Here is a 58,400-nt window from a genome sequence, read left to right as displayed (position 1 = left end):
ATACTCTCTTGTTCTTAGCTTATAGCCCATATAACACCTACAAATTAACTAACTATTAATGTTCTATAATATACATATTTCCAAACCATGCCAATTATTTCATAAATATCTTTGGTAAAAATTATTTCTGTTATGACTAGCATGATAAGTGTATGAAGCGACTAAAATTGTCATTACAGCGCTTAGTGTACGACAGTGCTCCAACATTTAGGGTCGCAGTTTTCATGGCAGATCTGAGTAGCTGACCCATCTAAGAGGTGTCATTCAAGTAGCTGACACTGGAATGGCTTTGTTGCATCGCACCTTATACGGTAGTAATTTACAATAAATTCATGTAGCCATTTCGAATTTAGTCATTTCAGTGTTGGCTACTTGGATGACACCACCTGCTATGCTGCAAATTGCAACGTTCGTACACTAAAGTATAGTGTGTTACTAACGAAGGCAAACAAATATCTGCTTTATGAAAACGTTAATATTTTTCATTGAAATAATACATAAATACTAGAAAAACCTTGGCAGGTTATTCGCGTTTGATTATCATAGAGAATTATATAAATTAATAAATGATCTATGGCAAGTAACCCAGAAGAAAGAAATAGTGATAAACAAAAAGCGCTAGATAACGCAATAAGCCAGATTGAAAAAGCATTCGGTAAAGGTGCAATAATGAAGTTGAAGCAAAACCCTGTAGAAAAAATAGACACAATATCCACAGGATCAATTGCGCTTGATTCGGCTCTAGGTGTTGGAGGTCTGCCAAAAGGGCGTATAATTGAAATATTTGGCCCCGAGAGTTCTGGTAAAACCACTCTTGCCTTGCACGTGATTGCTGAAGCACAAAAAAAAGGAGGATCATGCGCATTTATCGATGCAGAACATGCATTGGATGTCTTATATGCTCGTAAACTTGGGGTAAGCACTGATGATTTAGTGATTTCACAACCAGACACTGGAGAGCAGGCGTTGCATATTGTTGAGTATTTAGTGTGTTCTGGTGCGGTTGATGTGATAGTTATTGACTCTGTCGCAGCATTAACTCCAAGAGCTGAAATTGAAGGTGATATGGGTGATCAACATATGGGGCTGCAAGCAAGGCTTCTAAGTCACGGGCTACGAAAGCTAACCTCTGCCGTTTCAAAAGCGAACTGTATATTGATATTTATTAATCAAATTCGTATGAAAATAGGAGTAGTGTATGGAAATCCTGAAACTACCACGGGTGGAAATGCATTAAAATTCTATACTTCTGTAAGGCTTGATATAAGAAAAATTGGTGTAATAAAAGACAAAGAAAATATTACAGGCAATGAAACAAGAGTTAAAGTTGTAAAAAATAAAGTTGCTCCTCCATTTAGAGAAGCGAAATTTGATATAATGTACAATGAAGGTATATCAAAACTCGGAGAAATAATAGATATGGGAGCAAAGCTTGGTGTGCTTGAAAAAGCAGGCGCTTACTATTCATATAACAACACACGTCTTGGGCAAGGAAGAGAGAATGTAAAAACTTACCTAAAAACAAACAAAGAAGTCGCAAATGAAATAGAAACGAAAATCAGAGATTTACTCAGAAATCATGATAATTCTATCATAATAGACGAGGATAGTGAACAACTTTTAGAAGAATCAGTTTTCTGATCTAAACTTAGGCATTAGATTTTGTGTTGGACGGGTTGTTACAGTATGATGGTGTGCTAATATAACAATCTGTCTTGTATCAAAAAGACTTTGCTGAAGCAGTTAAAAAAAGCTTTTCATGAGAAATTATAAATGATAAATTGTTAACAATAGGTTATTGTGAATAAGATTATGTGTTTTAGTTTACCTAATATAAACAGGGAAGGTTATTCATTTATAGTAGTTTCCTTTATAGTAACGTGTATAGCATTCTCTATATCTTGGGGGTTTGGTGTTACGTGCTTGTTCCCGACATTATTGTGTACTTATTTCTTTCGTGATCCAGCAAGAGCTGTGCCAAACAATAAGGATCTTATATTAAGTCCTGCTGATGGTGTGATTTCAAAAATTGAAGAAGTTAATTATCCTTTATCGGCAGAAAATGGAGAAGAGAAGAAGTTTACGCTTGTTAGCATATTTTTAAGTGTTTTGAACGTCCATGTGAACCGTATACCAATATCTGGTACGATAAAGGAAATGAGTTATAAAAAAGGCAAGTTTGTATCCGCAATGAGCAATAGGTCTAGTAATGAAAATGAAAAGCAGGTTATTGTGATTGAATACGAAAAGGGAAAAGAAATTATTGTGGAGCAAATAGCTGGATTAATTGCACGTCGTATCGTTTGTAATTTAGGAGTATCCCAGAACGTAAAAGCAGGTGAAAGGTTTGGAATTATAAGATTTGGCAGTAGAGTGAATATTTATGTTCCTGCTGATATAGAAGTAAGAGTTTCAGAAGGGCAAACTGTTATTGGTGGTGAAACAATTATAGCAAACTTAAATAAGGAAAACGTTCAAGAGAAGCTTACTTTTGATGTTATATGAATAACGATGAAAGTAACAGTAGATTCTTACCTATTACTAAATTATTCCCAAACTTTATAACTTTATTGGGTTTATGTTCTGGTCTCACTTCACTTAAATTTACATTTAATGAACAATGGGAATTCTCAGTAATTTTTATCATCATTGCAGCAATACTAGATGGAATGGATGGCAGAATAGCTAGAATTCTAAAATCAACTAGCGATTTTGGAGCCCAGCTTGATTCTTTTGCAGATTTTCTAAATTTTGGTGCAGCGCCTGCATTTCTTTTGTATTTTTGGAAGCTAAACGAAATCAAAGTCATAGGTTGGATTTTAGTAATGATATATGTAATCTGCATATCAATAAGACTTGCAAGATTTAATGTTTCGCTACACTCAGAACAATCACACTGGGAAAAATTTTTCTTTTCTGGTATTCCAGCTCCAGTGTGTGCTTTACTTTCTTTGTTACCAATAATTATTACCTTTCAATCTCATGAGAGTGAATACTTACTTCTCATAGAGCGATTTTTTAACACAAGAAACGTAGCTTGTTACTTTCTGGCCATTTCATTTTTTTCGATAAGTCACATTCCAACTTTCTCTGCAAAATATATTTATATTCCCAAAAGCCTATCCTATATATTTGTGTCATTTTTTGGAGTACTTATTGTATTTTTCATCAGTAAGCCCTGGATGACTCTACCAATTTTAGGTATAGTGTATACACTTACTATTCCAATAAGCATCGGGTTTTACATATATTTTACATATAAAACTCGTTAGCTAACAAAAAATAGAAAACTGCATGATTTTGAAGATAAGTGAACTATTAAATTCATTTCTGTATATAAAGATATTCAACATTCCATTTATAATTATTTGGGTAATTGCAACTGGAATCTTTTGTACTGCCCAGTTCAAATTCATTAACTTTAGGTTACTTAAATATGGAATACAGACGCTATTTAATCTAAAGTGTAATAACAATGGCATAATCACTCATATTCAAGCGTTTGCAACAGTAATTTCAGGAACAGTTGGTCTTGGAACAATATCAGGAGTTGCAATAGCTATCACAATAGGGGGCCCAAGTGCAGTTTTTTGGATGGTAATTACCGGAATACTTGGTATGTCGATAAAGTTTGCCGAGGTGGTGCTTGCATTCACTTATCGCTCTGAAAATACAACTGGTGGTGCTTTTTATTACATGGAATACGGGCTTGCAAAGATTGGATTTGCAAAAACTGGTAGATTTCTTGCCTTCACTTATGCGATTATGCTACTTATTGCAATGATTTTGGGCGGTATACCATTTCAAGCAAATCAAATAGCAGCGCTATCAAATAACCTCTTCGAATACAACGCATCCATCATTATATCCCTGCTTGTCTTCATTGTAATATTGGGAGGAATAAAGCGCATTGCTTTCGTTTCAACGAGCTTAGCACCAATTATGATAGTGCTATACGTGGGTATGTGTATATATTTAATTTATATAAACGGAAGTAACTTGCTGAATGCTTTATCCATAATATTTCAAGATATCTTTAATAAATCAGCTATAGGAGGCGGAGTATTGAGCGGATTAATAGCCGGAGTGAGAAGATCAGTGTTTGCTAACGAAGCAGGTACCGGAACAGCAGCTATAGCACATTCAGCTGTAAAAGAGGAAGATCCAATTAAAGTTGGGTGCGTTGCAATGATTGCACCACTTATAGACACAATATTAATCTCATTTTTGACCGGTATCGTGATAATTATCACTGGTATGCACAGCACTGATAACGTGGGTGATATTATACTAATTAGTTCGGTATTTTCAACAGCTTTGCCCTTGTTTAGCAAGTTAGTTTTTCCGCTAATGATGTTTTCCTTTGCATTTTCCACAATAATAGCTTATTGTTACTACTGTGAAGTTGCTTTGCTGTACTTATTTGGTAATAAAAAAATACTGATACTGTTTCAAATTCTTATAGTGATTTCAGTGTATATTAGTTGTATGTCAAAAAATATAGAATTTATATTTTACCTAGGTGACAGTTTGTTCATGTGCCTTATGATTCCAAATGCTGTTGCAATATATCTACTGAGAAGGGAAGTTTTGAATACAATAGATTCTTATTACAATCCTAAAGGGTATTAACATGATTTATAGATTACTTTATATGATGTTATTTTGCCTATTGTTTAATGATGTGTACGCTGCTTCAGGTTTTTACGAAAGTTATGATGCTGTGTTGAGTGGAGTACATAACTTCATGAATGAAGTGCTGTTTTTCAAGATCTTTTACGTGCCATTTATAATTTTTCTACTAGCTTTTGGGTATGTGTTCCTAACATTGCGTTTTAAATTTCTCAACATAAGAATGTTTAAGCACGCGTTCGCTATTTTATGTGGAAAATATGACACAGATCATCACGATGGTCACATTACGCATTTCCAGGCATTTATAACTGCACTTTCAAGCACAGTAGGCCTTGGAACTGTTGCTGGTGTTGCAATTGCAGTTTCAATGGGAGGGCCAGGAGCGGTGCCTTGGATGATGATCACAGGTTTTTTTGGTATGTCAGCAAAATTTGCCGAAGTGACTTTAGCATTTAGACATAGAACAGAAGATCAGGAGCAGTTGTTTAGTGGTCCCTTTCAGTATATAAGGAATGGTCTGGAGGAATTTGGATTTAAAAGACTTGGTATTGTTCTGGCTGCTATGTATGCAGTATTTTTTATATTATCAGGTCTTGGTGGAAGTGTAGCGTTTCAAACCAACCAAATGGTCTCAATATTATCTGGCTATTCAAGTTGGGTAGATGGTCACCCTTGGTTTCTTTCTTCCATAATATCTGCGCTGCTTGCTCTGGTAATTATTGGCGGAATTAAAAGGATAGCTAGGATATCTTCTGCATTAGTACCTATTATGTCACTTATATATATCTTTAGTTGTATTATTATTATTGCATTTAATATTCATAACCTTGGTTATACGTTGAAAATATTATTTTCCACTATGATAGATTTCAATGCTGTTGGTGGAGGGATAGTAGGTGCATTTGTTACCGGAATCCAAAGAGCAATCTTTGCCAGTGAAGCAGGTGTTGGTTCTGCCTCAATTACTCATGCAGCAACTAAAGATGAAGAACCAGTAAGAACTGGGCTTGTTGCTATGATAGAACCATGCTTTGACACAATGTTAATTTGCTGTTTAACAGGAATAACAATAGTAATAACAGGTGCATACCAGACTAGTGTTGGTGAAGGGATATTAATTACTCAAAAGGCATTTGAGACAGTTTCTCCATGGTTTCCTATACTTTTAACCATAGCTGCACCTTTGTTTGCATTTTCTTCGGTAATTTCATTTGTATATTGTTGTGAAATGGGGTGGTTATATTTGTTTGGTGCAAAAAGTATAGTGATATATCGCATAGCGGTAATAATTGTGGCGTTTTTCTCTGGCCTTTCTAAAGACATAATGGCTATTGCTAATATTGGCGGAACTTTATTCTCTTGTTTAGCTTTGATCAACATGACAGCGCTTATACTGTTTAGCAATCAGATTAACGATGAAGTTCAGTGCTACCTAAAAAGGCTGAGGAATAATAAAATTAATTAAATTTTGGCATATGCGGAGAGGTATAGCTATAATAAGTAAGATTTCCCTACGTTATACCGCGATTTATTCGCGGTATCTCAGCATAGATCCCGCTAACAAGCAGCGGGATGACGAAATTTTGCGATTATTAATCAGTAAATTTTACCTGTGTTAGTTATAGTCCTTACACTATCCTACATACTCGGTTCAATACCGTTTAGCTTAATTATTACAAGAATAAAAGGGATAAACTTAAGAGAAGTAGGTTCAGGAAACATTGGTGCTACAAACGTTGCAAGGACGGGAAATAAATTTCTTGCTGCTTTGGCATTACTTCTGGATTCCTTGAAAGGATTCATTGCAGTTTATCTAGCACAACAATTTTGTGATAATAACGATTTTTATATATATGCATCTGCAATTTTAGCAGTTTTAGGACATATGTTTCCTATTTGGCTAAAATTCAGTGGAGGAAAGGGCGTTGCAACCACTCTAGGGATACTGATAGCATTTAACATTGATATTACTTTAGTATTCGTAATAATTTGGATAATAGTCTTTCTTGCCTTTAGATACTCTTCCCTTGCTTCACTCAGTGCTACTTCAACGGCTGTAGCATGGTCCTTTTTTTTTCAGAGGAATTTGTTCTTAACATTACTAGTTATAGGAGCACTAGTTTTCCTAAAACACCACAGAAATATTGTGAATCTTCTGCAAGGTAAAGAGTATAAATTTTATAGATAATGTGCTGCCAAATTATTGACACTTAAACTACGAGACAAATTGCTTGACGGTATGATTTTGTCCCTTTCGTTTAAGTCTATGATTTTTGCTTTTGTTATATTCTCTACTTCTTGAGGTGTTAAAAGTCCGTCTTCAATGAATTCCTTTTTTGTTTCTATTATTTTTTCATAAAGCTGAGTAACATTACCTTTACTTGACTCATATACCCTTTTTACCCTTAACTTCAATAGTTCTTTTGGAGCTTCTTCTGCTGTGATTTGTAGTTTACTGTTTAAAACGCTATCTATTTGTTCCTTTCTTGCAGCGTTCAAGTCATGATATCCGCTTTCTCTAAGAACCCTATAATATACTTCTATTTTTTCTTGTCTTAAAGCAAGCAATATATCTATTTTTCCATTTATTTGATTCTCAATAGTTTTTTCAGTTTTCAACTCAAATTCCTTTACTTCTTCTTCTATTATCTTATTAGCTATTCTTTTAGCTCCATCCAAAGATGAATCCTTGAGAGAAAAATCTGTCTTGAGTAGATCTCGATTTAATAGCCCTAAGAATACTTTTTCTTTAACGTTTTTTAATAAATGTTCTCGATTATCTAAACTATTTTCCTTCAGCTTATTTCTTATATGGTCAAGAAGAAAATCTTCTAGCATATTTAATTCCATAAAACCAATGCTTTTCATTAACGTCAGCACAATTTGTTCACTATATTGAGAAGTAATACTCAATAATTTTCTCATTAAAGGAATACTTACTTCTGAAATAAAATCATCAACTATTTTTTGACTTTCATTATCACCGGGGTTATCTTGAGCCTTATACCAAGCGTTAAAGATTTCTTTGTTATTTTTCTTATTCTTTAACCTGTCTAACATAAACTCACGTGCTTCATTTTGTGCTTCTGGAAGTAATATTTGCCTTGGAGGAGTAAATCTAATTTCTGGATCAGGATGAATACCTTCTAATGTACTTAACATCCTATAAACAATACCGGTAAAGCAGGTGTTAGGAATATGCTCTTGTCTAGAGAAAGTTTGGCTATCAAGCAAATTTGTAATTAACGCGTCTTTTTTATTTTTTACAGCTTCTCTCTCTCCATCATTGCAGGCTCTCAGAACTAGAAGTAAAATCTGCCCACCTGTGAAACCAGAGCTATGCTTTTGATCATCTTTGCAAAAGTCATTTAAAAATGCAATTACTCTTCCTTTATCTTCATCACTAAATTGACGATAATTAAGTTCATATAAATCATTTATATATTCAATAAATTGCTTAAATTCTCTATCATTAATAACGTCTTCGGATACTTCTTCACCATACTTATGTCTTAATTCGTGAACGTTATTATTGATACCATCATTTAATTGATGAGGAAGCAAATGTTCGAGCTTAACATCAAAACTATTAACCATACCACGTAAATTCTCTTTTATACCTTCCAAAAAGAAATTTATAGAAGCTTTAAGCAGCGTAAATGGGTTAAAATCTTTTGGCCTTAGTTCACTCTGCAATAAAATTAATAGCATTGTAAGTGGTATAGTTCCCAGTAACGAAATTAGTAAGAAAGTGGAGGTGAAAGTCAGATATGTTATGAAAGCAGAAAACAAGAGGAAGGCTACTACCTTGATTGTATTGTTCTTAAAAAATATTTCCCAATATTCCCTTTTGCTCATCTTTTGCTGTTTTGCCGTTTTTATTTCTTTGTAGATATAAAGAGTTTTAATTTCAGACCTGAAGAATATAGTACCAAGAGAAAAAAGAACATTAACGGGATTAGTGATAATGCTTAAAGAAACAAAAGTTGCAAAATAACTAACAAACTTTAACCTGCTAGATTCCTTTGAAGGAAATTGTATTTGAGAAATACCTATCATAGCTTACCTTTAACATCATTACATCTAGTAATACCATAATAATTTTAAACGTCAATGTTTAAGTATCTTATTATCTGCACACTCATCGTATTCGATCTCAACTGTAGAGTGTGCTATTTCGAACTTATCTAGCAATATTTTTTTTATTTCATATAAAACATTGGTGTGCTGCACATTTTGCTTTATTTTAGCATGCATGGTAATTATAAAATAATTATCAGACAGCGACCATGTATGTATGTGGTGCACATCTATCACTTCAGGTAATTCTGATGTGATCTTACTTTTTATCTCTTCAGCAGATATACCCTCAGGCGTACCTTCAAGGAGTATGTGGCAAGAATTCTTTAGAATTTTATAGCCACTGTTTAGGATGATTACACTGACAAATACTGATAAGATTGGATCTACTATTTGCCATCCAGTAAGCATGATAATTATAGATGCAAGTATAGCAGCTACAGAACCTAAAATATCTCCTATAACGTGTAGTACAGCACTTTTTATGTTTATATTGCTCTCGCATTTACTATGTAATATAAAAAAGACTATGATATTAGAGACAAGACCGAGTGTAGCAATTATTAACATTACTTTCCACTCAACATTGACTGGAAAAATAAACCTCTTTATTGATTCAATTATAATAATTACTGCAATGAAGAATAAAGTTAAACCATTAACAAATGCTGCAATTATCTGCAATCGATGATATCCGTATGATCTCTGCAAATCGGATTTCTTAGCTGAAAACCTATGTGCTACCCAGCTTAAAACTAAGGCAAAGAGGTCAGTAAACATATGCCCTGCATCTGACAATAGAGCAAGCGAATGTGAAATTATTCCACCTACTATTTCCATAAACATTGTTATCGCAACTATTATTATGGAATAGATTAAGCGCTTGGACTGTGCTGCTGAGTGTTTACCGTTGTGCACTGCTGTCATATAAAATCTTTTCATGAACAAAAACGTGGGTAACACTGGGTTCGAACCAGCGACCGCTTGCACGTCAAGCAAGTGCTCTACCAACTGAGCTAATTACCCATCGTAGCTTTAGTATAGTGCTTCAGTGGAATGGAAGTCAATACACCACTTTGCTTTTGTCCTTGTCCAATGTGATTCCGGAATATAGCTGTATAGAACTTCAGCTATACCCTATATTTTACATATCAAATTAATTACTTATATTTTTTCACTAAGATATAAATTGCATCAACATGAAAATTCACGCTTTTTTAGTAGAGATCACCTTATGCTTGATATTTGAAGAGTTAATAAATTATAGGTTAGAATCATGGCAATCAATCAACAAATAAATAAAAATATAACTAAAGAAGAATACTTCAACAATAACGGTAAAGGGTTTAATTCACCACATGTTATAGAAGTTGAAGATTTAAATATTAAAGTAGAAGTTTATTCTCACAATTTAAGAGCAAGTAAAGTTGCTAACATTGAAAGTGAGATAAGAGAAACAGCTACTAATTTTAAAGATGCATTTAAGTTGGAGCCTGGCAGTTCAGAACAAACATTTAAAATTTACATGTTTGATGACAAGGATGATTACACTCACCTTGGCGGAAGCGAGCGTTTCGGTTCTTACCTTGGAGACGAAGGTGGTAAATGTTACTACAAAGGGAAAGCTGACGTTTTTGCTGAAATGTACGTCTACCAGCAAGGTGGCGTTCATAACCTTCAGCATGAATTTGCACATGGTTTAACTTACTTGGCTACAGGAGGCAAATCTTTACCTACAGTATTAATGGAAGGAATTGCAGACTACTTTGAGCATCATTCAGATCATAAATTCAATTCTCAAGGATCAAGTATCGACAAAACTGAAGCTGCAAATTTGGATTTAGATAAAATTTTAAGTTTAGAATACTCAAAGGACAGCGAAGCAAATAGCTTGGTTTATAAAACAGGTCATGCGTTGATAATGTACTTACAGGAAAAAGACCCTAGTTTACTAAGAGACTACCTAGATGCTTTACGTCAAGGTGACTCACATAAGTCAGAAAGTTTCTTGAAAGGCATAAAAGGGCATGATGTTGACTTCAAAAGTTGGCTTGCTGAGAATGATACAGAAACTGCAATGGAACACCTTAACGCTTTGCAAGTTATAAAAGGAGATTTTATAGCAACTGGTCAAGAAATAGTGGGTGGAGAAATTAAAAATGTATCCTACTATAAAGCAAATATAGAAAAAATAGATGGAGAAAACGTTGGAAGTTTTTCTCCTGTAGAACACGTTGCGTTTTATGATGTTGCTCGTGCTATAAATAGAGCAACAAATGATACACTTGATATATCAAAGGAATATCATTTCCTTAAGGTAGTAAAAACTTCCGATGGACAGGATAAACTAACTTACTCTGACCAACAAGGTAATGAATATCAAAACAGTCAAGAGTATAAAATGCAAGCTTTGAGGATGCTATCAAAGTATGATGAAAGTTTAGAGAAAACCTATAATGAGGGATTAAAAAATCTGGATGAGCAGAAGCAAATGGAATATCCCAAGATAAGTAGAGAATATCGCGAAGGAAAGATTTCTTACAAAGAATATTTAGACAAACATCACTCAATTCCTTCTAAATATCAGGAATTAAAAAGTACCTTACTTGATAAAACCATAAACACTGGCTTAGAACAAGTAAAAGCGACTAAGAACATCGATGTAGAAAAGATGTTAGAAGAGATGATCAATATCGATTCAAACTTGATAAGAGGTACAAATCATATTGATCTACAAGAAGGTAAGATTTTTCCTATGCAAGCTCATGGTCAAGGAGATATGGGTGCACTGTCTATATATGACGGAAATACAAAGCTTGGAGAGTTATTGAGCGAATCAGGATTTTTTAAGCAAGTTGAAGGCCAAACTAAAGAAACTTTCATTTTTGAGGATATATTGCACAACTTAAATACCCAATATGATGGTGGTGCTTACATGGCAGTTACAAAAGAAAATGGTCATTATAAAGCTTCCCTAATAGATGGCAGAACAGTTGAACGTGATGAATACTTTGATGAGGCGCATTTACATGAAAATGAATTGTTGCATCCTAGCACTGGACACATCCAAAAAGATTTAGATTCTCTGCTCCTTAGAGGTACCAAAATTTTGAATCATCAGGATTCAGAGCATGCCCAATATTCTGATGAGCAAAAGGCAAATGGAGTAATTGTAGAAAAAGGAAAACTACTGGATAATAAGGGAACCGACAGGACAGACGACGATGTACACGAAGCGGTTGTAAAACAAGGAGGCGAAAATTTACATACATTCAAAAATATGGGCTTTTATATTACCGAAAAAGGTGATCTATTTATTCATGACCATGGAGCAAACGTAAGGTTTCAACTACCACAAAGTATTACTCATCTAAAATTAGTGGAAAAAGACGGAACATATAAGCTTGTTCCGGTGACGAAAGATGGAAATGAACATCCAATAGGTATGCCAAATATATCAGATGAATATAGATACATAGATCCAATATTTGCACATGAATATGAAAAGAGAGATTATTCCCATAAACATGTAAATGTGGGCCTTATAAACTTAGAGAAATATGGCTCTGGCAAACTTTTTGCTATAAAGTACGACCCAAATGATTATCACATACAAAGAAACTCCAGCAGTGAAATAGTTAGAATAAAAGATCAAACATATTTCACTAAAGTAAAATTGTTTGATGGTGATGAAGAAATTGGAATGTTGTCTAATAACTTTCACAATTTCAAAGGGAAAATATTCTTTTCTGCTGACTACAACTACAGTTATAACGATTTCCTAGCATCTGTTTCTCCTCAAGTTGAAATTGAAGATATGGGAAATGGAAGTAAAAAAATAACTTTTGATCAAGGCAGTGGCGATATCGGTGATACTAATAGAGGCTACACGGACTATCAGAGAATATTTACAAAAGAGAAACAAACCGAAAGTCCAAAAGGGCAAGTAAGTGAAACTAAGACAGAAGTTCATAGTACTACTAATGTTGTTGCACAAGCTGCTGAAGAGAAAACTGCATCAAACGACAATAGTGAAATGCAGTCTGATCAGCCACAAATTCCAACAAGGGCAAAAAGGTCAGCTTCAGTGGAGGAGAAAGAGCAAGAACAGGTAGTATTAAAAGACACAATTCTCAAAATAGAAAAGAGCTACGAGCAGGACTCAGAAGGGAAGCATAAGGCAAATGTAACGATAAATTATAATGATGTGAAAGCCTTGTATGATAGAGCGGAAGGAGCAGAAAAGCAATCTGTGTTAGATTTTTGGAACAAACTGCACACATCAGATTATAAGGTTGGTGCTTTGCCGGAAGACAAATACTATTTTGAAAAAGGCAAATTCGTAATCCACGATAGTGGCACAAAGAAGCTTATAGTGTTACCTGAAGATAAGGTGTCTATCAAGATAATGAAGGATGGTGATAGTTATAGTTTAGCTATATCAAGTTGTAATGGCAAAGTAATAAGCAGCATTAGTAAAATAGATAATCCAAATTACGAATTGCTGTCAGATTCAAGTCATTTCAATTCAGGGGAGCAAGATAATATTGTATTATCAGATCAACATCACGAATATAATCTTTATCTAGAGAATGGTTTTGTGAAAATGTTCGATTGCGCAAGCGATCACATTTATCACGACCACAACTCGGCCTATATCTAATACATACAAGGAGGGCAGTGCCCTCTTCTTGTCATTCCAGTGTCAAGCACTGCCGTCTTGGATGGAAACCAGCGTCACGCCCTGGAATGACAGGGTTTGTCATCCGAGTAGCCCCTTCGGTGTCATCCCAGTGCCCAGACACTGGGATCCAGAAAACTTAACTTTAAATAAGTGGCTGCATAATAAAGGCTGGATTCCAGACTGGAATGACATCATCTGCTACACACTTGAATGACAAGAGAAGAATTCTGAAACAACAAGTTTCAAGGAAATCTTATGTAAAATCTAGCATTAACGAAAATTATACTATTTTCATGCATGCTATGGTTTTTGTAATTAATGGAGGGTGATATGGCGTTGAGTGATCAATTGAATGGTAAGACAGAACAACAGCTCATAGACGACGGTGTTTTTATAAATGCTTTAGTAGGAAAGCTCGCAGCAGGTGCTGGTGCTACTGGTATATATACTAAAAAAGGTGTAGATGATAAGTTGGCAAAAAAAGCTGACACAGCTGCTCTAGCTAACAAAGCTGACAAGAATTACGTCGATACTGAGCTAGGAAAGAAAGCTAATACTGCAGATGTTTACACTAAAACTGCTGCTGATACTGCTTTTGCTAAAATCAATGCTTCCAACCTTACAGAGGCAGCAAACAAAAAAGCTTTCGCGGACGCTATACTTCCTGCAAAAGACGGCGACAAATCAATTCTAGTGGATAAATTAGGAGAATTCCTTGATAACTCTACTGACACAGCGTATGGTGACAAAAATGATCAAACAGCAAAGGTGTTCTTAGGAGGTAAAGGGCTAAAAGGGGAGACAGGAGCCACTGGTCCTAAAGGAGCAGATGGTCAAGATGGAGCTCAAGGCCCACAAGGAGAGAAAGGGGATCCAGGAGCAGATGATAAAAGTCCAACAGCTACTGAAATAGCTGCTGAGAAAGCCTTACAAGAGCATGTAGCAAAGATAAGCATACAAAGTTCAGAATTTAAAAGAGCTGTGCAAGAGGAAATGTCACAACCGTATTTTGAGCCTCCAACAAGTGATGATGCTGCACTTAATTGGACTTGGTAATACAGTTTAGATCCAAGTAGTCACGCTACTTGGATGACGTCATACGGTCCTCGGATGACGGAAAAAGGACTCGGATAACACCCTACAATGTCATTCCAGCGCGTGACGCTGGAATCCAGCCTTTTCATAATCATTAAAATGTTGTATTTTAACATAAAACGGCTACTTTTATGCTTACCAACTTAATAAAATTCCTGGATCCTAGTGTCTGGGCACTGGGATGACACCCTACTAGCAGAAGTTACTCTCAAATGTTTGTTCATGTTAGCTACAAACATTAAGAAATTTACCAAACGAAAAAAAGGCAAAAGAAGCCCTAGTCATTGTCTATTTTCAGTATTGGCGTTTTTTAAGCCTTAAACACTGCAATTTAGCTGCTTTTAAATGCAACTCATCTTAGTTTAAATGTTTAAGAAATTTACTAAGCAGAAAAAAAGGCAAAAGAAATCCCGTATTAGCTAGTTGTCACTCTCTAATCCTGCAAATTGGCGTGCTATACTGTCTTAAACGCTTTATAAGCGCGTTTCGGCTTATATAGGTAAAAACCCAGAAATGTTGTGAAGACGTAGGGTGCGCATAGTGCAAAAAATTAAAAATAAGACGCCAATTACGTAATACTGTTGTCGTTTAATCTGCACAGATTGAAGATAAATGAATACCTTCAGTTTCATGATAAGAGGGCTGGCGAAGGGTGTCAAGTAAGTTTTTTCGTTTCTACCAGCTACTTGGATGACACCACATAAATTAATAAATAGGAAAATTACTACAAATCCTTTCAACTTTAGCTTTTACTGCTTTTTCGACACTTGAGCTATTTCCGCTGATTAATCCTTGAATTACTTCATTTATTAGATCAGCTATCTCCTTAAAATTTTCTGCCTCAAGTCCGCGTGTTGTCTCAGCAGCGGTGCCAAAACGGAGCCCTGAAGTGATGGTCGGCTTTGCTGTATCAAATGGTACAGAGTTTTTATTACAGGTAATACCGGCTCTCTCAAGGCTATCTACAACGTCTTTTCCAGTTAATTTCTGCGATCTTAAGTCAACTAGCACTATATGAGAGTCAGTGCCACCGGTTATAATGTCAAGTCCATGCTTTTGCAATTCTTGAGCCAGCACTTTCGCATTTTCCACGACTTTCTTGCTATAAGTCTTAAACTCTGGTGCTAATGCTTCTTTAAATGCAACAGCTTTTGCAGCTATCACATGCATAAGTGGCCCGCCTTGCAATCCTGGAAAAACTGCGGATTGAATTTTTTTATATAATACTTCATCATTGGTCATCACTATTCCACCACGAGGACCACGCAAAGTTTTATGAGTTGTGGAAGTCATAACATGTGCATATTCAGCAGGGGATGGATATTCGCCCGCTGCAATAAGCCCTGCATAGTGAGCAATGTCTGCTAGCAAATAAGCACCAACTTTATCTGCAATTTCGCGAAAGCGTTTGAAGTCCATTTTTCTCGGATAAGCAGAAGCACCAGCTATGATCAATTTCGGTTTATGCTCCAGCGCCAGCTTTTCTATCTCATCCATATCCAGCAAGTAAGTGTCTTTATTCACTGTATATTGAATTGACTTAAACCATTTACCAGAAAGGCTTGGTGCCGCACCATGAGTTAGATGCCCACCGCAATTCAGTGACAATCCAAGTATCGTATCACCTGGAGCAAGTAGTGAAGCAAACACTGCTTGATTCGCCTGAGAACCAGAGTGAGGTTGAACGTTTGCAAATTTTACACCAAACAACTTACAAAGTCTCTCTATAGCCAGACTTTCAATTTTGTCCACATGCTCACAACCACAGTAATATCTTTTACCTGGATAACCTTCTGCGTATTTATTAGTCAGAAAAGAGCCTTGTGCCTCCATTACCGCTTTGCTTGCAAAATTTTCTGATGCAATTAATTGCAATTGTGATTTTTGGCGTTGTAATTCTTTTTCTATAAACTGATAAACCTCATTATCAAAAGACTTTAAACTATTTTTAGAGCCGCAGATTTTTTTTAAAACACTCATCATAGATCAAACCTCGCTTTAATTTTAAGATGCACAAGCAATTTTAAGACTGCTTATCCTGCTTTTTTAACCATAAGAGCCCAAAAACAGCTATCAGCAAACATACAGGAATAATAGATGTTGCTTTTATCAGCAATTCAGCACTATACACAGGATTTCCTTGTATCACTGTCCTATCCCAACAGAAATCTATTATTTTTGCGATCCCAGTGTGAAAAAAATAGCCAAAAACCATGACTATCATATTTGACACAGCTGTAGTTAATCCTATTAAGTTATTATTTACATAACTTAATGCTTTGTACAGTGTTACTATTTGATATCCAGAAGCGAAACCTATAACAAGAAGTGCAGGCAATACAATATACAATCCGCCAGCCTGTGTAAAAAGTAAAAGGAAACTAGCAATCATTGCAAAGGAACAGACAATAATAACTTCATAATGTCTATTTGGATATTTTTCTAATATGTGAGCAAAAGAGAGCAATCCAGCTGCAAATCCTACATATATAACAGAAGAAATTGAAGACGCTAGATCACCGGCCATTTGATATACCTCACATAAAAAAGCTTTTGTCCAAGCATCAGCAAAACCTTCTAGTGGACCTACCATTAAGCCACCAAAAAAACTAATTAGAATGATATATTTATTGAAAAGCACAGTTTTTAGATCCTTCATGCTAATTTTTTCTTTTCGAAAGTCGTAAGCATTGTAAGGAATAACTAAAAATAAAGATAAAGCGAGTAAGAAACCAAACTCTGAAAGAATATAAATTACGTAATTCCAACCAAACTCATCAAGCAAAAGTTCTATTGGTAGACCACCATATATTGCCCCTAATAGCCCTATAATAACAGATATGCTTGCCATTTTTGCTGATTTTTCTCGCGGAAAATACATACTGGCAACTTTAAATACTCCTATTACTGACGCAGACGAGCCAATCCCAACAATTATTCTACCTAATACTGAATAATACCACTCATCAAAGCACACAAGAGGTAATGTTCCAATAGATACCAAGACAGCACAAATAGGTAAAACAATTTTTGGACCGAATCTATCAAAACAAAGACCAACAGGGATATGAACTAGTGTAAATCCCACATAGTAGAGACCATTAAATTGCCCTAAATCTGCAATGCTTATATTAAATTTTGTTATTAATACAGGCGCAATTATGTTTGGCATGACACGTAACACATACTGGTATGCATAGAAAAGAGATACTATCAACCATACAAAAAAATTACTTTTCGACATACCTACCACCTAATAAAACCCAATTACAATTAAAACAAAAATGTCAAAGTAAAATAAAGTATTATATTTCATAATAACAAGAGCCTTAAATTAGTACATCTAATGATTTTATCAAACGAGCCTTCGATAAATTATCTACTTATTACAATCAACTTCTCTAAAATCTTTATTTTTTAACCATAAGAGCCCAAAAACAGCCACCAGCAAACATACAGGAATAACTGATGTTGCTTTTATCAGCAATTCAGCACCATACACAGGATTTCCTTGTATTATTGTTCTATCCCAACACAAATCTACTATTTTTGCGATCCCAGTGTGAAAAAAATAGCCAAAAACCATAACTATCATGTTTGACACAGCTGTAGCCAGGCCTACTAAGTTATTATTTACATAACTTATCGCTTTGTAAATGGTAACCACCTGATATCCAGATGTGAAGCCAATAATAAAAAGCGTAGGTAATACAACATACAAGCCACCAATCTGAGTAAAAAGCAAAAGAAAACTAGCGATCATTGCAAATGAGCATGCAATTATTACTTCATAATGCTTATTTTTATATTTTTCCAATAAATAAGCCAAAGAGAATGATCCTGTTAACATTCCTATCAATATTACGGAAGAGAGAGAAGATGCCAAGTCTTCATTCATTTTATATACTTCAAAAAAGAATGCTTTCACCCAACCATCGGCAAAACCTTGCATTGGACCGACCATGAGTCCACCAAAAAAGCTAATTAGAATAATATGCTTGTTGAAAAGTATGTTTTTTAAGTCTCTAATGCTAACTTTTTCCTGTTGAGCATTGCTTTCAGGCGTTACTAAGAACAGCAACAGAGCAAGTAAACACCCAAATGCTGAGAATGTATAGATAACATAATTCCAGCCAAATTTATTGAGTAAGAAGTCTAAAGGTAACCCGCCACATATCCCTCCCAAAATTCCTATAATTATAGATAAGCTGGCCATTCTTGCTGATTTTTCTTGCGCAAAATACATGCTTGCAACTTTAAAGATTCCAATTGCCGAAGCGGATGACCCAATTCCCACAATTATTCTTCCAATTATTGAATAACTCCACTCATCAAAGCATATAAGTGGTAATGTTCCGGTAAATGTTAAGATAATACAAATAGGTAAAACAAACTTTGGTCCAAATCTATCAAGGAAAAGACCAATAGGTATATGAGCTAGCGTATAGCCTACATAGTATAACCCACCAAACTGGCCAACATCTGCAATACTTATGTTAAATTTTGTTATCAATTCAGGCGCAATTATGTTTGGAATTACGCGTAATATATATTGGTATGCATAAAACAGTGACGCCAACAACCAGATTAAAAAATCCCTCTGCAATACTTTACCCCAAAGCTAGCATTATAGATACTCTGTTTATAGAAAACAATATTTTTATGAATACTTATTTTAATTTACCGGAATTTTATACAGTTGAACTCACAGCTAACATAAGTAGTTTATGCATTAACTAAATTTTCCAGGTTCAAGTTTGGATGATGGAAAAAGTTCACTTTTTCTATTTTTAAAAGAGACCTTTTATTTTACTTATAATTTTTTCTACCATATCTACAACTGGCTCATGAATAAGGTATATGAAAAAAATTACACCACAAATGATAAGTATATTTATGATTTTACCCTTATTCATCTTTATCTTGAGCTTCACTTTTGTTACAAGATCCATTTTATTTATGTTTTTATTTCATGCTGACAATTATATCTTAAATATCATAATTTTCAGTAGAATTTGACTTCAGAAGTATTCTATTAATTCAATATTAACCTTTTTATGTGTAAAATAGTTAATATAATATTAAAGCAGGCTGATGAATATAAGCACGATAGATAATACGCTGCAAAATTACATAACAAAATACATTGAACAAACATTCGCTACACACGTGCTAGGCAATAGATACGACAAATTGTATAGGAAACTTCTAAGTGGTATAGAAGAGATAATAAAGCTTGCTGTAAATGAAGCAAAACACTACGATGAAAATTTAGAAGATCTATATAACGATTCAAGATTTAATAAGAAATTTATTCAAGCTGTTGCTAAACATCAGGTGTCGGAATTTTTAAATACTTATCCGAAAAGAAAAGAAATTGTTGCAGAATTTTACAATGAACATCACATTAACGAAAGTGATTTAAAGACTCTGGAAAAGGGGAAAGATTTAGTAAATAAAATAAATAACATTAACTTACTGCAACAAAATGAAAAAAATGAGGAATTCAATATTAGAAAGACACTTGCTCAATCAATAAAAATGCCTTCCATAGAAAAACACAAATTAGAGCATTCAAGATAACCTTAGTGAATATTTTTGACGCGGTGAAATGGGTAATTAATGGATAGTCTATGGGAGTGTTAAATAAACTGTGTCAAACCGAAAAACAAAGTAATAATTGATATAAAAAAATGGAGGTTTGACATGAGTCAAAAAATAGCAAATAGAACTAACGGATTGGTAGATTACAAAGAACTAGAATCAAATATTTTATCATCTATCAGAGAAGGTAAACCGCTAACAGGAAGGGGTGGAGCATTAACACCATTGATAAAAAGGCTGTTGGAGGCAAGCTTGGAAGGTGAAATAGAAAATCACTTATCAAATGAAGATGAAGAAATGCGAAGACTTTGCGCACAAGTGCAGGGTCGTTTGAGCTTTTAACGCCAAGAGATAGAGAAGGAAGTTTTGAACCGCAAATAGTCAGAAAAAGACAAACAAGCCTACATCCAGAGCTTGAAGCAAAGGTATTAAGTACATTTGCCAGTGGTATGGGCTATAGAGATATAGCGTCACATGTCGAGGAAATTTATGATCACAAAATATCAGCAGCAGAGATATCCAGCATTACTGATAAACTGCTACCAGTAATCAATGAATGGCGCAACCGCCCGCTGCAAGCGATTTATCCAATAGTTTTTATGGATGGAATGTTCTTTAAAGTGAAAGAAGATGGACGTTGTGTAAGTAAATGTATGTACAATATATTAGGTATAGATCAGAATGGCAGAAAAGAAGTTTTGGGCTTTTATTTAGCTGAAAGCGAAGGAGCTAACTTCTGGTTAGGGGTGCTAAATGACCTCAAAGAAAGAGGGGTAGAAGATGTTCTAATTGCATGTGTTGATGGTCTAAAAAGCTTTCCTACAGCAATAAACAGCGTATTTCCTAACGCAGAGGTACAGCTATGTATCGTGCATCAAATAAGGAATTTACTAAAATATGTATCGAGCAAAGATGTAAAAGTTTTCATGAATGATTTGAAAAAAATATATCGTGCTACAAGTAGAGAAATTGCTGAGAATTACTTACTTGAGCTGGAAGAAAAATGGGGAGAAAAGTATCCATTGGTTGTAAAATCGTGGCAGAACAATTGGGAAAATTTGTCTGGTTATTTCAAGTATTCTGGCCCTGTTAGAAGCCTAATTTATACTACCAACCCAATTGAGGGGTTGCATAGACAGATCAGAAAATTCACTAAAACTAAGGGTTCATTTACCAGCACAAATGCCTTGTATAAACAGGTATATTGTGCTATAAAGAAAGCAGAGGAAAAATGGACTATGCCTGTACATGACTGGGCGTTAACCATCTCTCAGCTTGATATTTTCTTTCCTGGTAGATTGAAAATTGAGTTGAATTAAAAATGCGGTTTGACACAGTTTATTTAACACTCCCAATTCAGCTGTATTGAAACGATATGTAGAGAGAGTAACAGCCCACTGGGCTATTACTTTTTTTCTTATATGAATTCAGGAGCATCCATTGGTGGCGGTTCTAGCGAAGATTTTAAATCGTTAATTTCTTTTATTAGCTCGTCAAGCTTACTCCTTTCTTCTGTTAGCATGTCATTTAATTGACTGATAGAGTTGCTATTGTTATGCAATACATCATCCAATTCAAGAACGAATTTCGTGTTCAGCTCTGCGATTAATTTATCTAAAGCTTTGTGGACATAACCAAGCTGCGCTGGATTTCGCGCAACTGTTTCATCATAACCTTTAGGTTTGGTGTTAACTTCTATTTTGCTTATTACTTTAAGTTCGTTTTTGCTTTCTTGTTTACTATTATTCATGCTAACTCCTATAAAAAATTATAATTTCAAAATCAACTCAGCTATATTGAAATGATATGTGGAAAGGGTAACAGCCTGATATCAGGCTATTACCTTTTTTATTAAAGCAATCCGTTCTCTTCACCAGTAATATGGAGTAATGGAGGAGCTTCTCCAATATCTGGAATCGAATTCCTAAGATCTGCAAGGGGAGTGTTAAATAAACTGTGTCAAACCGCATTTTTAATTCAACTCAATTTTCAATCTACCAGGAAAGAAAATATCAAGCTGAGAGATGGTTAACGCCCAGTCATGTACAGGCATAGTCCATTTTTCCTCTGCTTTCTTTATAGCACAATATACCTGTTTATACAAGGCATTTGTGCTGGTAAATGAACCCTTAGTTTTAGTGAATTTTCTGATCTGTCTATGCAACCCCTCAATTGGGTTGGTAGTATAAATTAGGCTTCTAACAGGGCCAGAATACTTGAAATAACCAGACAAATTTTCCCAATTGTTCTGCCACGATTTTACAACCAATGGATACTTTTCTCCCCATTTTTCTTCCAGCTCAAGTAAGTAATTCTCAGCAATTTCTCTACTTGTAGCACGATATATTTTTTTCAAATCATTCATGAAAACTTTTACATCTTTGCTCGATACATATTTTAGTAAATTCCTTATTTGATGCACGATACATAGCTGTACCTCTGCGTTAGGAAATACGCTGTTTATTGCTGTAGGAAAGCTTTTTAGACCATCAACACATGCAATTAGAACATCTTCTACCCCTCTTTCTTTGAGGTCATTTAGCACCCCTAACCAGAAGTTAGCTCCTTCGCTTTCAGCTAAATAAAAGCCCAAAACTTCTTTTCTGCCATTCTGGTCTATACCTAATATATTGTACATACATTTACTTACACAACGTCCATCTTCTTTCACTTTAAAGAACATTCCATCCATAAAAACTATTGGATAAATCGCTTACAGCGGACGGTTGCGCCATTCATTGATTACTGGTAGCAGTTTATCAGTAATGCTGGATATCTCTGCTGCCGATATTTTGTGATCATAAATTTCCTCGACATGTGACGCTATATCTCTATAGCCCATACCACTGGCAAATGTACTTAATACCTTTGCTTCAAGCTCTGGATGTAGGCTTGTTTGTCTTTTTCTGACTATTTGCGGTTCAAAACTTCCTTCTCTATCTCTTGGCGTTAAAAGCTCAAACGACCCTGCACTTGTGCGCAAAGTCTTCGCATTTCTTCATCTTCATTTGATAAGTGATTTTCTATTTCACCTTCCAAGCTTGCCTCCAACAGCCTTTTTATCAATGGTGTTAATGCTCCACCCCTTCCTGTTAGCGGTTTACCTTCTCTGATAGATGATAAAATATTTGATTCTAGTTCTTTGTAATCTACCAATCCGTTAGTTCTATTTGCTATTTTTTGACTCATGTCAAACCTCCATTTTTTTATATCAATTATTACTTTGTTTTTCGGTTTGACACAGTTTATTTAACACTCCCGACCTAGATTGGCAAGCCAAACGTAGTCTTATTAGGACATTAGTAAAAGAAGTCAACATTGATCTTGATAAAGTAGATGTAGTATTTAAGATCAAAGAACTTGAAAACCCCGCCCAGAATGGACAAAATCAAAAGATGGTACATTGTCTAAGGGGTCTGGGCACTGGGATGACATCTTTTTTCTTGGTACAAATTACTCTTATGTCTCAATATTTGTACAGTTGTGTTATCGGCCGTTTGATGTTTACAACGCAGGAAGTTCATACGGTTGTAAGTCAAGCGGTAGGATGACAAGATTTTGCAAGGGTATTTTTTTTATAGGAGATTAATATGGAAATTTTTCTTGATAGCGTTGATTTAAATGAAATTAAAGAACTAAAGGAGTTCATTGACGGCATAACAACTAATCCTTCTTTAATAGCAAAGTCCGGGCGTAAAGATAAATACGAGGATTTAGTGCGTGAAATATGCTCTATTATAAAAGGGCCTGTTAGTGTTGAAGTTGTTGCAGATAGCCATGAAGAGATGATCACAGAAGGTCTGAATTTAGCAAAAATTGCTGATAATGTTGTGATCAAATTACCTCTTATACATGAAGGATTAATTTCTTGTAAAAAGTTATGGACAGAGCATAAAATACCTGTTAACATCACATTATGTTTTTCCCCTGGACAAGCACTGCTTGCCGCTAAGGTCGGTGCTTGTTTTATTTCTCCCTTTGTTGGTCGCCTTGATGATATAAGCTATGATGGCTTATCGCTAATAGAAGATATATGTACTATATATTCTAATTACGGTTTTGATACTAAAGTTCTTGTTGCATCAGTGAGAAGCCCAGCGCATGTAATAGAAGCTGCTAGGCTTGGTGCTGATTCAATTACTGTGCCAGCAAAAGTACTTAGACAATTAATTAATCACCCACTTACTGACCAAGGGCTAGCAATATTTGAAAAAGACTGGGGTGTAAAATAATAAACGGTTACAAATGAACATAAAAATTGGCGTATCCGTTCAGGCAATGGCGTCAACTTAAGAGCCTTCATTAGCAAACTCTCCTAAAGACATGATGGCGTTTGCTACCTTATTGCGGCTGCCCTGGTCGAATTTTAACTTTATAGCTAACCCAAGAAAGGTTTCCCTACATCATACCGCCGAGGCGCTAACGAGTAGCGGAATGACGAGTTTGTTGTTTTTCAAATTGTAGGTAAACCTAAAGCTATAGAAAAAAAGAAGAACCAGTTTCTTAGTTCTTCATTGACATAATCCACTTCATATGCCTTAATAAAGTTTTATAGCTTGGTAGGAAATAGTGGGATCAGAATTTGAAGAAATGCTAAAGGAAATATTACAAGAAATTAATGATCAAGGCTTCAATAAAGATAATATAATTGATAAAATTAAGGATAAGCTGCAGGAAAAGGACCCACGCGTATACAACGGGTGGAAAGATAACAAGTTTGATATAGATCACCTGTTTTCACCAGATATCATGTTGCGTATGATAGCTAAAGATACAAAATTAACAGGGTTCTTTATAGAACATGAAAGGACTCTTTTATATGTTGCTGCTGAACATGGGCACATACAAATAGTAGAAAATCTATTAGACAATGGAGCGAAAACCGGTATAAAAAATGGATATTGCAAAGAAGCTCCTTTACATGTTGCTGCTAAACATGGACACATACGAATAGTAGAAATTTTGTCAAAAAAAGAAGCAGATATCGATCTGAAAAATAGGTATGGGGAAACTCCTCTACATTATGCAGCTAAGTATGGACATACACAGGTATTAGAAAATCTATTGGGAAGAAGCACTAATGTTAATGTGCAAAGTGAAGTTGGAAGAACTCCTTTACATGATGCTGCTAATAATGGTCATATAGAGGTAGTAAAACATCTTATAAAAAAAGGGGCAGATGTTAATGTAGTGGACCAATATGGAAGAAGTCCTTTACATGATGCTGCTAAGCATGGTCGTATAGAGGTAGTAAAACATCTTATAGAAAAAGAGGCAGATGTTAATGTGCAAAGTAAAGTTGGAAGAACTCCTTTACATAATGCTGCTAAGCATGGACACACACAAGTAGTAGAAGTTTTACTAAAAAAAGGAGCAGATGTTAATATACAAGATCGAGGAGGAAGAACTCCTTTACACTACGCTGTTCAGCGTGGATACCCAAAGCTAGCAAAACTTCTACTAAATGATGGTGCAGATCCATCATTTATTCATAGATCAAAGCTATAACAGCAGGAGTTGCTGTGGGTATATTAGCTGCCATTGTTACTCCATTAGCACTCGTTTACGCTACTGCATTACCTGCACTAGCAATAATTGGAATTACTGTAGCATCTGCACTGATAGTTGGTGGAATTTCCTATGGGGCTGCGTATAAGTCATCAGAGCACTCATTAAACAGTAAGCTAAGTGAGGTTAGATGCAGTAATGTTGATGGAAATAAACAAACTGTATAACCATAATTATTAGCTCACCACAGTAACCGCACCATGGCAGTGTTTGTATTTCTTTCCGGAGTTGCAAGGACATTTGTCGTTTCTTGAGACTTTGGGAAGTCTGCTATTTCTAGCAGAATGTAACCTATTGCCTATCTCTTGGTTGTCTGCCAACTTAAAGTGTGCTAAGCGATGAATGGTGAGTTCCTTCCATTTTTCAAGCATTGACTCAAACATCAAGAAAGCTTCGCGTTTAAATTCATTCAGTGGATCTTTCTGCCCCATGGCACGTAAGCTTATGCTTTGTCTTAGGCTCTCTAGAACTGAAAGGTGCTCCCTCCATAAATGATCGAGTGTCATGATCATCATTTGCTTCACGATCGTATTCCACAAATCTGTAGTGTGCTGACTGTTGAAATATTTTTCTTTCTCAGTAAAGAATTCTTGTATCTTATCATTTATATAATTCAAAGCTTCTTGTTTGTTTAAAAACGTTGCTAAATCTTCTTTATCGAGCGTTATTCCATACCTTGTATGGAATTCTTTGACTATATTTTCAATATAATCCTCATAATAGCCACTTTGGATTATACCTTCTACTACGCTCTCATTTACTTCGCTATATACTTCAAGTAAATCATTAATTTCGTTGCCTAAGATATTGTTTCTCTGTTTAAAAATAACTTTACGTTGGTTGTTAATTACGTCATCAAACTTAAGCAAAGACTTCCGCACATCATAATTTCTAGCTTCAACTTTCTTTTGCGCTTTCTCGAGTGCCTTATTGATCCATGGATGATGAATAGCTTCGTTATTCTTTAACCCTACTTTTTGTAAAAAGCTTCTCATTCTATCAGAACCAAATATTCTCATTAGGTCATCTTCAAGTGATAAAAAGAACTTAGAAAGTCCAGGATCACCCTGACGGCCAGAACGGCCACGTAATTGATCATCTATTCTCCTGCTTTCATGTCTTTCGGTTCCAACCACACATAAACCATCAGCTTTTATAGCAATTTCCTTATCTTTTTTTACTCTTTCGACTATTTCTTGGTATTTTTTTTCTCTTTCATCAGCATTTTTTATCTTCTTTAGCTCCACCTTTGCGATCATTTCAGCATTTCCACCAAGCTGAATATCAGTTCCACGCCCTGCCATGTTAGTTGCTATGGTGACACTGCCTGGCACTCCAGCTTGTGCTATTATGTACGCCTCTTGTTCATGATAACGAGCATTCAATACTGAGTGCTTAAGAGAATGGCTTTGCAAAAGCGCAGAAAGCTTCTCAGAGTTTTCAATGCTTACCGTGCCAACAAGGACCGGTTGAAGGCGTTTGTGGCATTCTTCTATAAATTTTAGTACAGCATTAAATTTTTCCTTTTCTGTACCGTAAATTTCATCATCAATATCAACTCTTTTTACAGGTACATTGGTTGGAATTTTTACTACATTTAATCTGTATATATCACGAAACTCTTCTGCCTCTGTTGCTGCTGTTCCCGTCATTCCGGAAAGTTTATTGTACATACGAAAGTAATTCTGAAATGTGACCGATGCTAAAGTTTGGTTTTCATGCTGAATTTCAAGATTCTCCTTCGCTTCAAGTGCCTGATGAAGACCATCGGAATATCTCCTGCCCTCCATCATACGCCCAGTAAATTCATCAATAATCACTACCTTGCCATCCTTTACTATATAATCTTTATCAGCAGTAAACAGCTTATATGCACGTAATGCTTGGTCTATATAATGAGTCATTATCATGCTGTCAGTATCATAGAGCGAGGAATTTTCAGGAATGAGATTGTATGACCTTAGTAGTTCCTCCACTCGTGAAATACCATCTTCAGTCAAGAATACCGTTCTACCTTTTTCATCTACTTCATAATCGGAGTCAACTAATTTGGTTACTATTTTATTGATATGCTTATATATCTGATTGTTTTCCTCAACCGGGCCAGAAATAATAAGCGGAGTGCGAGCTTCATCAATGAGTATTGAGTCCACTTCATCAACTATTCCGTAGTGAAAGCCTCTCTGAACCATGTCTTCTTGAGAAAATTTCATATTGTCTCGCAGGTAATCAAAGGCAAGCTCGTTATTTGTGGAATACACGATATCTGCACTGTAAGCCTCTTTCCTCTCTTCGTCTGTCAAGTTATTCGTAATAAACGCAACAGAAACCCCAAGAGAATTATATAATTTGCTCATCCACTCTGTGTCCCGTTTTGCAAGATAGTCGTTAACAGTTACGACATGTACGCCTTTCCCTTCTAAGGAATTTAGATATGCTGCTAAAGTTGCAACGAGTGTCTTTCCCTCTCCTGTTTTCATTTCTGATATCATGCCATTGTGGAGCACCATTCCACCAATCAGTTGAACATCAAAGTGCCTCATGTTAAGAAACCTTCGAGAGGCTTCACGCACAACTGCAAATGCAGGTACGAGAAGATCATTTAACGTTTTCCCATTTTTCAATTCTCGTTTGAATTCTTCAGTTTTACCAGCAAGCTCCTTATCAGATAAGCTCTGCATTTCTGTTTCTAATGCATTTATTTGCTGAACAATTTTCCTAAAGGATTTTATTATCTTCTTATTTGTTGACCCAAATATCTTTCTTATAAAAAAGAATGACAACGTAAAAATGAAAAATATAAGAATGGCTGTCAAAATTAGCGGAGAATCTAGCATAAACTTAAGTAAAGTCTTATTTAATATGAGATTATATTACTAAATGCAGCCTACAGCAATGACATATTAGATTTGGGGAGTCTTTGGAAAGTCTTTTTTAAATCAAGAATTAAGAGTTTGCCAGGCAATTCCTACCCTCGAAGGCCTTTCTATCAACACATAAAGACTCTATTGCATTATTTTAGGTGTTTGGTAATCTTTAATTCTAGATCAAACAAATTTATAGCAGCCTGTATGAGGTAACTAGTTATGCACGGTAATATCTACCAGCTAAAGGTATTGATGCTATTTTTGCGTCGAGGAGTGCTCTATCAGCACTCTTTTCGCTTAGGTACAGAAATAGAAGAGGCCAGAAAGTTCGATGATTTAGTATTTGAATGTACCCAAGGTAGTAAGAAAGTATACCGTTTTTTGCAGGCTAAACACACACAAGATGAAGATAACAAGAAAATTGGAGTAGGGAACTTACTTACAAAAGATAAAAGTGGTGAGTTTGGATTAGCAAAGTATTTTGTTTCTTACCTAAAGATCAAAAATAATCAAGATTTTGCAGATGGTAACCTGAAAGATTTTATTATCTGTACTAATATCGATTTTGATCTGGATCAAAGCACAGCACGAAACACAGTGAAGAGGTTGAGGGTAAAAACTTTAGGACCAAACGAGGAAATAGAAATTTTAGTTGAAGTAATCGACACTAGTGATGTCTTTTTTAAAGATGGTGGCACTAGATATAAGTTCTCTTATATTCACAATAACATGATTTCAGTAGTGCAACCAGCATTTGAAAGTGCTGTAGAAGAAGCGATGGAAGAATTAGAAGAGGAGATAAAAAAACTCCAAAACAAGCCAGATCAGAACTCAAAAAGGAAATTGGAAAGAAATCAGACATGGCAACGTGAATTTGAACGAATGATGAATGAAGGTAGGTTGGAAGACAATATAAAAGAATTTTTTGATAAGTTAGTATTTGCAGTAAATCAGCCCAATGAAATAAAACTAGCGGATATTATCAAAAGTGAGCTAGGCGAGCAATTTAATGATATTGATAGACAGAATGTTTACGCTCGCTTCCAAGAAAAAATGCTAGATTGGTTGAAAGAAAAAGGGAGACGTTTTCTTACACATGAAGACGGAAGAGAATTCTTTCGCAAGATGAAAGAAGAAATCTTAGGAGGCTTTCGATTTGAGGTGAGAAATCCAGTAGGATCGTTCACTGGAAGGACAGAAGAATTACGAGAACTACACAAATTAATACAAAAAAGTCAAGGTGTAGCCACAGTAATATCACAACTAGTTTCTATCTGTGGTTTGGGAGGAATAGGTAAAACTGAACTAGCCAGAAAATATATTGAAAAGCACAGTAAAGATTATGACAACAATATTATATGGATAAATGCTGCAACCTATGAAACTATAGTGCAGTCTTTTTTCAGATTAGCTAAAGGTCTTTTAGGCATTCCTACAGAAGATAGGGATATTGAATCTATTGTAAGAGATATATATGCTTTTTTTGCCAAGAGAAAAAGTCTCTTTGTTTTCGATAATGCAGAAAAATATAGAAGTGAAGGTCAAGATGCTGGTATTAGTCAATTTTTACCGTCCCACTTTTTATCATCTGATGATAATAAACCTAGTGTTTTGATTACCTCGCGTAATCAAAAGTGGGGAGATATAGAAGTATTAACATTGGGTATATTTAAAGAGTCCATAGACTTCATTAGAAAAGCATTGGATATAAAGGATGGATCACAAGAAAATGAAATAAAGAATTTAGCAGAGACATTACAGCATTTTCCTTTAGCCCTGCAGCAGGCAGTTGCATACATAAAAGAGGGATATAGCATTAAAGAATGTAGGCTTGAGGTTTGAAATCAGTGATTATTTAAAAAGGTATAAAGAGGAAGCAGAAAAATTGCTTGATTTCAAGTTTCCTGAAGACAGCAATGATAGTTACACCGAGACAACTTTTATAACCTGGAGAATTACTATTAATAAAATCAAAGACAACGCAGAGTATGGCCAGCAAGCCAAAGAAATTTTAGATATTATTGCCTATATTGCCTCTGACAATATTCCTGTAGAAATGTTTTTAGGATTAGAACGCAATAGAGAAAAGTTAGGTGATGCTATCCAACTACTTAAGCAATATTCAATGATCAACTCAGGAGAAGAGCAAAATTTAGTCAATATTCACAGGTTAGTACAGCAAGTAATAAGGATAGAGTTAGAAAAACAAGGCAAAAACAAAGTTGTGAAAAAGACTTTTGAATTACTAAAAGAAAGCTTCCCTGACGACAGTGATAAATTAGAAGATTATGCTAAGAAGCGACAATTATTGCCGCACTTAGAAGCGTTTTTATCACATATAGATAATTGGCTAGCAAAAAATCCTTCAGAAAAACAAACAATAGAAAAGGATTATCTTGTGTATTTGTTAATATGGATGAACGATGGATACCATGACTTGGGTAATCCCAGAAGACAAAAGGAGCTGCTTGAACAGGCTTTATCTATCTTTAAGAAATATTATGGGCCTTATAATTTTCAAGTTGCTATAGCGCTGGCAAATCTAGGTATCGCTTATGGGGATCTGGGTAATCATAGGAGACAAAAGGAGTTACTAAAACAGGCTTTACCTATTCTTGAGAAACATTATGGCTCTGACCATTTCCAGGTTGCTATTATACTGACAAACCTAAGCAACGCTTATGGGGGTCTGGGTAACCCTCAGAAAGCAAAAGAGTTACTTGAACGGGCTCTAGCAATTCAAGAGGAACATTATGGGCCTGATCATTCCCAAGTTGCTGTTATATTGACAAACCTCGGTATCATTTATGGGAATTTAGGTAACTATGAAGAAAAAAAGGAGTTGCTTGAACGGGCTTTAGCAATTCAAGAGAAACATTATGAGCCTGATCATTCCCAAGTTGCTAGCACATTAGTAGGTCTAGGTACCTCTTATAGAGCTTTAGGTGATTCTCAGAAAGCAAAAGAGTTACTTGGACGGGCTTTTAGCAATTCAAGAAAAACATTATGGCTCTGATCATTTTCAAATTGCCATTGCATTGATAAACCTCGGTATTGTTTACGGTACCTCAGGTGATCCTCAGAAACAAAGGGAGTTGCTTGAACAGGCTTTACCTATTCTTGAGAAACACTATGGCTCTAATCATTTTCAAGTTGCCATTGCACTGACAAATCTAGGTAATGCTTATGGGGATTCAGGTAATCCTAGTAGGCAAAAGGAGTTGCTTGAACAGGCTTTACCTATTCTTGAAGAATACTATGGTTCTGATCATTTTCAGGTTGCCATTGCATTGGCCAATCTAGGTGATGCCTATGGAAATTTAGGTAATTCTCGGAAAGCAAAAGAGTTGCTTGAACGGGCTTTAGCAATTCAAGAAAAACATTATGGACCTGATCATTTCGAAGTTGCTAGAACATTAGTGAGCTTCGGTACCACTTATAGGACTTTAGGTGATCCTCAGAAAGCAAAAGAGTTGCTTGAACGGGCTTTAGCAATTCAAGAGAAACATTATGGCTCCGATCATTTCCAAGTTGCTATCACATTGACAAACCTAAGTAACGCTCATGGAGATTTAGGCAATCTTCAGAAAGCAAAAGAGTTGCTTGAACGGGCTTTAGCAATTCAAGAGAAACATTATGAGCCTAACCATTTTACAGTTGCTATAATACTAAAAAACCTAGGCGGAACTTATGGAGACTTAGGTGATTCTCAAAAAGCTAAAGAGTTGTTTGAACGGGCTTTACCTATTTTTGAGAAACATTACGGTCCTGATCATCTTGAAGTTGCTAAACTATTGGCAAACCTAAGTATTACCTATGGGGATTTAGTTAACCCTCAGAAAGCAAAGGAGTTGCTTGAGAAGCATCATGTCCATGATTACTTCTAAAGTTGTTGAACTATGGGAAATTCTAGGCCCCGCTTATGGGGCTTCAGGCAGTCCCCAGAAGGCACAAAAATTTCTTGAGCAAGCTTTGCCTGTTTTTGAGAAATATTATGGCCGTGATCATTTTAAAGTTGCTAAAGTACGAGTGAGTCTCGGTAACGCTTACAAGGATTTATGTAACCCTCATAAAGCTAAAGAGCTGCTTGAAAGGGCTCTAGCGATTCAAAAGAAGCATTATGGGCCTGATCATTTTGGAGTTGCTAGAACACTAGCAAATCTAGGTAATGTTTACAGGGATTTAGGTAATCCTCAGAAAGCTAAAGAGTTGTTTGAGAGGGTTTCACCTGTTTTTGAGAAACACTATGGTTCTGGTCATATTCAAGTTGCTAAGCTACTGGTAAGCCACGGTGACACTCATGGGGATTTAGGTGACCATAAGGAAAAAAAGGAGCTGCTTGAACAGGCCTTTCCTATTTTTGAAGAACATTACGGCCATGATCATCCGGAAGTTGCCAAACTACTGGCAGACTTATGTGAAGTTTATGGTACCTTAGGTGACCACAAGAAACAACAGGAGTCGTTTGCACGGGCTGTATCTATCTTTAAGGAACATCAGAGTCCTAATCATTTCTGAAGTTGCTAAACTGCTGGCAGAATTAGACAAAGTTTAGGTTTTGAGCAATACTAGACTAACAACAACTCATTTGAGCTACACTTCCAAAACTAATCTGTTTGGATCTTCTATGTAATTTTTTACCTTAACAAGGAAAGTTACTGCTCCTTTGCCGTCAACTATTCTGTGGTCGTAAGAGAGGGCAATGTACATCATAGGTCTAATTTCAATCGAGTTGCCCACGGCAACTGGCCTGTTTTGTATTGAATGCATTCCAAGTATCCCAGATTGTGGAGGGTTTATTATCGGGGTGGAAAGGAGCGAACCGTATACTCCGCCATTTGAGATGGTAAATGTTGCACCTTCCATTTCTGACACTTGCAGCTTGCCTTCCCGCGCTTTTTTGCCAAGGGCAGCCAAGATCAACTCGATTTCGGCAAATGACATCTGATCAGCACCCCGAATAACTGGCACAACAAGGCCTTTATCGGTACCAACAGCAACGCCTATGTCATAGTAATGTTTATACACGATTTCATCGCCTGAGATTTCAGCGTTAATTTCAGGAATCTCTTTCAGCGCTTGTACTGCTGCTTTTATAAAGAACGACATAAAACCTAGTTTTATTCCATATTTCTTTTCAAAAGTTTCTTTATATTTCGCCCTGAGATCCATGACATTTTTCATGTCAATTTCATTGAACGTGGTCAGTATTGCGGCAGTATTTTGCGACGCCTTCAAACGAGCGGCAATTACTTGCCTTATTTTGCTCATTTTTACTCGTTCCTCTCTTTGCTCTCCACTTACTATACTTTTTGGCAATTCATATTGTTTTATTGCAGGCTGTTCAGCTTTGTTCATGTGGCCTATCACATCTGCTTTTGTTATTCTATCTCCCATGCCAGTTCCTTTGACACTTTTTGCATTAATTGCATTTTCTTCCATAATTTTACGAGCTGATGGAGCATCTTTTTTAGCAGAACTTTCGCTTTTATCTTCTTTTCTCGCTTCCTCTTTTACTTCCCCCACGGAAAGCTTCGCTAACAATTGATCAGGGCTGATTACATCATCTTCCTTTACGAGAAACTCAGTTATCTGTCCTGAAGCTTCTGCAGTTAATTCGAGTGCTGTTTTGTCAGTTTCAATTTCAAAAATCAGATCATCTACTTTTACTGCTTCTCCAATACCCTTCTTTATTTTTACTATACCTTCTGTAACTGATTCACCACCAAGAGTTTTTGGTGCTCTGATTTCTATAATTTTGCTCATAAAACAACTTCCGTATAAAACTTTCTATAGATTTATACATGAAAAGAGACATGTAATAAACTAATAAATTCATTGAGGCTCTTATCATTTAGAAGTGACAAACGGATAACATATTCCCAAATGTCATTCCAGCACGTGACGCTAGGCCATAAAAATTCCTTGACAAGCTTTGCCATCCCCCCTATCATGAAACTGAAGCTATTTATTTATCTTCGCAATCTGTGTAGGTTAATGACAAAAAACTTAGGGTATTTGGCGTCTCATGTTTAATTTTTCGCACTACGTGCATCGCATGTCTTTAAAAATTTCTGGGTTTTTACCTATATAAGCCGAAACGCGCTTACAAAGCGTTTAAGACAGCAAAAAACGTCAAATTGACAAGGGAGAATTTGAATGCTAGCTACTACGGGGTTTCTTTGCCTTTTTTCCTGCTTAGTAAATTTCTTAAACACTTGCGGTGTAGGTTAGTTGCAAGTTAAAAGCAGCTAAATCGCTCTTAATCAAGCGTTTTAGAATAAAAAAAACGCCGATATTTTAGTACATAGTAAATAGCCAACCACCACGGGGCTTCTTTTGCCTTTTTTTTCATTTGGTAAATTTCTTAATGTTTGTGACTAAACGACAACTGTTATCCCGCTACGTGTTAGCGGGATCTAGAGATACCGCGAGTGAATCGCGGTATGACGGTTCGCGGTGGCATGACGATAAGGTTTATACCTTGTCATCCCAGTGCTTGACACTGGGATCTATTTTGCATGTAACTCCAATTGTGTTTTGGCATAAAACGCGACGCGTATTAGACTTATTTGCAAGCAAAGCTTGCTAGATCCCAGTGTCAGCTACTTGGATGACATCATAGGACACTGGGATGACATCATAGGGGCACTGCCGTCATAAAGGAACCAGTGTCAGCTACTTGGATAGGGGACACTAGAATCCAGTAAGCTTATTTATGCATATAAAAGGTTATTATTTTGTAAAGTCAAAGTTGCTTTTGGTTTTAAGTTAAAGTACAATAAATGCAAAGGTTTATATAATGAGTTAAACTGGATCCAAGTAGTCAGCTACTTGAATGACATCAGACAAACAATCGTACACATGCTAGTCAAAATAGGTACCAGAGGAAGCAAGCTTGCAGTTGCCCAGGCTTTGGAAGCAAAACAAAAGTTGCTGGATTCTTTTCCTAACTTATCTATTGAAATTGTTAAAATAAAAACTTCTGGAGATAAGTATGCAAACGCAAATCTCGCTGAAATAGGAGGCAAAGGATTATTCATTAAAGAAATTGAGACTGAATTGCTCGAAAATAATATAGACATGGCAGTTCATTCGCTAAAGGATATGCCTGCGTTTTTCTCAGGGGATTTAACAATTCCTTGTGTTTTAGAAAGGCTAAGTTCATGCGATGCGTTTATTTCTCATAAACACAATAGCCTTGAGTCTTTGCCACAGCAGGCTACTATTGCCACTTCTTCAATAAGAAGAAAAGTTCAGTTGTTAAATGTTAGACCAGATCTAAATATAATATCGCTACGTGGAAATGTAACAACCAGATTGCAAAATCAAAGTTTTGATGGAATAATTCTAGCTGAAGCAGGACTCATAAGATTAGGAAAACATCACTTGATTACAGAGGTATTGCCACCAAAAGTTATGTTAAGTGCAGTGGGGCAGGGGGCGGTTTGTATTCAATGTAGAAGGAATGATGTAAAAATTATCGATCTTTTAGAGAAAATTAATAATAATATGTCTTTTATAAGAGTGAAATCAGAGCGCAGTTTTATGAAGACAGTGAATGGTTCGTGTTTCACACCACTTGCGGCTTTGGCTGAATATGTGAGCGAAAATATGCTACATCTTCGTTGTATGTTAGCAAATGAAAAAGATATATACTTTACTGAGCGCACTTCATTTATAGAAGATGCAGAAGAAATGGGTATGGATGCAGGATTAGAGTTGAAATCAAAATGCTTATAAGCTTACCTAAAATGCGTGGAATCTATCGTTATGACGTCTTAATGTCTAAAGCGACGTGGTTAAACGTCGGTGGACGAACTGATGTGTTATTTAAACCATGTGATATTGAAGATTTAACATACTTGATTAAAAATACTGAACTGCCAATTAGCGTTATTGGTGCAACATCCAACATAATAGTACGAGATAGTGGCATTCGAGGAATAACAGTAAAATTAGGTAAGGAGTTTGCATATATTAAAAGTAAAGGTAACAACTCTATTGTTGCAGGTGGTGCTGCGCTGCTCAGGAACCTTGCTTACTTTGCAGGAGAGCAACAAATTAGTAGACTCGAGTTTCTAGTTGGAATTCCAGGAACAGTTGGTGGCGGAATAGAAATGAATGCAGGTGCGTATGGTAGTGACATCGCAAGCGTTGTACAATCCATAAAAGCAGTGAATCTAGAGGATGGAAACCTATATGAGTTCTCCAGCGAAGAAATGGGGTATTTTTACCGTGGACATAGCCTAAAAGGAAATTGGATTTTTGTTGAAGCTGAGTTTAAAGGAGTAAACTCAGAGTATGAGCTTATATTGCAAAGGTTAAAGGAAATTGTTGAGAGAAAAAATAAAAGCCAGCCAACAAGAGGAAAAACTGCTGGGTGCATATTCAAAAATCCAAAAAACTACCGAGCATGGGAGTTAATTGATAAATCTGGCTGCCTAGGGTTAAATATTGGTGGAGCTAGAATCTCTAAGAAACATTGTAACTTCTTACTCAATTACGATAATGCAACTGCATCTGACTTGGAAAACCTTGGCAACAGAGTAAAAGATGCAGTAAAGGATAAATTTAATGTTGAACTTGAGTGGGAAATAAGGGTTTTGGGTAGCTATTAGATAGTTTTTATAGCTTCTGTATATTCGTTCAGGAGAACGGCAAATAAGGTAAACAAGTAATCTAAAAAAATAATCATAGAGAAACCGTGAGGTAATGTGGTTAATCTTGTAGAACTTTGCAAGAATCTAGAGAGAAAAATAGCAAAGTTATACCAATTCTCATTATTAGTGAATCAAATAAGCGATATTGTAGAGTTATTTAATTGTGGAGTGAGAAAGAAAGGCAATAGTATGGCTTTTTTTCCATTGTTATCTATCTGTTTATTGTGCAGTGGGAATTGGTATTAGCTGAACGGACACTATTGTTATACTATATCTTATATACAATTGTGCAATTATAGACAATGGCAACAAATTTACTAGCAAAATTCAGTGATTTATGATTGATAATTAAAGTTCTTAATTAGTAACCGTTCACACTTAATTCTTCAATCTCACTAATAGAAAGGCCAGTAAACTTGACAATAGTGTTGACATCAACATTGTTAGCCAGCATTGCTTTTGCGACTTCGATTTTTCCTTCGATTTTTCCTTCAATTTTCCCTTCCTCTTTACCGATTTTGATGCCTCTTTCTTCGCCAATTTGGATGCCTTTTTCAGTAGCAAGGTCAAGTCTGTATTCAAGAATGGCTTCTTCTTTCCGTAGATCCATTATTCTTTCTTCATAAGCTACTAAATCTTTTTCATTCCAGCTAAACCTGTCTAATTCATCGTAGGCTAACTTTATTATTGGTGCTTTTTCTGCTATTTTCCTTAAGTCTTCTTCCGTAGTTTCATCTGCATATTTGAAGAAAAATAACCAACGATCCACTATGCTTACTAGCTGTTCTTCCTTATTCTTAGGAAATTTAGGTAGTTCAATAAATACAAATTGAAAATCTTTTAAGTCATGCTCATTGGTTTTCTCATCTCTTATAGTGTGGCTGGATATATAATCAAGCTTATCAGGAAATAAATTACAATTAGAGATAGCAATAAAGAAAACCTTCTTTAAATCAATGTACTTACCAGATTTATCAGCTTGCCTTGAGTAAGCCTTAGCAGCATATAATTGAGCTCGTTTTTCGAAGCCTTTATCGCGAGTAAGCTGCATTTCAATCACATACCTGGCCCCACTAGAATCCCTGCAAAGAACATCAACTATACTTTGTTTATCAGATGCAATTTCAGGATCCATTATAGTACTGAGGAATTCCACTTCTTGTATAGTATTTATCTCAGTAAACCCTAAAATATCATTCAAAAAATGTATGAGAATATTCTTATTTTTTTCAGTGCCAAATATTTTTTTGAAGGTTAAATCCAGCTTAGGGTCGAGAAACTTAGATAAAGCCATAGCCAAAGTGCTTAAAAATATTAATAATTATACACTATTATTAACAATTATTCAACCATATTTTTGAAGATAGCTATGCCGCCGCGGCGCTAACAGGTAGCGGAATGACGAATTACTTAACCGTCATACCGCGATTCATTTGCGGTATCTCGGCATAGATTCCGCTAATTAGTAGCGGAATGACGATTGTGTATCGTGTTTTGCTAAAAATCACAGAATGCAGTCTGGTTACCTTATTAGAAGTTTAGCTTTAACTTTAAATGGACTACTCAACCGTGACAGACTTAGCTAAATTTCTTGGACAATCTGCATCTAACCCTTTTTTTGCTGCAGTAAAGTAAGCAAGGAATTGCATAGCAACACTGTAGATGATTGGAGAGATAAAATTATCAGTGTCTGGAAGTTGCACCACATCTGCGCAAACTCCCCTTAAGAATGGCGCTCCTTGTTTATCACTGAAGGCAATTACTTTGCCTTTTCTTGCAATAATCTCTTGTATATTAGATAGCGTTTTAAAGAATAAATCATCATAAGGGATAATTGCTATAACAAGCACAGTAGAGTCTATTAAAGCAATAGAACCATGCTTCATTTCTCCCGCTGCAATACCAGTTGTATTGATATATGAAAGCTCTTTTATTTTCAATGCGCCTTCCATTGCAACTCCGTATGAACTTCCTCTGCCGATTAAAATAACGTTATTGTGTTCTAATATACTGCCCGATATATGTTGTATTTTCATCACATTCAAAACGTGCTCAACATACTCGGGAATAGAATTGATAGCACTGCTTAGCTGTTTTATTCTCTCTCCACCCAGTATACCTTTTATTTTTCCAAGCTCCACGGCAAAGCATGCTAAAGTTGCAAGTTGCGCAGAAAAGGTTTTTGTTGAAGCAACACCAATTTCTGGCCCAGCAAGAGTATGTAACACAATATCTGAGATCTTTTCAATGCTGCTGCTAAATGTATTAGTTATACTAATGATTGTTTGCTTCTGTGATTTTGCATAACGCAGCGCTTCTATGGTATCTGCAGTTTCACCAGATTGAGAGATGAATAACCCAATACTGTCTTCTTCCAGCTTGACGTTGCTATACCTAAATTCTGATGAGATTTCTAGATATACTCGAACTTGAGCAATACTTTCCAGCCAATACTTTGCTATTAGTCCAGCAAAATAAGATGACCCGCATCCAACTATAGTAATGTAACTCAGCTCAGAAAACAATTTTTTGTTAGCAAATATTACCTCATATTGCTTGTAAAATTGATTTATTGTTTTGTTTAATGCACGCGGTTGCTCAAAAATCTCTTTTAACATGAAGCTAGGGTAATCATTTTTGCTAATTAGAAAATCACTTGGACTACTATTTTCTATACTGCGTTTAACTTGTGTACCATTGTTGTATATACTAACTCCACTAGATTTTATCACTGCAATGTCATCATCTTCCAAATGCGATATTTTTTCCACAAATGCACTTAAAGCATTAGAGTCAGATGCAGCAAACACTGTGTTACAGTTATAGCCTATTGCTAAAGGCAAATTTCTCTTCGCAACAAATAAGGCGTCTGGATATTCTGCAAATAATAAGACCAAGGCAAATGAGCCATGTAAGTTGTTTAAACACTTAAATAGAGAATCAATTGGCGACAATCCTTCATCAAGATATAAGGTTAGCATGTTTGGTATGATCTCTGTGTCAGTGTCAGTATGGAATGACATGCCCCTTTCTTCTAGACCCTTTTTTAGCAGATTGTAATTCTCAATTATGCCGTTATGAGCAACAACAACATTATTTGTACGAATGGGGTGAGCATTTTTAAGGCCTGGGACTCCATGTGTAGCCCAGCGAGTATGTGCTATACCAACTGTACTGTGAGACATCTTGCTGTCATCAACAACTTCACATAACCTTTTGACTTTACCTTCTGATTTTTTGACTTCTATCTCGCCTTCATTATTTATGATTGCTATACCTGAAGAGTCATATCCCCTATATTCCAATTTTTGCAACCCAGTTAGTAAAGTTGGTATTACTGAATCACCGCTACTTACTACACCAAATATTCCGCACACAAATAGATCACCAAACAAACTTTTTTCTAAATATGTTAAGCATTTTTGCCTTTTCTCTTTAATTACTGGTTGATTTATATTCTTTTTATCACTCTTTCGATTTTACCTTTTTAATTGGTTTAGCTGCTACTTTCTGAGCTTCTTTGTTTAAAACTTCAGATATAGCGGACCTTAGGACTTTTATCTCAACTTTTGGTGCTATTTCTATTATAAATTGTGCATTTACTTCATCAACTTTATTAACTTCACCTATTATTCCACCAGAAGTAATGACTGTATCACCACGTTTTATTTGATCTATCATCCTTCTATGTTCTTTTAGTTTTTTTTGTTGTGGGCGAATAATGAGAAAATAAAATACCACAAGTATTAAAATCAATGGAATAAAACTAGTAAAAGATGCATTGATATTCAATGTATTGCTAGTTGCATCTGCTGCAAAAACTTCAGAAATGAACATATTTAATCCTAATTATTAACGATAAAAATAAACCTATTTAAGTATTAATTGCAATACCATACCATGTTAAGTTTGGTGAAAGCATTTCTCAATACCGGTTGCGAATTCTAAGTTATGCTAAAACTAATATGGCGGGAGTGATGAGACTTGAACTCACGACCTCATGCGTGACAGGCATGCGCTCTAACCAACTGAGCTACACCCCCCTAATTTCTTTTTAGCGTTTTCGGGCTTCAACTTTAAAGCTAATAAACATGTTGCCCTTTGTCAATATTTTTTGTTTGCGCTTTGCTGTCTTTTCTATTACTATGTAAATAATTTAATTTCACACATGGCTTGTACAAGTAGTCCCATTAGGGTTATGCCATGGAAGATAAACTATTTGGAGGAATGATATATGACAAATTTGCCTAAAGTCACTGTGCGTGATTTAGCTGAATCTGGTGTACATTTTGGTCACAAAATTAGTCGCTGGAACGCAAAAATGGCTCCATACATATATGGAGTGCATCAAGAAAATCGTATACATATAATTGATTTGCGAAAAACACTACCATTGCTACAGGTGGCCATGAAGGCTTTATATGACGTTGCATTTCAAGGTGGTCGCATTCTATTTGTTGGTACAAAGTTTCAAGCTTTTGATATTATTGCAAGTGAAGCGATTCGTTGTGGTCAATATTACGTGAATCATCGTTGGCTTGGTGGTATGCTTACTAATTGGGGCACTGTTTCTTCTTCGATAAAAACCTTGATGCAATATGAGAAAATATTAAATGACGAGGATAGCATTTTAACAAAGAAAGAATTGGGAAACATTGAAAAGAAAAAGCAAAAGCTTGATAAGGCGCTTGGCGGTATTAGAGAAATGGGAGCAATTCCTGATATCTTATTCATCATTGATACTAATAAAGAGCATATAGCGGTTAAGGAGGCTAAGAAGTTAGGAATTCCAATAGTTGCAATACTTGATACTAATTCTGATCCAGATGGTATTACTTATCTAATACCTGGAAATGATGACTCAAGAAAATCAATAGAACTCTATTGTAAATTAGCTACCGACTCTATATTAGCTGGAATAGAGTCTAGTCTAGCAAAATCTGGAGTTAAGATTGATGATATAAGGGGTGATGAGTTTATTCAAGAAAAAGAAGATGGTATTGTGCAAACTAAAAGGAGACGTAGTAAAGTTTACAAAGAAGAAGAAAGGGAGGTAGTAACAAATGAAGATGAATCCAGATGATATAAGAGAATTACGTGATAGAACAGGGCTTGGCTTAAGTGACTGTAAAAAAGCATTGGAAGAATGTGATGGTGACATCAAGAAAGCCGTTGATAAGTTACGTACAATAGGTCTTGCTAAAGCTGACAAAAAATCTGATAGAATAGCTTCAGATGGGCTCGTTGCTATGTGTTTGACTGAAAATTATGGTGCATTGGTTGAACTCAATTGCGAAACAGATTTTGTTGCAAGGAATGAGAAATTTATAGAGTTAGTTTCAAATTTAGCATCAATTGCTCATCAAGAACGCTGTACTAGCGTTGATGAGTTAAAAAATGCCAAGTATGAAAGCATTGGCACAGTGCAGGAAGCTATTATGAATGGTACATCAGTTCTTGGTGAGAAGCTAGAGTTAAGCAAGCTTTGTTACTTAGAAGCTAAGGATGGAGTTATTGCTGGCTACGTACATGGTGATGTGTGTGGCTTAGGTAAGATTGGTGCTTTAATTGCATTGCAATCATCTGGTGATAAGGCGAAGCTACAAAAAATTGGAAAACAAATAGCTATGCACGTAGTTGCTATGAAGCCTGAAGCTTTGTCTATAGATGATTTAGATCAAATGAAGTTGAAAAATGAACGTTCTATAATTGAAGAGCAAGTGAGGAGCTTAAATAAACCTGAAGAAGTAGCAAAAAAAATAGTAGATGGACGAATGGCTAAGTACTATGAAGAAGTTGTTTTACTGGAGCAAAAATTTATAAAGGATGATAAGATGAAGATTTCTGATTTTATAAAATCAAGCGAGTTGAGTGCTGTTAAACTCTCTAATTACAAGTTACTTGTTTTGGGTGGTGCAAACTAAATGGTAAAAAATGTTTCCCTCAACAAATGAAAAAAGCGAAATAAAATATTCCAGAGTGTTATTTAAAATCTCTGGTGAGGCTTTGATGGGATCAAAGCAATTTGGTCACGATATGGAGACTATAGGTGAGTTATCTAAAGGCATAGTTGAAGTTTGTAATCTTGGAGTTCAGGTATGTATTGTTGTTGGTGGTGGTAATATCTTTCGTGGCACATCTGCGTCTTTAAGTGGTTGTGAAAGAGCAAGCAGTGATTATATTGGAATGCTTGCAACTATAATCAATGCTTTAATTTTACAAAACTTTTTAGAAAAAAATTTAGTAGCTTCGAGGGTATTATCTGCAATACCCATGGCCACTGTATGTGAGCCTTACATAAGAAGGAAAGCTATTCGTCATTTAGAAAAAGGTAGAGTGGTAATTTTTGCAGCAGGCACAGGCAACCCATTTTTTACTACAGATACAGCTGCGGCTTTACGTGCTGTTGAAATGAATTGTGATGTTATTCTAAAGGGTACGCAAGTAAGTGGTGTATACTCCGCTGATCCGAAAAAAAATGAGGATGCTGTAATGTATGATAAGCTTTCTTACACGGATTTGTTGACTCGTGATTTAAAAGTTATGGATGCATCAGCAATTTCACTTGCTCGTGAGAATTCTATTCCCATTATAGTTTTTTCTTTGAAGGGAGAAAAAATAGTCAATATTATTAAGGGTCAAGGTACTTATACTATAGTTTCAGATTGTAAACATTAGGTAATTTATGTTAAATGAAATAAAAACTAAAACAAAGGACAGGATGCTAAAAACTATTCAGTCCTTTCATGATGATATTAAAGGTGTACGCACTGGTAGAGCTAGCGCATCGTTGCTTGATGGTATAGTTGTAAATATCTATGGTGGACATCAAAAGTTAAATCAGGTTGCAGGCGTTTCAGTTATAGATAACAAAACTCTATCAATTAAAGTTTGGGATATCGGTGTTATAGGTGAAGTAAAAAATGCTATATTAAATGCCAACTTGAATTTAAATCCTGTTGTTGAGGGTAATACCATACGTATAGCTCTTCCAGACTTAACACAAGAAACCCGTGAAAAATTAGTGAAATTGTTGCATCAGTTTGCTGAAAATGCACGGATTGCCATTAGAAATATACGTAGAGATATTATAGAAGAAATAGAAAAAATGAAGGAAAATAAAGAAATCTCAGAAGATGATTTTCATGGCACTAAAAAGGAAATACAAAATATTACTGATGATAACATAAAAAAGATTGATGGTGAATTGTCCATCAAAGAAAAGGATATACTGAATCACTAAATGATATGGAGAAAGCTTACATAGCAAATGATGTCATTCCAGTGTTTGACACTGGAATCCAATCTTTACTATACAACTATCTGATGCACTTGTTTGAAATCAAATTTCCTGGATCCCAGTGTCGGAGCACTGGGATGACACCAATTTTGCATTCAAGTATCAACTATTGGTGTCACTATAGTAACTCTCTTCCTGTCATGCAAGTAGCTGACACCTTCCAGGTGTCCATTGAAATCCAAAAAATTTCACTCAAGTCAAAATTAGGTTAAATTTAAATGTTGAATCAAGAATCTTTACCGAAACATTTAGCAATTATTATGGATGGTAATGGTAGATGGGCGAACAATCAAGGAAAGGTAAAAATTGATGGTTATAAAAAGGGCAGTGAAGTTGCATACGATATTGCCAAGTATTGTACGGACCTAACCATACCCTACTTAACTTTGTATGCATTCTCTATGGAGAATTGGCTTAGACCTAAAAACGAAACTGACTGTCTATTTGATTTATTTTACTCTGTCTTAACTAATGAAGATAAAGTCAATTTCATTTGCAACTGTAACATTAAGTTGAATTTTATTGGCAATTTAAGTCTGTTATCCAGTAAAATATTGGATCAAATTAAAAAAGCAGAAGAAATGACACATAAGAACGATGGTTTATTACTCACTGTGGCAGTCAGTTACGGAGCAAAGCAAGAAATTACACAAGCTATAAGCAATATTATAAAAGAAAATATTGCTTATGTATCAGAAGAGGAATTTGAAAAATTTCTGTATACTAAAGATCTGCCAAAATTGGATTTATTAATTCGCACTGGCGGCGAAAAAAGGTTAAGCAACTTTTTATTATGGCAAGCAGCTTATGCTGAATTGTATTTTTGTGATACTTTGTGGCCTGATTTTTCTTGTCAAGATTTGAGCAAAGCATTAGAAGATTATACAAAAAGAGAGAAGAAATATGGTAGATAATAATTTTATAGTTAGAATGTTGTCTTCAATAGTAATATTATTCATATTTTCTTTTGCTACATATTTCAGTGATTTATCGTTTTACCTATTGATTTTTTCGATAGCAGTTTTATCTTCTTTTGAATGGTATAACCTAACTCAGGGAAATAAAATTTTATACGTTTTTGCATTATTATTGATTGCACTACCAAGCGCCTCATTAATATATTTATATAATCTACCACAGGGAAAATACGCATTAGTATGGTTCGTTTTAACCATTTGGGGAATTGACGTTACTGCCTACCTATTTGGTAAGAATTTTGGTGGAGCTAAAATTTGCCCAATTCTTAGCCCTGGAAAAACTTGGACAGGACTTCTTGGTGCGATTTTAGCTGGAGTAGTGTGCACAATTTTTGGATCAATATTTTTTGGTCTATTTTCAATTTTTTATTCTCCAATCATTGGCCTTGCAATTGCTATTCTAGCGCAACTTGGCGATTTCACTGAGTCGCTTGTTAAAAGAGCTTACGGTGTTAAAGATAGTGGAAATATGATACCTGGCCATGGGGGAGTGCTCGACCGCATGGACAGCTTCATCTTTACTGCCCCTCTTATTGCTATTTACATAAGCTAAGTTTGCAAAAGAAATAAAGTGCCATTAGAGTTCATCCCTAGTCAGCTCCCCAACCGCTTCTACAGTACAGTCATGGACAAACGTCTTTTCACAATAAGGGCAGGCTATTTCCTCTTCTTCTTCCATATCTAAATATATTAATGGATGGCCGGAACCCTCATCATTTTCATCACCATGACAACAAACTTTTCTATTATTAACCCTCACTTTTGACATGCTGCTCCTTTAGCTTATAACATTTTATATATTGAATATACCCATTCAGAAATAAAAAACAACAAGCACTATTCTCCATTTTTTATCCTATTCAGGTTAATCAATTCGTTTTGAACGCCTTTTGATACAAATTTGCTAACATCTTCTCCTAATCTTGCTATTTCCTTTACAAAACTTGATGAGATAAATTGAGTATCTTCAGAAGCGGGAAGAAATATGGTTTCGATTTCAGGAAGAAGTTTATAATTTACCCAACTCATTTGAAACTCGTAATCAAAATCCGATACTGCTCTTAATCCCCTAATAATAACAGAAGCATTCTGCTCTTTGGCAAACTTCACTAGCAACCCATTAAAAGATATAACATCTGCATCAATTCCTAGCCCTTTGATTTCATTTTCAGCCATGCTTGTGCGTAGCTTTGTGTCAAAGGCGATATGCTTATTAATGTTTTCTGCAACTCCTATTATTAATTTATCGACTAGTTTACACGCTCTTTTGATTATATCAAGATGCCCAAAAGTTATAGGGTCAAATGTGCCAGGGTAGATTCCTGTTCTGTTATTAATGTTCATCCTTTATTTTTATATAAACTACTTTAAAAACTTTTGATAGACATAATAACATTTTTTATCTAAAAATAAAAGTATACAGTTGGCCTGATAGCTCAGTTGGTAGAGCAAAGGACTGAAAATCCTTGTGTCGCTGGTTCGATTCCTGCTCAGGCCACTTTCCTTTCTTACTAAATTTACCTTTTTATTGTAAAACGTTCTATAATATGTTATGATATTGATATAAGTGTTGAGAGGGTAAACTATATGTATAAATATTATAGCAGAATATTTAATATCCTATTAATTATAGTTCTATTATTAAGCAATATTACTTATGCTGGCGTTAGTGAAAAACCGGCATCTCAACATGTAACCAGAAAAGAAGAACCAGCGTCAACTGTCTTGATGGCAGAAAATACAGTAAATAATGACATAGTTGTTGGTTTATTGAAAAAGGAAGGAGCATTTGGGCGTGAGGTATCTCAAATTTATGAGATATTCAATAATTTTGGAGTTAAAACCGTACTCATTGATTACAATAAAATAATTAACCTAACAGGAATCCAAGAAAAGTCGCTTATCTTTGCAAAACAAGATGAAGTGTTGGCGCTAGCACTAGACCGAATAAAAATTGAAGTTGCACGATTCATTAAAGAGCAAAAGATAAATAGAATATTTATTCTAAATGATCTTCATCAGCCAAAAACTCGCATTGCTGATTTTTACAACGATCTTGCTACTAAAGCAATTGTAAAAATAGTAGATGACAATCCTGCAATTCATTTACTTGGCATATGTGGTGGGTTACAAGACATTATGCGTGCAAAAGGAATTGAAGTAGCGGGTTATGAAAGACAGCAAAAGACCCATTTAATGTCAGCGCTTAATCCAAAGCAGGAAGATGTGCCTTTACAACAGATAAAGATTGTTCCAAATAGTCGTTTAGCAGAAGTAGTAGCCAAATTCCTAATACCTGATGAAAATGGTTGGTTTTCAACATATTTTCCAGATGCTCATTCAGGAGCAGTAAGTAATACACCAGAAAATAGAAGAAAATTGGAGTCACTTGGATATAAAGTTGCAGCATTTTCCAGTGAGGGGGTAATAGAGGCTATTGAAGATAAGCATGGTAATGTTCACTTTCAAAGTCATTCAGAAGCCCTTGTTGTGAAGTCAAATAAAAACCTCTATTTATCAAATCACAAGGAACGTCAAGTGTCTACACTAGTTGCTATAGCGATTATGAATGATTTTCTTTATCGTGCTTAATGGCTATAGCTTTAGGCTTACCGACGATTTGATAAACGACAGATTTGTCATGTATCCGTTCACACAATGGCGTCAACTTAAGGAAAAATATCAGCGATAGTGTATAAAATTTCTCTCTAAATTTTTCATCATTAAATTATCCAAAGAGTGCAAGGGACAGCACTTTTGTTTCTATTTTATTGCAACAAAAAAGTTTAAAATGTGTCTTTTTTAGGTGAAACATGCAAAAAGGAAAAAACCTTATTCTACAAATTAAAAATGCAATATACTCGAAAACTTTTCAGAAAATCCATTGTGTTGAGTTTTACACGAACAAGCTTTTTCGACAGTATTTTCTATGATTTTAAAGTTAGTTAAAAAAAGTTTGGGAATAGAATGTGAACTTATGGAGCCATTGACATGTACCCTCAAAGCAAGCTTTTTCTAAAGCAAGGTATAAGATTTGCCATACAGGCTTTCAAGAATTTAAGCATCCAAACAGCCTATCAGGATGAACCTGAGTTGGAGAGGCTATAGACTTATTGCAGCAGATGGTTCTGGTATGAGATTACCCAGCTCTGGGGAAATTGTATCCGAGTTTGAACCAAATAGAACAACAGGCACCATTGGCAATTTGTTTGTTGATTTGTGTACTTCGCTGATTTGTAGTGCTCGTCTTGCAGCTTGGAATATAGGTGAACAAACGTTGGCGGCAGAGCAATTACCCGAAGTTATCACTCAAATGCGTTTATTAAATCAAATTATTTATCTATGATCGTCTTCAGTAAAATTCATTCAGCAGCATTATGATTTGGAAGTAGATTTTATTTTTCGCTTGCAAAAAAGAAATTATAGTAAGCTATGGGAACGCTGGCGAATTAGATTTTGATTTTATATTAGAAAATGAAAAGCTAAAAAATAAAATGAAAGGACAGAAAGTAAGAGTTATAGTGCTGACATTAGCCAACTGAGAAACAGAGTTTTTGACCGAGACTTTGGAGCAAAGCTTATGTGTTAAGGTGGCACATAGAGGAGTGCTATAAACGACTCAAAGTAGGAGCAGAGTTAGAGAATTTTTCTGGAGAGGCTGTGTTACAAGAATTTTGGGCAAACTTGGTCATGTGCAATATATTATCGCTTCATATGTGTGATGCACAAGGGCCCAGATCAAATTACTGAGTATCGTTTAAATTTTTCAGTTTTATTTGGTGTAATGAGGCAGAAACTCTATCAGGTACTTATTGCGCCAAAAAACTTTCAAGCCCTTTTTAAGTATACGCGCTAAAGTTAAAATCCGACCGGGACAGCCGCAATAAAGTAGATAAGCCTAAACGCCATCATGTCTTTAGGAGAGTTTGCTAATGAAAGTTCTTAAGTTGACGTCATTGGCTGAACGGATACGATTTATTTCAGTGCATGAGCTGGTCCTTTTCGGATTTTAGCGCTGTGTACATAACTGCACGAACGTCTAGTTTAGGGGTAAGAAAAATTAGGGCCTGCAAATTAATCCAAACACATAAGTGTAGTGTTACCACCAAATGCTGTAGTGTTAACACTTACAACTTTTTCTGTAGAAAAACGCTGTAAATAATGAGGACCACCAGCTTTTGGCCCAGTGCCAGATAGTCCTCTACCACCAAATGGTTGTATCCCCACTGCTGCACCTATCTGGTTACGGTTGATGTAGACATTTCCAACTGATATTTTTTTACTTATAGTGTCAATTTGACTTTGTATACGACTCTGCAAAGAAAACGTAAGTCCATATCCAGTACTATTTATATCACTTATAACTTCATTTAATTGTGACTTGTTAAAACGTATGATATGTAAAATAGGACCAAATACTTCTTGCTTTAATTGCGAAATTTTTTGTATCTCATAAATATATGGAGGAAAGAAATAACCATTATGAGAATTTGTATCCATGGGTACTTTAAATAACAGATTTGAATCTCCGTCCTCTGACATTTTTTGCGTATGTTGAGTTAGCATATCGATAGATGCTTTGTCAATTATTGGACCAATATCAGTACTAAGTTGTATTGGGTCACCAATCTTGAGTTCTTGCGCTGCACCGCATATCATTTTTATCTGCTTCTCTGCTATGTCCTCTTGAATAAACAGCACTCTAAGTGCAGAACAGCGTTGGCCGGCGCTGTGAAACGCAGAAAGTACAACATCCATAGCCACTTGCTCTAAAAGAGCAGAGCTATCAACTATCATAGCATTGAGCCCTCCTGTTTCAGCAATAAGTGGTACGATAGGACCATCCCTATTTGCAAGCATTTTATTGATTATTTGAGCAGTTTGTGTTGAGCCAGTAAAAGCTACTCCGGCAATTCTATTGTCTGGAACTAATATTTTGCCTAAATATCCACCATCCCCAGGAATGAGGTGTAACACATTTTTTGGTATCCCAGCTTCGTGTAGTATCTTAACAGCTTCATAGGCAATAATCGGCGTTTGCTCTGCCGGTTTTGCAAGCACCGTGTTACCTGCTGCAAGTGCAGCTGAAACCTGCCCAAGAAAAATAGCAAGTGGAAAATTCCATGGTGATATGCATAAGAAAACTCCCCTGCCCTCAAAAAAGATGAAGTTATCTTCACCTGTTGGACCTGGCAATTTTTTCCAGTCGCTCAGTTCATTCTTTGCTATCATTGCATAATAACGCAGAAAGTCAACTGCTTCCCTTACTTCTGCTATTGCATCGGATAAAATTTTTCCTGCTTCCACAATCAGAATGTAAATTAACTCCTTCATCCTTTCCTCAAGCAAATCTGCAGCTTTTTCGAGGTATTTAGCGCGCTCTACTGCTGAAACATTCTGCCACTTAGTAAAAGCACTATGTGCTATTTCAAGAGCGTTTAAAGTTTGATCGCTTGTTGCACTTGACACTTCTCCAATTATATTTTCCAAATGTGCAGGATTCACTACTTCGATAAATTCAGCACTATCAAATAGTGCCTTTCCATCAATTATTGGTCCAACTTGCCACTTTTTTTCACTAAAATCCTTTATATCATCTGCAAATTGTGAGACTATCACAGAATCACTAATATCCGTTCCCAAAGAATTTTTTCTTTCTGGTCCCAAAATATCTTGTGGTAATGGAATGCCTGGATGAGGTTCATAATTAAAATTTATAGCTTTTTCCAGTGGATCTGAAATTAACTCATCGATTTTAACGTTAGGATCACTTATTTGATTAACAAACGAACTATTAGCTCCATTTTCAAGAAGGCGTCTTATAAGATAAGGCAACAAGTCACTATGTTCCCCAACGGGTGCGTAGACACGACAGCTAACATTTGTTGCAAGCTCTGACATTGCATAATCATATAAGTCTTTTGCCATTCCATGTAAGCGTTGAAATTCAAATCCAGGGTGGTTTTTATCAGCAAGTTCCATGATAGAAGCAAAAGTATAGATGTTATGAGTTCCAAAGCATGGGTAAAAGCTGTTTGGTTTACTCAAAAGTTTCTGTGCGCACACGAGGTAAGATACGTCAGTATAGCTTTTTCTTGTAAATACTGAGTAATCATTTAATCCCAATTCTTGCGTACGCTTGATTTCTGAATCCCAATATGCACCTTTTACAAGTCTGACCATAATTTTATGATTTGATCGAATAGCAACATCCTCTACAAAGTCAAGAACAGACAAAGCACGTTTTTGATATGCTTGTACAGCCAAGCCGAGCCCTTCCCACTCAGAAAGTGATTCATCAAGCCGTAATTGTTCAAACAAGATTAAGGAAATTTCAAGCCTTTCTGTTTCTTCTGCGTCTATGCATAGTGAAATGTTGTATTTTTTTGCCTCGCGGCAGAGCTCTAAAACCTGAGTGAATATCTCACCAGCAATTCGGCCAAATTGACTAAATTCATAACGTGGGTGTAAAGCAGAAAGTTTGATTGAAATTCCATGGGATTTAAAACAATCATTTATTTCAGTGGATTCACCTATAGCTTTTATTGAGTGCATGTATGAATTAAAATACTCTTCTGCATCCTCAGTTGTGTGAGCAGCTTCGCCAAGCATATCAAAAGAGTATAAAAACTTACTATTGTCATCTAGTTTTGCGTACCTTAAAGCTTCTTCTATGGTTTCTCCAACAACAAAATGATTACCAAGCATAGACATTGCTTGTTTTACTGCTTTGCGAATGATCGGTTCTCCTAAATTCTTAAGTAACTTAGAAATTGCGTAATAGAACTTCGAATCGCCTTCATTATCTCTCAATATACTGCTACCTATCATTAAACTCCACGTGGAAGCATTGACGAACAATGAAGAAGAATATCCTAAATATTTACTCCATTCTTGATTGGCAATTTTATCTTTGATTAGCTCGTCTATTGTATAATCATCTGGTATTCTAAGTAGCGATTCAGCAAGGCACATCAATGCTGTTCCTTCATCATTGGAAAGCGAGTATTGCTGCATAAAGGAATCTACAATACTTAATTTATTGTGTTTGATTTTTTCAATAACTTGTTTTGCAATATTATAAATTCTACTTTTTGAATCAGCTGAAAGCTCTGCTTTTTCTACAAGATAACGTATATAACTCTTTTCATCAGTACGATAAAACCCTTGTAAACGTTTTCTGAGTTCATTAGGTTCTTGTATAGAGCTTATCATATATAATTATCTCCAAAAAATACTCTGACACCATATGTATGGTGAAATTATATCATAACTTTGCACAGAGCAAATTGTTATTTACAAAAGAGCTAGGATGAAAAAGCCTAAATGGGAGCCGCAAGTGCAGTTTTGTGAGAAATTAGTAACGCTCCCTTCCTTTAATTTTTCTTAAAATCTCTACCTTTTTGAGAAAAATTTCCATAAATGTGATATTACAGAAATAAAGTTGTTGACTTTATGGCAAAGCTTATTAGCATAAAATAAGAATTATATTTATAATTTAAAGTTTGATGTATTACAAGCACTCCAATCTTATCACTACTCCCCTCATTCTTGTCGGCTAAAGCCGATATATATCTTCATAATCATTTTTTGCTGTCAAAATTTTAAATATAAATGAGGTTCTTATGTCTACTCTCAAACATAAATATTTGCCATTTTTTATGTGGTTTTTTCCATTATCTTTTTTGCATATCAGTTTATCTTACGTCTTTGGCCTGGACTAATGATGCATCAGATCATGGATCAGTTTGTTATAGATACTAGCCATCTTGGAATACTTGCAGCATTTTATTATTATGGTTATTCAGGAATGCAAATACCAGTTGCAATTTTACTAGATAGATTTGGTGCACGATATATTGTTTTTATATCTGCTATGTTTTGTGGTATTGCTACTTTAATGTTTACATATACAAATAATTTCTACTTAGCAGTATTAAGTAGATTTTTGATAGGGGCATGCTCTGCAACTGGATTTTTAGGTGTTTCTAAAGTAGTTTCAGAATGGTTTCCTAAAGATCAATATACAAGGATGATAGGTTTTTCATTCACCTTGGGACTTATGGGTGCAATTTATGGAGGCAAACCTATAGGTTTATTAATAGAAAATCATGAATGGCAAAGTGTTGCCTTAACACTTGGGGTAGTATCAATAATAATTGGCTTTACAGCATACCTTGCTTTGCGTTCACCACAAAACACAAAAGTTATGGCTTCAGACGAGCAATGTAAAATGGGTAATTTGAAATCTATTCTTACTTCTCGACTGATCTGGTATTTGGCCCTTTCTAATTTTCTGATGGTAGGCTCATTGGAAGGATTTGCTGATGTTTGGGGAGTTGCATATTTAACGACTGCTTATAACTTAAACAAAGGTGATGCAGCAGGTATTATATCATTTATATTTTTCGGTATGCTTTTTGGTGGACCATTGTTAGCTTGGCTCAGCAAAAAATTGGGCAACTATGCCGTTATTACAATGTGCGGATTCAGTACGGCACCAGCTTTTATATTACTCTTAATGAATAAAACATACGATGCACTTGCACTATCTTGTCTCCTTTTCTCTGTAGGGATTATGTGCTGCTACCAAGTTATAATGTTTGCTGTAGGTAGCGAATTAGTAGAGACGAAAAATTTAGGGACTGTTACAGCATTTTTAAACAGCATAAACATGTTAGGCGGTTCATTTTTTCACACCGTGATAGGCAAAATCTTAGACTTATCTTGGTCTGGAACTTTAAGTGAAGATGGGGTTAAGTTGTATGATCTTTATGCTTATCAATATGCTCTTAGTACCATTCCAATTTGTGCTTGTTTAGGTGGTACAGTAGTTTTAGTTATAAGCCTGAAGGCAAAAAAACTAACCAATAAATAGTTGGTTAGTTTTTTATACTCATTTCTGCAAAAATCAAGACAGTAACCTGGCAGCAGAGAAGAGCGTCAAATAAAAAAACAACGATTGAAAAATTATCAACACGAAATTGCGTGTTTACTTAAAACTTACAGACAATAAACTTCCAATACTGCTATAATCTTACTGCAATAACTTTAAAAGGATTGTGCAAGTATGTAGCTCAACACTCCACCACACATCAAGTATTTAGTCTCAGTTGCGGTTTGTACACAGCATTTGAGTTGAATTGATTGCTTTGAATTATCCTTTCTCTTGATGATACATTCTAGATTTCCACCTGGCACTATTTCACCTTTTACGCTTATTACCTCGCTACCATCAAATATCTTTCTGGTTATTCCATTTTGGAATATAAGTGGAAGAACACCCATGCCGACCAAGTTGGACCTATGTATACGCTCAAAGCTTTCTGCAATTACAACTTTAATCCCCAACAATAAAGTACCCTTTGCTGCCCAATCCCTACTTGAACCTGTGCCATATTCCTTCCCTGCCACAATGATGAGAGCTTCCTTGTAGCGCATTGCTGCATCGAAAATTGACATAATTTCTTGAGAAGGAATATATTTTGTATATCCACCTTCGGTGCTAACCATTTCATTTTTTATTCTAATGTTAGCAAAAGTCCCACGCATCATTACATTGTGGTTACCACGACGAGACCCATACGAATTAAAGTCCTGTGGCTCAATTCCAAGATTTTTTAAATATATACCTGCAGGACTACTTGAGGCAATATTTCCAGCAGGGGAAATGTGATCAGTGGTTATGCTATCGCCAAACATTGCCAATATTTGTGCACCTTTTATATCGATTTCATTATTTTTAGGTGATAAATTATCAAAATAAGGCGGATTTTGTATGTAAGTGCTGTTTGCATCCCAATTATAGATTTCACTTTTTTCACACTTTATCTTTTGCCAATGTTCATCACCAGAAAAAACATCCTTATACTTTTGTATGAACATCTCACGTGTTACCACACTTTTAACACAATCTTCGATTTCATTGTTTGTTGGCCATATATCTTTGAGATAGACATCATTTCCATTCTTATCTTTGCATATTGAATCTTTTGTCAAATCAATTTGCACAGTGCCTGCAAGTGCATATGCAACAACAAGTGGCGGAGATGCCAAGTAATTAGCTTTGACTAACGGATGAATTCTTCCTTCAAAGTTACGATTGCCAGATAAAACTGCAGCAACAGTTAGGTTTTTATTTTTAATATCATCTTCTATATCTTTATTAAGTGGACCAGAATTCCCAATGCAAGTCGTGCAACCATATCCAACTAGATTAAAACCCAAAGCATTTAGATCTACCTGCAATCCAGACTTTTCTAAATATTCTGTTACAACTTGTGACCCTGGAGCAAGAGAAGTTTTAACCCAAGGCTTTGATTTTAATCCAAGTTTAATTGCATTACGAGCTACAAGACCTGCAGCAATCATCACACTTGGATTTGAGGTATTAGTGCAGCTTGTTATTGCTGCAATAACTACACTTCCATCTTGGAGTTTATCGTTTTCCTTTGACTCATTAACTGAAAATGATTTAGAAAAAGACTCTGCCACTTGTGAAAGAAAAACTTTATCTTGTGGTCTTTTGGGACCAGCCATTACTGGTTCCACGCTCGATAAATCAAGTTCTAGTGCGTCAAAAAATGCTAACTCATTATTGCCACGCCACAATCCTTGCTCTTTCGCATAAGCCTCAACTAACTTAATCAGCTTTTCTGGCCTTCCGGTTAAGCTTAAATAATCTAGCGTTTTCTGATCAATTGGAAAAAATCCACAAGTTGCGCCATACTCCGGGGCCATGTTTGCTATAGTGGCTCTATCTGCCAAAGATAAATAATCTAAACCATCACCATAAAATTCTACAAACTTACCAACAACGCCTTTTGTTCTTAGGATATTGGTAACCGTCAGCACTAAATCAGTTGCAGTTACTCCTTCCGGCAGTCTGCCAGTTAATTTAAATCCAACTACTTCTGGAATCACCATACTAATTGGTTGACCAAGCATCACGGACTCGGCTTCTATGCCTCCAACACCCCAACCAAGGACTGATAATCCGTTAATCATTGTAGTATGACTGTCAGTACCAACTAAAGTGTCAGGATATATGACTCCATCATCATTACACACAACTTGCGCTAAATACTCAAGGTTTACTTGGTGGCAAATCCCTGTGCCAGGCGGCACTACTCTAAAATTTGTGAAGGACGATTCCCCCCACTTTAAAAATTGATATCTCTCCAAATTTCTTTTTACTTCTAGCTCAACATTCTTACTGAATGCGGAAACACTTCCATAACTATCTACTTGAACAGAATGGTCGATCACAAGATCAACGGGCACAGACGGATTTATGCTGCTTGGATCACCTCCATTTTTCTTGACATAACTCCGCATTGAAGCTAAATCAACAACAGCAGGAACCCCTGTAAAATCTTGCATCAACACCCTTGCTGGTTTATAGCTAATTTCGTGATTAGTGTGTTTATTAACGCAGCCTGCTAGTACTCTTATATCATCCAGCTTTACGTTTACTCCATCTTCATTGCGCAATAAATTTTCAAGCAGCACCTTAAGTGAGCAGGGCAATTTAGTCACATCTATTCCTAAAAATTCACTAGCACTACTTAGGCTAAAATAGTTGTATGACTTCCCGTCAATGTTTAAAGTCGTTTTTGCGTTTAAAGAATTATTCATCCTGTGTAACCATTTTTAAGTAAAAAATCAACTAATGATGTCATTCCAGTGCGTGACACTGGAATCCAGCCTATTTCATCATAGACATTGTTTTTGACATATGTTCCTAGGATCCCCTGCAAATTGTATGACTTGCAAACACTTCTATACCTGGATCCCAGTGTCACGCACTGGGATGACAAGGATGAAGTACATTTGGATGACAACTGAATATATAGATCACATTCAAAATTATTACGCATATTCTTCCGTATTTCAGACATTTCTTCTTTTGCCAACTAAGTAGTACAGCTATTTTTTAGCTATACTACAATATATTAGTTAAAATTGGAATTACTACCGTTACTTTTTTGTTGTTGACCTTGCTGCTCATACATAGTTTCAAAATCTATAGGATCTAGCATCAGTAGGGGAAATCCACCACTACTTGTAACTCTTGCAATTATTTCTCTTGCAAAAGGGAAAAGAAAAGTAGGTCCGCCAATAAACAAAGCTTGTCTTACCTCTTCCTCACTCAACTCTTTTAAATTTTCTATTGAAAAAATGCCACAATATTTCGTCTCACAAATGAAAGCTACGCCATCTTTTATGCCTTCATCTTTTACCGTTGCTTTGACTTCTATATGCAAAGTAATTTCATGGAAAGATTTTTCTTCATCCACTTCTTCTTTGTTTTTCGTCCCTTCTAATTTTGCTGAATTGATATTAACCATTACATTAATATCTGGAGCTTTGCTAGAAGAAAGGAATGGCGAATTCGGATTCTCAAACGATAGATCTTTAACATATTGACCGTGAATTCTCATTTTTTGTTGTGGCATTTCTTACGTCTCCTTTAATTAAGTTGAGATATTTAATACTTTCTTATATAATATATTCATTTACAAACGAATAGCAAACCTGATTATAAGTTGATATGAAAAACATATTTTCATTAATAATGTTCGGATACTTTATATGCCAAGGAGTTGAGTTACTATGATAGAGCTTGTAATATATGCTTTATTAGCGGTGTTCATTTTTTCACGTTTGTATAATTCTTTAGGAAGGTCAGCCAACCTCAACCTAAAAAAGCTAACTAATGTATTGGATGTAAGCCAAAGTAGAGAAGATGTAGTAGAAAACATTGAGGGTTACATTGATAGCAATGATGAAAATTCAATAAAAGTTACTTATAAACAAATATTAAAAAAAAACAAAGATTTTTCTATTTCCCACTTTATAGAAGGTTCAAGCATAGCTTTTGAATTAATAATAAAATGTTTCAATCAAGGAAATTTGTCTCAGTTA

The 58,400-nt window shown here is 35.5% G+C and overlaps 4 protein-coding genes and 3 non-coding genes across 7 annotated transcripts; 3 read left to right on the top strand and 4 right to left on the bottom strand.

The window, feature by feature from the left end:
• Nucleotides 1-9,668: 9,668 nt before the first annotated feature.
• TRNAV-GAC (transfer RNA valine (anticodon GAC)) lies at nt 9,669-9,741 on the bottom strand. The gene has a single exon. It is a non-coding gene; the product is annotated as a tRNA-Val (tRNA).
• A 19,011-nt stretch (nt 9,742-28,752) lies between these two features.
• LOC136412409 (uncharacterized) lies at nt 28,753-33,051 on the top strand. The gene is made up of 5 exons (XM_066395465.1): nt 28,753-28,990; nt 29,057-30,369; nt 30,434-31,478; nt 31,522-32,340; nt 32,447-33,051. Exons 1-5 carry the CDS (start codon nt 28,753-28,755, stop codon nt 33,049-33,051), a joined length of 4,020 nt encoding a protein of 1,339 aa, XP_066251562.1.
• A 75-nt stretch (nt 33,052-33,126) lies between these two features.
• LOC136412408 (dihydrolipoyllysine-residue succinyltransferase component of 2-oxoglutarate dehydrogenase complex-like) lies at nt 33,127-34,299 on the bottom strand. The gene has a single exon (XM_066395464.1). It carries the CDS (start codon nt 34,297-34,299, stop codon nt 33,127-33,129), a length of 1,173 nt encoding a protein of 390 aa, XP_066251561.1.
• A 6,866-nt stretch (nt 34,300-41,165) lies between these two features.
• Nucleotides 41,166-41,239, bottom strand: TRNAD-GUC (transfer RNA aspartic acid (anticodon GUC)). The gene has a single exon. It is a non-coding gene; the product is annotated as a tRNA-Asp (tRNA).
• A 3,517-nt stretch (nt 41,240-44,756) lies between these two features.
• On the top strand, nt 44,757-45,410 carry LOC136412406 (isoprenyl transferase-like). Its single transcript, XM_066395463.1, has one exon. It carries the CDS (start codon nt 44,757-44,759, stop codon nt 45,408-45,410), a length of 654 nt encoding a protein of 217 aa, XP_066251560.1.
• Nucleotides 45,411-46,898: 1,488 nt separating this feature from the next.
• TRNAF-GAA (transfer RNA phenylalanine (anticodon GAA)) lies at nt 46,899-46,971 on the top strand. The gene has a single exon. It is a non-coding gene; the product is annotated as a tRNA-Phe (tRNA).
• A 2,929-nt stretch (nt 46,972-49,900) lies between these two features.
• Nucleotides 49,901-57,931, bottom strand: LOC136412405 (aconitate hydratase A-like). Its single transcript, XM_066395462.1, has 4 exons — nt 57,614-57,931; nt 57,261-57,316; nt 54,540-57,111; nt 49,901-50,008 (listed from the first exon to the last, which is right to left on the bottom strand). Exons 1-4 carry the CDS (start codon nt 57,929-57,931, stop codon nt 49,901-49,903), a joined length of 3,054 nt encoding a protein of 1,017 aa, XP_066251559.1.
• Nucleotides 57,932-58,400: the final 469 nt, after the last annotated feature.

This window comes from Euwallacea similis, chromosome 12 (genome assembly GCF_039881205.1).
Source record: "Euwallacea similis isolate ESF13 chromosome 12, ESF131.1, whole genome shotgun sequence".
In the NCBI taxonomy this organism is placed as follows: domain Eukaryota; kingdom Metazoa; phylum Arthropoda; class Insecta; order Coleoptera; family Curculionidae; genus Euwallacea; species Euwallacea similis.
Note: the sequence above shows the minus strand (reverse complement) of the source record. Positions and strands in the feature narration are given on the sequence as shown.

Coding starts and splice junctions, on each gene's coding strand:
- LOC136412409 (XM_066395465.1), top strand. CDS start 28,753: ATGCACGGTAATATCTACCAGCTAAAGGTATTGATGCTATTTTTGCGT. Junction 30,370..30,433: donor TTAAAGAATGTAGGCTTGAG/GTTTGAAATCAG, acceptor CTTGATTTCAAG/TTTCCTGAAGACAGCAATGA. Junction 31,479..31,521: donor TACCTCTTATAGAGCTTTAG/GTGATTCTCAGA, acceptor ACGGGCTTTTAG/CAATTCAAGAAAAACATTAT.
- LOC136412408 (XM_066395464.1), bottom strand. CDS start 34,299: ATGAGCAAAATTATAGAAATCAGAGCACCAAAAACTCTTGGTGGTGAA.
- LOC136412406 (XM_066395463.1), top strand. CDS start 44,757: ATGGATGGTAATGGTAGATGGGCGAACAATCAAGGAAAGGTAAAAATT.
- LOC136412405 (XM_066395462.1), bottom strand. CDS start 57,931: ATGCCACAACAAAAAATGAGAATTCACGGTCAATATGTTAAAGATCTA. Junction 57,112..57,260: donor TGCGTGACACTGGGATCCAG/GTATAGAAGTGT, acceptor ATGGTTACACAG/GATGAATAATTCTTTAAACG. Junction 50,009..54,539: donor GAGTGTTGAGCTACATACTT/GCACAATCCTTT, acceptor AAAAAATGTCAG/AGGACGGAGATTCAAATCTG.